Genomic DNA, 72,089 nt, shown 5'->3' on the forward strand with positions numbered 1-72,089 from the left:
AGAATATTATTATGACTACATAGAGCAAAGCTCCACTCCTAGCTAGACCTGCTTGGATGTTGTATGCCTGTCAACATAAAAACTGTTTGCAGAGTTTAAAACTGATGGAATAACAGCTTTTAACCGCCGGTAGTTTGCAAAAAGAATCTTAACTCGAAGTTCTACATGGAAATACGACAGTGGAAGCAGAGGTGCTCCACGGCAACCTTCTGTCATATTCCTCTCTGTGTGTACTAAAAGTTGCTAAGTGTGTATGGTGTTTAATACGTATTCTATAGCCTGTCTACTGGTAGTAAGCTCAAACTAGCAAAGAATGCACCAGGCAAGTGGGTCTATTGACAGCCATGGTAACCACAAGTAGCCATCGGCTGGGGGTACTGGGCGACTCTATATATATATATATATATATATATATATATATATGTTTGCGAGGAAGGCAGAGAGGTCCCAAGAGACATACATCTGTTCTTTGCATTTTTCATACTAGATTTGGATCTTATTCTTGACATAAGCAAAGAAATCCGCTTGGAAGTTTGTGCTTTTGCCGTACGTTTTAGTAATGGCCGAAAACGTCGGAATCCAGATTGTTTACTGCAATAAGGGATATACGAAAAACAAATTTATTTTATAACATGCCATTCATATATGGATCTGCTTAAAAAGCACGGTTGCATTGCGTGTAAATGTGAAAGACTCGATGTTGTTGTACACCTAGTCCTTTGCGTGCCCCCTAACTCGATTAATGTGTTACGTACACGGAAACAATGAACTGTAATTGGAGGACACTGAAGTCAAGAAACGAAAAACTGGAGTATATGGCAAACGGAGACATTTACTTTTGCCCGATTTTGCCCTAATTCTTAACACAGGCGAGGTAATCTGCTGGGAGGGTGTGTAGATATTAATGTAAGATACTTCGACATTGCGGTATGTGTGGATTCACAAGAAATGTTAGTCCTCTAGCCGAATTGTGTCTGTGAATTATTCAAGTATGGTATTCAATATTAATAGCATAATTAATGCATTTTGTATTTGCAAAAAACTAGTGGAGATTCTCCGTGAACCATAAATATTGAGATTGTGTAACGCCTTTACATTAAATGTTCAGGTACTGTGGATATGTCTAAACGGTCACCTTAGTTACTGTATTTGTTCGACAGAGTATTCCTCTTAGGCAGCCTTCTTCTTTGCTGTCCCTACAGTGAGTTGTTGATTGTCAATAGTATTGAACAGATACGTTTGATAGCCACTCCTTGTCAGGACGAACATTCTCTCCACTAGAATTGGATTTTGTCGTGTGTAAACCAGCGCCAATGCCACTATGCAAGTGTTATATTAAAGCAGCAGGAAAAACGTATTCATTTTACAGTACAGTACCGTCAAGCAATGTCATTTTGTAGGTGCTAAGAAAAACGAACTTAGTGTGATACCTGTCTATAGATTTCAAAACATTGGACAGACCAGTTTGGAATATACACGGTATAAGGAAATGGTAGATTACTATTCACTTTGAATTACAGAGAGGCTCAATGAAATGACGCATATTAGCTTCTGACTAAAACCTTCTTCAGAAAAGTCAACACACACACACACACACACACACACACACACACACATTCATCCACACAAGCAAGGACACCTTACACGCAAATGACCGCAGTCTCTCGCATCTCCGATCAGACATGCCAGTCCGAGCTGGTGCAGATGACGGTCATGCATTCGTGAGGTGTGCTTGCTTGTGCGAATCAATGCATGTGTTCCCTCTTCTCGACGAGGCTTTGGCTGAAAGCTAACGTACGAGCGTCTTTACATTGTACCTGTCTCTAACTCGACGTGACTTGCAGTCTACCTATTATTTATTCTGTTATACGTAGGTTTCATTATTTAACAAGCTAATGAGACCCTGTTGCACCACGTCTTTATCTACTTCGTCTATTAAGCTTCGATTCACAACTACAGTATTTACCTTGCACATATAATGATAATAAAACAACCATATTTTCAGACTTTAAATTTGATGGAATAACGGCTTTGTATAAGGTAATTCGTAAGTTTAAACTGTTAGGTTAAATTTCTGAGCCGAGATTCTGCAATAATTGTCTTTATTTTTCTAACCTACCAAAAGTCCTAAAATAATTTTTTATTTACTGTTATCTCCATGTATGGGAAAGAGATAGTTGAGTGACCTTGAAAAGAAGTAAAAAACAATTAGCTGAAAGTACATCGTTTGAAACCTTTATGCAGAATTCCCTGAGAGATAATGTCAGGACCTTAGAGACCGTGTGCGGACGCGATTAAGTCAGAATTCAGGGAATGTTATGGCCTTGATGAAAGTCGCGAGATGTGACGTCTGAGAATTCCAGGAACACCGATGCTTCTGTCAGCGTCTTCCTGATTCGTTCTGTACTGTCTTAGTAATATTCTGTCATTATGTACAGTAAAATATTGCCATCCTAGTAACTGCAAGCAGATTTCCGCTTGAGAAAAACATTGCATTATCCGTTATAGGAATTTAAAACATGACATCGAAATCCATTATGCTTCATGTACGAATCTTTGTGTCAGTGTTATAGCACTGAAACTTACGAACTATTTGCATGATTACTAATATATTACTGAAATACGTGTATAGTGCTTGAGGTGAGAGTGTGTGCAAGAAAGCTGAGACATGGAGATGTTAACGATCTGGCAGGGTGCTACTCTAAATGCAAGATCCAATAACAAAAGTAGCCTCATATTTAGAGAAAGTTAATGTTTTAAATAAGCAGACACTCTATTTATTCAACTTAGGACTAGCTGCAGCAATGGCTACTTTAGCTATTTGTAAGACCATTATGTTAAGTTCCTACATGGATATATTCTCGAAAACTTTACAGCATAAAAGTTAAAAAAAGTGTCACATATATAGAGAAAGCTCCTAACGTATTGGAACTCATTAAACTCCACCCTTTCGGCACTCTTTGTCATTCCTGTTCGACAGAGAAACATGGGCAGCATATTTATGTCGTCCTTCCCGTATGAATAGTTCCATTTCACAATAGTGGGCGATTTGAACAGGGCACGCTGGGTGACAAGAATGTAGCTCATTATAAGAGATTAACTTCCTTAATCCGAATGTACACATTAGCAATATATTGTGGAATATAGAAACAATATCAGGTCTGATCTGAGGATAGAAAGCTATACTATTATAAGAGCAGTGACGTTTTGTGATGGTTACGTGAGAGAGTACCAAGATTTAATTGGTTCCACACATTTTACCTACTAAGTGTCTTGTCCAGTGACCATAAATACAGAGATAAATTTACTTTAGTTATTTCCTTTGGTAAGGTACGTTATTAACACGGTGTTAAACCCATATCAATTACTGCAGCATGCCTAGCAGCTGGAAATAAAGTGCACTGTCACAGCTCGACTGACTCAAGTGATGCTGTTGTATATGAAGTCATCTTCTGGATGATCTGATTCAAGCGGTTGTAGTACAAAATAATAATGTATTACCTGTTACATACGTATATCAGATGCTGGCTCTACTGGATACTATGGAACTTTGTTTTCCTCTCTTTCTTTTTGAGTCCTCTTAATACTTCATGTAAGGTATTGCCATTACTGACTGACTGCCATCAGTCTGATCCAATAAAAACTCTTTCAGTTGTTTCTACGAACATCTGTTGCTATATTATCCACCTTACGGACTAGAGCAGCTGTTTTGAAGACAACAGTTAGAGCATTAACTGAATTCAACAGATGATGAGAAATAAGATGAATCTGCAGTTTGATTTTAGTATCTGTAAGGAAACGTATATGACAAAGGAGAAAATGGAGAGTGAGTGAGATCATTTAATACTACGCTGGCGTTGTGTATCGTATGATTCTTGATTTACATTATTTTCAATACGGTCCTCATTCTGCTTTTCTTGATAGAATGAAAAACTTTACGTTCTACATAATATAAATGGTTTTCTGCTAAAGATGATCAGAAAATCTTTCTCCCTCTATCACCATCTTACCCTGTGTTCACATATCATAATCGCCACAGCTCTGCCTGACTGACCAGTACACATTTTTTCACACTGCTTGCAGTGACTTGTATATACACCACCCAGTACCTAGGGTTACAACTTGTCTTTATTGTTGAATAAAAATTTTGATATATTATTCGTATTATGAAATGCAGATTCGTCGCTGCGAGAGTTTAACCTTTATGCAAGATTGTCTGAAATGTTGCCATTATATGGAATTTTGCGCCAAGCTTCGAAACTGATGAGTGATTACCGTTATCCATTGTAAAGAAGTGGTGCAGTTTTATTCATTTTTTCATAGAGTAGTGTCAATCAGGGCAGGGCTATACCCATTGCTCGAAGCCATTTGTTTGATGGTTTATACTTCTGTTTGGAAGGCTAACTTGTATAATGGAACATACAAGAGGCGAAGCACCGTTGAAAGGGAAGATTAACGTTCATGCCTGGGGCATACTGGGAGCTTGCTGGAATTACTGTATCACTAGCTATGTTTTTTCTGTAAATGTTAAATAAGTGTTTTCTTACTAAAATCCTTATTATGTTCCAGTATATTTATAGAGGAGCCTCTCTAATTCATTGTAAACTGAATTATCCAATGTTTTGAGTGTAAATTCTGCAGCAATATATCTAACTTTCTAGTGGTACTGTTCCATAAACATTGTACATCATCAACGAATCTTAAACGATACTTAATTTTACAAGTAAATAACTCTTTCTGTAAGAAAATTTGTTCCAAATTTTCCACGAATCTGTGTCAAACTGAATTACTTCCAGTTTCAAAACAAGAATTTTAGCCAGTCTGATGGCCTACCTATGAATTCACCTCTTAGTCCCATACTATCACAAATTTTCGTGGACACATTGTATATCGAGCACATTTTCGGAACTATCTTGCTGGATTGCTATTTCCAGTTCATCTAGAAGGCAGAGATATTTTAATTTCCTTGCCACGTGCACACCTCTATCGTCCTTTTCCTGCTACGTGCATCCCCTCCATTCACTTTTCAATGCCTGTTGGTGGCTAATGTGTCTCACAGATATGCTTTGCAACCATCGATTTACTATAACTATCCTGTAAACTAGCATCTGCGTGTTCTTTTCATCTTGTCGAATATTTTATCAACATCTATTCTACGTATTTCGCGTTACATCATGCTTATTTTATATACCCAATGAAATTTCAAAGCTAACGAAAAAGTGGGTGTGTGTTGAAAATAAATTAAATTTAGAGATGGAGGACATGATTAGAAGACAATTAAATGTTGTACTACTTGACATTAGATTTAAGGTACTGGAATGCATTGGGGAGAAACTGGAAAGTGCGTTTGATTATGTATTGCCGAGGAGGTTCATTAAGTAGGAAATGAAGTTAGATAAGAGGTTGCAAAAAGTGGGCAAAATCCCTCTGCAAAGCAAGGATGATATAACAGACACCTAGCTTTCGTTTTTACCTGATTGCAGTATATAGACCAGAGACTGTGTTTAAGGAAAAATAAAATATACTTTTAAATTAACGTCAGAAACTGTATATTCAACCATTGTTTGATAAGAAACATGCGAAGGAGGCGTACATGGTAACACAGCCACTGAATTAGTGTAACTTAATAGTAGTGAAGTAGAACATTTAGGGCCCAAGCTGTGCAGCGTCATGGAAAAAGAATAAAGTAAATATTAAAATGGTAGGGAATATCACGAAAGTAGTTAGGATAAAATCACAATGCAATCCATTGATAAGCAATTAATAGATGTTAAAGTCATTACCACTAAGACAGGTAAATGATAGTTAGGGAAGAAGAAGATATCAAGGGAACGCCAGAATTTATTAATGAAAATAGCATTACTGAAATACCTAAAATCTTAACTGATGAAAATAACTTAACAAGGCCATAAAGCACACGTTCTTCCGTTTTTTGTCCCTGACATCAGAAAAGGCAACATGTGATCATAGGTACTTGAATTAAGATCATAGTTAAAAGTTCATAAAGAAAATCACCCTCTCACATCAGCTGTTAAAGTAAGAGATGATCCTGCTTATTAGTTGACAAGATTGTCAACATTGTTCCTCAGAGACAATTGTGTGTTTAGAGCAACGACGGGATAGCGTAGCACTTTGGCTCTTACGAACAACATTAAAGACTAACCGATCACTGAATCCTTCCCACGAGTCTCCCTGTATTCTAAAACGTTCTGGTAGTAAAGGCAATCGAATTTATTAAAGATAATTTACTCAAGTATAAAATCTGGAGACAGGAAACGACTGACTTTATAGAGTTACTGCAACGAGTCCCTGATTTTATCTCTCATTTAAGAATAAATTTTACATCAAGAGAAATGGGCTGTATACGGGATCAAGAATTTAGTGTCCAATGACAGATATTTTTATCACCATTTAGAAGGGAATGCTTTAAAATCTTTCGCTATTTTAATGGAAAAGTAATATGTTATGAAAGCTATTCTGAAGACATGTTGTTGCTATTAAAGGCAACTGATGATGACATTGATAAAATCCCTAGAAAATTTAATGGATTCCATGACAAAATTAGATATACTGTAGAGTAGTGATGTAATGAGGTAAGACAAATGATTTTAAGGTCAACAGGAAGTGAACAGTTACAGATGTCGATATCCCTAACCAATACTGACATCGTAAAATCTATAAAGAAACAGCGTACAGAAGTTTTGTGAAAACCGTAAGTGTATTAATGTGATCAACTTCAGATTAAATGAATGAAAAGTTAATAAACAGGAAATAGCAACCGATATGAAGTAAGCATTGTGAATCGTCTTATCCACAGGGAGAAAAGGGAAATAACTAATGATATAAAAGATGTTTAGTTTTAGACAGTTTGAGAAATGAAGAGAAACTGGTGAATATTTTGAGTCTGTACTGTACTCAAAACGAAAAACTTAGAAACATTTTAAGATATGGTGCTGGACGCAGGATAAGTAACGTGGTACAAGTGGATACAAAATGCAATGTGCACCATGCGATGCGAAAATCTTAAACAGACGGGTAGAAAATTTTCAGCTATATATAAACAAAAAATAAACGCTTTTAAAATGTGCAGTCACATGTATCGGTGGCAGCCAAACATATCTGTGTCATAGGTCACCCGCTAATGGGCATTCGAGAGGACTTAGAGGTGATGCACGTAGCGGAGAAATTAAGAAATCTAGGAGTTCTTGAAGAACTCGAAAGATCAATTCACTGAGATAAATTCGATAATGTGCCTAATGTAGAAAGGGAGAGAGCGGTAACGGTTTCTTCCACGGGTTTAAGGACCTTTTATGAGATTACCGATGATACGTTATATATGAGCAGTTTGCGTACATAGTATTGGTATTTGTCTGGAATACGGCTAACGACCCAGTGCAGTCAAATGGAGCCGTCCACTTGTTTCAAGAACTAGCGAGTGCAAGGAGAAGTAGTTATTGAGGCTCTAAGCCGTTGTTACCACTACAGGAAAGAAACATTTCCGTGGATTGGTGGTGATATAAGAAGCGAAACATAGAACTAAGGGGGATCTTAAAGTAAGATGTTGGCCTTATATCCAAATAATTTTATCGTGTGTTTGTTTTATGAGTGCTTTGGGCTTTTAAAGAGTCTGCGAATGTAGGGTGTAACGCAGACAGTTAGATGGCTGAAGCTTGACTCCCGAAATGTGTAGCTACGAATTACGTTCCTCACATTTCTGTGTGGCATTCTAAACAACAATAATGAAACATCCGCGTTGTTAAATATACTCATGCCTCTTATTACTGCTTAAATGATTTTAGTTGATTAGACAGCGCTCAAGGCGATTATACAGTACTGACAACAACGACAATATTTATTTACGTTCAATGGTATAATACGCAAGAAGGTTGGGAAATGTGCTAAAATTAAATGTCATCACTTCACACAGTGCATCATCCACCTAGTCACTTGATGTTTAGATGGCAAAACAGGTAAAGATGAACTCTGTGTGCTGTCGCAGACTTTACATTTATATTACTTCTAACTTTTTCAAGTATACGTTCCATTACTTAGTGAAAGAACTGCTAATTAAGAATAACGTTCACTACAAAAGAGTTTTTGTTTCATAAAATGTAGAAAAATCTTACTCGGTAGGCAATTTACGAGCGTTTCATTTTCAGAACTACAGCATTCGAATTTTAATGCTTATAATATCGTTTTGAAAACCTTGCTGGACGACTTAAGAAAGATCGTGTGTGCCAAGTTGACGTGGCATGTTTCGCTTATTATCGTACATAAGATAGTGACATAATATTGTTCAGTATAAATTTCCTTAATAGTGATTGTAGATACCATTATCATTACCTATTCTGGATTGCTAAACGGTCCCGTTCAGGTGATAGAAATACAGAAGTAAACCTAAGTTGGGTAATACTTCCAATATATACTAGGTGCGACAGTAAAGTAATGAGACTGATTTTCTTTGCAAGATGTGGCAACCCTGCCGGCTTTCGTAGGTACAATACCTTTGACCTTGGTCTTTAAGCTGCTTCTAGTCCAAGCCGCACATCGATGCAATCGCTCAGTCGTGAGTAGTGCTGTAATAAGTTAACAGGTGTTTTTGTCTCTCGTCACGGAAATGGTACCGCATAATGTTGCGCAACGGTATGCCACTTCTTTTTGCGTTAAATTGGGTGAAAACGTGACGATCACTTACGGTAAGCTTCAGAAGGATTTTGGAGACGACGTTATGTTAAGAGCTCAAGTTTTTCGTTTGCATAAAATGTTTAGTGAAGGCAGAACGAATGTTGAAGATGAAGACCGAAGTGAACGACCATCAACCTCACGGACGGATGTCAACTTGGCCAGGGTGCTTGAACCCTGGACAAGCAGTTAACCAATATTACTACAAAGAAATTTTAGAAAGACTTCGTAAAAGAGTTACTCGTGTCCGTGCCAACACTGCTGATAATTGGATTCTACATCACGATAATGCGCCATCCCATACTGTTCTGTTAGTACAGCAATTTGTAACCTCAAATCAAATTTCAGTACTACCACAGCCACTTTATTCGCCACATATCGCTCAGTTGGACTTTTTTCTATTTACAAGAGTCAAAACGGCGGTCAAGGGACACCATTTTCTAACAACACAACATGTCTAAATAGGTGTGACTAGGTTCTTGGAGGATATTACGGAAGATTAGTTCCAGAAATGTTACCATCAATGGCACAAGGGCTGGAAAAATGTGTGCAATCAGAAGGGAACTAGCCGACCGAGTAGCCGTGCGGTTGTAGGCACTGCAGTCTGGAACCGAGCGACCGCTACGGTCGCAGGTTCGAATCCTGCCTCGGGCATGGATGTGTGTGATGTCCTTAGGTTAGTTATGTTTAATTAGTTCTAAGTTCTAGGTGACTGATGACCTCAGAAGTTAAGTCGCATAGTGCTCAGGGCCGTCTGAACCAGAAGGGAACTACTCTGAAGGAGACAACACTAAACTTGACTAAAACGGCAAGCATTTTTTTTTCACATCAGTCTCATTACTTCATTGTCGCACCTCGTATGACTGTGTGTGTGTGTGTGTGTGTGTGTGTGTGTGTGTGTGTGTGTGTGTGTCTGCGTGGCTCAACTAAGATAAACTTGAAAGGCAAAAAAAATTTATTTTTAGACGATCCTTGAATATTCTACAGTGATATCTTCCAAGAAATGTTTCATAAGTAAAATGCTATGCAGTAACTGCCTTGCATTTTATTTTAGAGAAGGTAACATTACTCTATGATACATTATTCTATCCTACAAATATATTTTTCCACAGTACGTAGAAACTACAACAAAAACAATCATATATGAAATTGAAATACATTGGTGAAACAGTACGTAAAACGGTGACATTAATGAATCGCCTCTTCAGTTGAGAAGGAACTCGGAATTTGACGGGGAGCTGATGGTACTTTCTCAGCACTTTAGTTGTTGATTTGTCGCAGTACAGCATAATATGAATAAGAAGCATTCACGATCTGAAAAAAAGAAAGATGAAATTTGAGCAGTGAAGCTTAATTTAATTATATGTGGAGAGATATAGAGCGATAAGCCGGGAGTGGAAACGGTCACTAAAAACCTATTCACCCAAAAAATCCGTATTTGTTTTATTTGATTCGAGGTCTATGCTACTTCCTAACTGAAACCAGCAAGATTAACAGGTATTTATTGTCGTCATATTTAGCGCAATTGCTTAAGAAATGGAGTCACGTGCTCCACAGGCACAACGGCAATTTTTAAACGTATGGGCGAAGCCACTATCCTTTGTCACCGAGCACACTGCGAGGTAAGACGATCCAATTCTAGAATTTTTGCAGGGCATTAAACTGTCCTCTCACAGCAACTAAATCATCTGAAAAACTTTCATACGCAATAAAAACATGCGAAAACATACAATTACCGACTACAGTATTGTGCACTCTTACTAGAGCATAGCTATAAGAACAAGAAAACATTTAAGAATCTATACATCAACAAAAGCTGGTACAAAATCAAATAAAAGAACTACAAACATCATATATATCCATTATGATCCTCTTCATAAGAGGACCTTTTAGAGATTGATTGCCATGTTGTAGTTGTTGTTTTTGTGGTCTTCAGCCCTGAGACTGGTTTCATGCAGCTCTCCATGCTACTCTATCCTGAGCAAGCTTCTTCATCTCCCAGGACCTACTGCAACCTACATCCTTCTGAATCTGCTTGGTGTATTCATCTCTTCGTCTCCCTCCACGATTTTTACCCTCAACGCTGCCTTCCAATGCTAAATTGGTGGTCCCTTGATGCCTCAGAACATGTCCTACCATTCGATCCCTTCTTCTGGTCAAGTTGTGCCACAAACATCTCTTCTCCCCAATCCTATTCAGTACCTCCTCATTAGTTATGTGATCTACCCATCTAATCTTCAGCATTCTTCTGTAGCACCACACTTCGAAAGCTTCTATTCTCTTCTTGTCCAAACTATTTATCGTCCATGTTTCACTTCCATACATGGCTACACTCCATACAAATACTTTCAGAAATGACTTCGTGACACTTAAATCTATACTCGATGTTAACAAATTTCTCTTCTTCAGAAACGCTTTCCTTGCCATTGCCAGTCTACATTTTATATCCTCTCTACTTTGACCATCATCAGTTATGTTGCACCCCAAATAGAAAAACTCATTTACTACTTTAAGCATCTCATTTCCGAATCTAATAACCTCAGCATCTCCCGACTTAATTCGACTACATTCCATTATCCTCGTTTTGCTATTGCTGATGTACATCTTATATCCTCCATTCAAGACGCTATCCATTCCGTTCAACTGCTCTTCCAAGTCCATTGCTGTCTCTGACAGAATTACAATGTCATCGGCGAACCTCAAAGTTTTTGTTTGTTGTCCATGGATTTTAATACCTATTCCGAATTTTTCTTTTGTTTCCTTCACTGCTTGCACAATATAAAGATTGAATAACATCGGGGAGACGCTAAAACCCTGTCTCACTCCTTTTCCAACCACTGCTTCCCTTTCATGTCCATCAACTCTTATAACTGCCATTAGGTTTCTGTACAAATTGTAAATAGCCTTTCGTTCCCTGTATTTTACCCCTGCCACCTTCAGAATCTGAAAGAGAGTATTCCAGTCAACATTGTCAAAAGCTTTCTCTAAGTCTACAAATGCTAGAAACGTAGGTTTTCCTGATAACGACTGCCATTTATAGTCGTTAATGCCGATGGCAAAACCACAGCCAGAAGAACGCGTAACCTAGTGTTGCACCATGTACGTAAACTGAAGCAAGAAAAATTGCAACACCAAAAACAATTAATCTAGAGTAATGCAATTTCGGGAATACAATTGTCTAGGTAACAAAGTTAAGTGATTAACAATGCAGCAGGTTAATGTAAGCGCCATTACAAATGTGAAATGCAGGTACATTAATAGCCGGTGTAACCGCCTGAAACTTGACTGGAAGAGTACAACAAACGTTCATGACGGTGTTTCACAGGTGCCAGATGTCAGTTTTTCGGGTAAAATTCCACGCCTGTTGCGTTCGTTGGTCAATACAGGAATGATTAAAGCTTGATGACGCTGCAGTTGTCGTACGATGAGTCCCACATGTGCCTGATCGGAGACAGATATGGTGACCGAGTAGGACAAGGCAATATGTCGACACTCCCTTGAGCGTGTTGGGTTACAACAGCAGTATGTGGGCGAGCGTTATCCTAATAGAAAACACCTCCTGGAATGCTGTTCATGAATGGGAACACAACAGCTGGAATAACCAGACTGGCATACAGTTTTGCAGACATGGTGAGTGGGATAGCCCCTAGAGCGCTCCTGCGGTCGAACGAAATCGCAACCCACACTACAGATCCTGATGTTGGATCAGCATTTCTAGCATGAAGACAGCTTGGCTGCAAGTCATCAGCTGGCCTCCTTCTAACCAACACACCGTCATCACTGCCACCGGGACAGAACCAGTTTTGATCGAAAAACACAACAGCCCTCCATTCTGCCCTCCAATTGAGCTCTTGCTTGACACCCTTGAAGTTGCAAATGGTGGTCGTTTCCACGCTAGAGGGCATCAGCCTTGGAGCTGTCCTTGAAGTAAGCGATTTTCAACACTGTTTAAATGAGTAAACCACCTTTTGAGTGTGTATTACTGTATTTATCTTTTGTAGTATCAGAATTTTGACTGCCTTAACAATTATGGCACAATAATTTCTAACAGCCTTTGCCCTGTACTTAAGAACTGTATAAAAGTATAAAAGACAAATGGCGGTCTACCCTTTTAAACAGTATGGCATGATTGTGGCTCAGCATAATCGAAAACGATCTGTAACCATTTATTGGCTCACTGTGGTTACATGTGATGCTCAAAATGCTTTATGAGATACAGTACATTGAGACAGAACCATACGCCGAAAACGGAAGTCTTTCCTCCGCAACGTAGCCACCCAGAGAGCGATCTCATCACGACCGTATACTCTCGTGACACCCCTGCCAGCAGTTGTGTTCAGTTGTTACATTTCCCCTAGTCTTTCTGGAATGTCGCATAAGGAACATTTAGCTTCTCAAAGTCCTATTGCAGGATCTTGTTCAAACTCAGTGATGCATTGAGAACGGAAATTCTTCACTAAAGACAACTCACCATGTCCAGTCTCAAAATAAACTAACGCCCACGACCATTACAGAGCGAATTTAAAGCATACCTGATTTATAACTTCATAGTGGCACTACCACCACCACTCTTATGCACCTAGTGCGAAATTTTAATCGAGCTCATCTTTCAGATGTAGAAATTTTCGCTTATGCCGCCCAACTCCTAGGGGTTGCGATATATACCAAAAAGAGATGTCACCAAATCCGCCCGAAGAAGCAGACAACCATGCATGAGTTGCGAGTATTAGACCAAGGGGGTCCGACAGCCGATCAGTTCCAGTCATTCCACCAGGAAGGACGTACACGGCTCGTGTTGTCTGTAGTTCAACCATGCCTAGAAGATCAGTACCGTGGTTCGATCTCTCTCAACAAGGGAGAGACCAGGAGTCTCGGAGTGAACCAAAGCGCTGATACAGAGAGACAGGAACTGTCGATGACATGCCCAAGGGCTACTACTGCAGTGGACTATGGGCAGTAGGCAGCTTCACTCCCGACGTCCATGTCGAGGTTCATCTTTGCAACCACGACACCATGCACCGCGGTACACATGGGCCCAACAACTGCTCAGGATTGGCTTCACCTTCTCTTCACCGATGAGGGTCGCATATGTCTTCAACCAGACAATCGTCGGAGACCTGTTTGCTGGCAACCCGGTCAGGCTGAACGCCATAGACACACTGTCCAGCGAGTGCACAAGGTGGAGTTTCCCTGCTGTTTCGGGTGGGCCGACGTACGCCGCTGATGGTAATGGAAGGAGCCGTAATGGCTATAACGATACATGAATGCCATCCTCTGACCGTTAGTGCAGTCATATCGGCCGAATATTGGCGAGGCATTCGTCTTCATGGATGACAATTCGCGCCCTCATTGTGCACATCTTGTGAGTGACTTCCTTCAGGATAATGACATAGCGCGACTAGAGTGGCCAGCATGTTCTCCAGACATGCCTGGGACACATTGAGAAAGGGCTGTTTATGGGTGACGTGACCCACCAACCACTCTGATGGATCTAAGCCGAATCGCTTTTGAGGACCAACAGTGCCTTGATGAATTTGTGGATACTGTGCCTTGACGAATATAATCATCTATCAATGCAAGAGGACGTGCTACTGGGTGTTAGAGGTATCGGTGTGTACAGCAGTCTGGACTACCACCACTGAAGGTCTCGCTATATGATGGTACAACATGCAATGGATGGTTTCCATGAACAATTAAAATGTCCGAATTGATGTTTGTGTTGATCTCTATTCCAAATTCGGAACAGAGGTGATGCAAAACTTCTTTTGATATATAGTTAGGTAGGGGCAGCGCAAAAACAATGGCACAACCCTGGGTTATAACTACTTCTGCATATAATCCTTCTGGAAACCAGTCTCATTTTAACACATAGAATAAAGAAGTGTTTGACAAAAAGAACTGCAGTATACAGACGGAACCTTAATTTAATTTTACAAACTTGGAGGGAATTGACGTTATTTTAATCAACACAATACTGAGTCAAATTTACCAAGAATTTGTTAGTTTGAGCCCACTTATCAACGGTACTTCGCAAGCCCTCTGATCTGAATGTATGCACTGATTGCGTTGGTAAATTTTTTGGTAAGGTGTTATACTCTCCCATTATCCAAGCTCGTTAAGAACTGTTTTTACGGGCCATTGACACCCTTGATATTGGAACAGAGGTCCTATCAGACACAAACTGAGGGATCCTGCTGGGCACGATAAAACATAAACATGACGCAGACAGTGCACAGTGAGTGGACGAGCGCTGAACTGTTGGTAAATGACACTACTATACTGTCACACGAAAAGTAACAAGTGAGGATGTAGAATTTACTTGACGGGGTGACAGTACTCTATATCACTGTCAGCGGCGACCTGATCTCATAGTTATACTTCTCCAAAATAGTGAAAGTATACCAACTCTCCCAAGAATCGAGAGTGGTAGCCCAGTGGTTAGCACACAGGACTTGCATTCGGGAGGACGATGGTTCAAACCCGCGTTCTGACATCCAGATTTAGGATTTACGTGATGTCCCTAAACCGCTTAATGCCAACGGAGGGATGGTTCCTTCGAAAGGGCAGGGCCGACATCCTTACTCGACTTCCTTCCCCATCCTTGACCCTATCCGAACTCGTATTCCGTCTCTAATGACCTCGTTGCCGATGGGAAGTTAAACACTAACATTCTCTCCCGAGGTCACCAACATACTTACTGACGAAGGACATTTAGGGTAATGAAGAAGCGCGAATCATCGCTGAACAATGTGCGACAGCCATTCATGAGCAGTCCATGTTTCTCTGTGACGACACGACTCCAAACGCAGGCACTTGTGTTGTGTCGACGGCAGTCTGTGCGTATAAGGGCAATTCCCTAGTCTGGCTGCCGCTAGTCGCTGGCGAAGGTGTTGTATGGAACAGAATGTTGCAGGGAATCCATTACCTACTCTCTCAATTCAGGTGAAGATGTGAAGGGGTTACTATGTCTTTCGTACACAATACGGCTGTCCTTACTTGTGGTGGTCAGATGTGGGGGACTGGAGCCTTTGCAGTTAATACGCCTGCTGTCACGTTACCATGAAGTACTAGATAAGGACACTTTCACATCCTAATACCCCACAAACCAGGAAACTGCCCGTTTCGACCAGGCTGCCAAACACACATCCGCAATGAAGAAATTTCAAGCTGTCAGCTGCTGACAACATTGTCTCGCAAGTGTAAGCGGAATCTCCGCGTCGTTGACAGTGACAACAACAACAAAAAAATGGTTCAAATGGCTCTGAGCACTAAAGGATTTAAGTTCTGAGGTCATCAGTCCCCTAGAACTTAGAACTACGTAAACCTAACTAACCTAAGGACATCACACACATCCATGCCCGAGGCAGGATTCTAACCTGCGACCGTAGCGGTGACGCGGTTCCAGACTGTAGCGCCTAGAAACGCTCGGCCACCCCGGCAGGCCCGGTCACAACATCTGACGCTGTTCACGCCGTTTGTATTCCCTAACAAGCCTCGTCACAACACAACGGACAAACTGTACTAATATAACCTATTGGGTATTCTACTTGATGCCGAGATCTGCAGCTCTTATCATCCACATGCCCACCAATGGTAAATACCTGTGCAAATTCTCGATAACACCATGTCATCGCCGGCTGGCGGTTCTAGGCGCTACAGTCTGGAATCGCGTGACCGCTATGGTCGCAGGTTCTAATCCTGCCTCGGGCGTGGATGTGTGTGATGTCCTTAGGTTAGTTAGGTTTAAGCAGTTCTAAGTTCTAGGGGAGTGATGACCTCAGCTGTTAAGTCCCTTAGAGTTCAGAGCCATTTGAACCACGTCATCTGGGAGCTTCAACTCCTTTTTTGTCAGATAGTTTGAACTGTGCAAGTATAAAGAACAGCCATGAGCAGTCTGTTGTTAACCACTGTTGCAATATTAGTTTAAAACTTTACAAATACCTAGAGGGGGAGAGAGAGAGAGAGAGAGAGAGAGAAGGTATGATTTAAGTAGTGAGAGAGGAAAGTAGCTGTTATCGAATTTTGATGTACGGATATTTACTGCAGTAGATCTATACTTTTAATATTGAAATCACTCTTTAGCTATGTTTTAATGTCATTATTGTAAACTATGTTTGATGTTTCATTGTAAGTGTACTCTAATGAATTTAAGGAAGAGGAAGGAGCACTTACCGATACGAATGTGTTCCTGTCGATTGCATAGATCTTCCCAGCCGTGATGGTGATTGGTCGCTGAGACCGCCGCATCATCAGTCGCAGGGCGCTCTTGTAGCGGGCGGAGCCGTCCGGCCAGTCGCTGCAGTAGGCGGCCTCTCCCACGCGCTCACTCTGCACGCGGGCCGGGCAGAAGAAGTCGTGGTGGAGAAGACACAGCAAAAGCACATTCATACATACAGGTAAACAGCAAAAGCGGCATCACCTCTGTCATCCAATAAGTGGTATGTCCCCCCTCTCACTCTAGGTCATTTGGAAATTTGGAAATAAGGGACTAAACTGCTGAGGTCATCGATCCCTAGGCTTACACACAACATAATCTAACTTAAGTTAACTTACGCTAAGGATAACACACACACGGATGCCCGACGGAGGACTCGAACGTCCGACGGGGCAGAAGCGCGCAGTGTGGCAAGGCGCCTCCGACCGCACTCGAGGTCACTATCAAGCTACATGGCAGTAAAATATTGTTATACACTCCTGGAAATGGAAAAAAGAACACATTGACACCGGTGTGTCAGACCCACCATACTTGCACCGGACACTGCGAGAGGGCTGTACAAGAAATGATCACACGCACGGCACAGCGGACACACCAGGAACCGCGGTGTTGGCCGTCGAATGGCGCTAGCTGCGCAGCATTTGTGCACCGCCGCCGTCAGTGTCAACCAGTTTGCCGTGGCATACGGAGCTCCATCGCAGTCTTTAACACTGGTAGCATGCCGCGACAGCGTGGACGTGAACCGTATGTGCAGTTGACGGACTTTGAGCGAGGGCGTATAGTGGGCATGCGAGAGGCCGGGTGGACGTACCGCCGAATTGCTCAACACGTGGGGCGTGAGGTCTCCACAGTACATCGATGTTGTCGCCAGTGGTCGGCGGAAGGTGCACGTGCCCGTCGACCTGGGACCGGACCGCAGCGACGCACGGATGCACGCCAAGACCGTAGGATCCTACGCAGTGCCGTAGGGGACCACACCGCCACTTCACAGTGTTGCTCCTGGGGTATCGGCGAGGACCATTCGCAACCGTCTACATGCAGCTGGGCTACGGTCCCGCACACCGTTAGGCCGTCTTCCGCTCACGCCCCAACATCGTGCAGCCCGCCTCCAGTGGTGTCGCGACAGGCGTGAATGGAGCGACGAATGGAGACGTGTCGTCTTCAGCGATGAGAGTCGCTTCTGCCTTGGTGCCAATGATGGTCGTATGCGTGTTTGGCGCCGTGCAGGTGAATTCATTGTCCTAGGAAGGGGAAACTTTATTGACACATTCCTGGGGTCAGATACATCACATGATCACACTGACAGAACCACAGGCACGTAGACACAGGCAACAGAGCATGCACAATGTCGGCACTGCGCCAAACACGCATACGACCATCATAGGCACCAAGGCAGAAGCGACTCTCATCGCTGAAGACGACACGTCTCCATTCGTCCCTCCATTCATGCCTGTCGCGACACCACTGGAGGCGGGCTGCACGATGTTGGGGCGTGAGCGGAAGACGGCCTAACGGTGTGCGGGACCGTAGCCCAGCTTCATGCAGACGGTTGCGAATGGTCCTCGCCGATACCCCAGGAGCAACAGTGTCCCTAATTTGCTGGGAAGTGGCGGTGCGGTCCCCTACGGCACTGCGTAGGATCCTACGGTCTTGGCGTGCATCCGTGCGTCGCTGCGGTCCGGTCCCAGGTCGACGGGCACGTGCACCTTCCGCCGACCACTGGCGACAACATCGATGTACTGTGGAGACCTCACGCCCCACGTATTGAGCAATTCGGCGGTACGTCCACCCGGCCTCCCGCATGCCCACTATACGCCCTCGCTCAAAGTCCGTCAACTGCACATACGGTTCACGTCCACGCTGTCCCGGCATGCTACCAGTGTTAAAGACTGCGATGGAGCTCCGTATACCACGGCAAACTGGCTGACACTGACGGCGGCGGTGCACAAATGCTGCGCAGCTAGCGCCATTCGACGGCCAACACCGCGGTTCCTGGTGTGTCCGCTGTGCCGTGCGTGTGATCATTGCTTGTACAGCCCTCTCGCAGTGTCCGGAGCAAGTATGGTGGGCCTGACACACCGGTGTCAATGTGTTATTTTTTCCATTTCCAGGAGTGTATCTGCCTAAGCATAGTACGAGCAGGAACACAGCTCTCATTTAAAGTGAAGCGATGTAATGAGTGATTTTACAGTTTCACGATTGTTCGGCCAGTCATTGTGGCCGTCTTTTATCTCAGTATTCAACTGCTCCTTACTCTCTTCCAAACTGACACCATTGAATCAATGTACAGATCATACGCCAAACACAAAGAACGGTTTCATTCTGGCACGCCACTGCCGTGATGAGGGCCTCCTTCCGTTTTCATTAGCATTTGTTAATATAAAGTGATAACTGTAAATCCTGTGTTTGAGTGAAGGTGTTTAGGCCTGACCAGTCCATGGATGTTACGACTCTGCAATGTGGGTAGAGACCTGGGTAAAGTAGCAGTAGTTTTTAAATCGAGTCAGTTCGTCAGTTATCGAAATTAAACGTTTGTAAAACATTTCTAGTCAAGTTAGTTGTTCAAATTTTTTCTCTGTAATTGTCAATGGTGTGGTTACGTTTTAATTAATTCATTCAAAAGTCTAAAATCATTAGTGTTAAGTTTTATAAGTCATTAGTTCTTTGGCCTTTAAATATTTATTGCTGATATAGATTTCAAAGGTGTTTTGTTTTGTCTGAATTGAAAATTTTGTTGATATCACCTGCTCAAATAGTCCTGAAGAACTTTAGTAGTTTATTAAATCCAGATTTATAACAGTAGCTGCTATATTTGTTTTAAAGATTTGGTCAAATTAACTCTTGGGATCTATTGTTCAAGTACCAATGTGCGCAAGTATTCTCTGTGACATGTAATGAATGATTATATGTCAAAATCATAAGGAAAGGGCCAATGGCTTATCACCCAAGGATCCATGTGTCCAAGACATCCTGCTCAACCACTCTTAGTGTATTGCAATAACGGACTGAAGATGGGCCCCCTATTTGCCAATACATAGTTGTTACTTTGCTTTAATGCCCAAACACGTTTCAGCGCAATTGTGGCATCCTCAGTGGATATTTTTCTTTTATTTTTCCTGAAGTAAATACTGATTTTCTTCAGGGTGAGAAATACGTTACATAGGATTTTCTTGTTATGTAAATAACGTGCGCAATTTATCATGTAAATTGATTAAGTGTGTACTGTGGACACAAATCGAAATCAGGCACTTGTCTAAATCAGTACAAAGTGTCATCTGCAATCATAACATACATTACGGTATCGGCAGGACTGAATTTTCGTTTAGAGACACATTTTCAATAATACACTCTTGTAAAATCATGGCCTATCCTCCGTTTCAGCCTTCAGATCCCGTATTTGTCCTTCCTGACCCCTTATTTGTCCTTATTTTCGTGGCAATCTGTTATTGTTGATGATTATGCATTCACTATGATCTGTGGACATGTGTAAAGTTTTTTGTGAAGTGTTGGTATGGAGAACAATTTGGTGGGGTTTGTTATTTATTTTTTACTTTTTTTCCTTTAGCAGCGGTTATCACGTTCTGTCCCATTCATTAGTGAATTGTCCGTCTCCTTATATCATTATGCCTTTGACACACGTTTTACTGAACTATTTACGTTATCTTATGAACTTTACATAATTATTTGTATCGCTGTGCCCATTAGCCCAGTCATTGAAGAGAAGGTAAAATCTATTAGGGGAAAACTTCATGTAGTATCAAATTTTTTCCCAGTGGTAGGAAAGGCAGCCATAAAAATGATACTAAAATTTCTGACCGGTGGAGTGTCAGCGTTGGGGTCGAGGGGCGTTTAAAGGTTATTTCTTTACGTTTGTCTCGAATAACTCGTATACCGTGGCAAAAAGAGAATATGTCTCAAAGTACCAACGTTAACAACGTTATATTTAGAAGAAAAAACACTTCACATTTATGTGGAACTAATAATTTTCGAGTTACAGGAGACAGTAAAATTTTAGATTATTAAAGATATTTCTTTAACTGTTGAGAGAGTGTTACTGAAATCCTTTTACTTCATCTGGGACTGTATTTTAACTAAACAAAGATTAATCACTACCCTCAACAACGATGTCTATGTTATTGTTGAACATGATATGTGAGCATGTTCGATGTGGTTTGCGGACGTGTCAGGACCACATCAAATATTGAGGTATTACGTACCCTTCATGGAAGTTGAAATTAGTACAGTTCTGGCCAATACTGGCCCTATGTGAATTCATTACCTGATGGTGTTCGAAAGCTGAGTCGCAGAATGGATAACTTGAAAGTTAATTTACATCAATGAAAGATACACACAGTGAGCCACTCGACTTATTATTGGATTATCCACGTCCCTATTATTCCACGCTCATGGGATGAACTGGCCTTCCTATAATGATAATGGTACCCATGGCGATACGAAATAGCGGGAATTGGGGCGAGGTATGGTTTGCAAATCAAAATGGATGTCCCTCCATCTTCCATGAACACAATCAACATTTATTTACACAGAAAACACACTGTTTGCTGGAAACAGATAACTTTCTCATTTTTCGTTTACTAAAACTACTGATCTACGCATATCCTAAAAAGTTGTCAATTGTTTCATCAAATAACACTCTCGGGGGAAACAGAAGTTTTTTTTTACTTTCTCCACAACACAATTGATCTGTAACGCAACGTTTTCCTGCGCTAGGAAAGGGGAAAGAATGTGCGTACAATCAAACATTCGCAAGTACTGAAATACTACCCGGTTAAAGTCTTCTACAACCCGTAGAGTTTGAAAAAGGAAGGAACAGCAGTACAGGAATCTGCCCAATGGTAATATTCAAAGACTCTATTCCCAAATTTCCCTGTTTACACAGATCACTACTCAGACCCAGAATATATCACTGTTTGTCATATTCCCTAACAGAGCAATTTCTTCCACAAACACATTCCCAGTTCTAGACTAAACAAATTTAAAAAGCAAGACCGTAGGATCCTACGCAGTGCCGTAGGGGACTGCACCGCCATTTCCCTGCAAATTAGGGACACTGTTGCTCCTGGGGTATCGGCGAGGACCATTCGCAACCGTCTCCATGAAGCTGGGCTACGGTCCCGCACACCGTTAGGCCGTCTTCCGCTCACGCCCCAACATCGTGCAGCCCGCCTCCAGTGGTGTCGCGACAGGCGTGAATGGAGGGACGAATGGAAACGTGTCGTCTTCAGCGATGAGAGTCGCTTCTGCCTTGGTGCCAATGATGGTCGTATGCGTGATTGGCGCCGTGCAGGTGAGCGCCACAATCAGGACTGCATACGACCGAGGCACACAGGGCCATCATGGTGTGGGGAGCGATCTCCTACACTGGCCGTACACCACTGGTGATCGTCGAGGGGACACTGAATAGTGCACGGTACATCCAAACCGTCATCGAACCCATCGTTCTACCATTCCTAGACCGGCAAGGGAACTTGCTGTTCCAACAGGACAATGCACGTCCGCATGTATCCCGTGCCACCCAACGTGCTCTAGAAGGTGTAAGTCAACTACCCTGACCAGCAAGATCTCCGGTTTCCCCCATTGAGCATGTTTGGGAGTGGATGAAGCGTCGTCTCACGCGGTCTGCACGTCCAGCACGAACGCTGGTCCAACTGAGGCGCCAGGTGGAAATGGCATGGCAAGCCGTTCCACAGGACTACATCCAGCATCTCTACGATCGTCTCCATGGGAGAATAGCAGCCTGCATTGCTGCGAAAGGTGGATATACACTGTACCAGTGCCGACATTGTGCATGCTCTGTTGCCTGTGTCTATGTGCCTGTGGTTCTGTCAGTATGATCATGTGATGTATCTGACCCCAGGAATGTGTCAATAAAGTTTCCCCTTCCTGGGACAATGAATTCACGGTGTTCTTATTTCAATTTCCAGGAGTGTATTTCTTATGGGGTAATAGATTAGAGTGTAATCAACCTACGTATTCCGTGTACAATATCCCTGTCGTCAGTAATCCCTGTCGTCAGTAAAAGTCAGCGGAGCACAGGCAAAAGTCAATTGCACATCGCCAGCTCCATGGTCCAAGTGTGTAGTAGTGTGTCACCAGTGACCAGTCCCGCTCGCAGTAAGTGGTGATCTACCACACCAGCATAAAGTAAACATCATTGAAACCTCATTTCCGCTTTCATATCTTTGAAATGGCTCTGAGCACTATGGGACTTAACAGCTGAGGTCATCAGTCCCCTAAAACTTTGAACTACTTAAACCTAACTAACCTAAGGACATCACACACATCGATGCCCGAGGCAGGATTCGAACCTGCGACCGTAGTGGTCGCGCGGTTCCTGACTGTAGCGCCTAGAACCGCTCAGCCACTCCGGCCGGCCCTATCTTTGAAAGAAAACTCAACTTGGCAACAGATTACGACTGTACATGAAGCGCTTATTAATCTTTCCTGTGTCACCTGAGCAAATGACACACTCCCAGGCATTTAACAGTCAATTCAAGCACCAGAAGCGCACAAAAATGAAAAACATAATCACTGAGACACTGAGGACACTGAGGACACTTGAGGATTAGTAAGGGATGAGCAGTGAAAACTATAATAACACAATTTGACGACCCTTTCTCCATAGCACACTGGTACGATTGTACCGAATTACGGTGAAGTTATTTACACAATTCACGACCTGCTGGTCTAACTAAAGTGGGCGATGGTGAAAGAGGAAAAGTAGTACCCTTTCACAGTATAAAATCAATGTTTACCGATGAATGAAATGTATTAAAATAAATATAAAATGTGTTAGCATGTCTAAGTGTAACAGATTTATTTTTACGGATAAATTATGTTCAGTGGGTGTATCGGGGAGAGGTTGAGGTGGAAGGGAGGGAGGTTGGAGGTTAGAGGCGCGAATGAATGTAGACCGTAGAATGTTGCCATGCACTTCCGCTCTCCATAGTTCTGCAAGGCGAAGACCGTGCAAGTAATACACCATTCTCATAACCCCCTACGTCACAAAAAAAACCTACAGGGCGCTTAACAAACTTATACCCACCATCCAGAGCAAGCCTTATGAATTCCTGGCGACACAGTGCACAGACATGCCCAGGTGATATTTGTTTTCTACAAAGTGCATCAAAACTACATTGAATGCAGGTTTACCAATAATACTACCGCAGGAGATGCATATGGACCAAATATATGTAAATCTCGATACAGTGTTCTAAATTGCTATAGGTGAAATTGTTCTTTTGTCATCCTCTATGGCACCTGTACAGTTCTTCCATGGTAGACAATTTCCCTCAAAACAAGTTCTGCTCACTTTTCAATTTGTAGAGACACTATACCACACCAGAATTTCTTGTTTAGTTCTCTTATGCGGGCAACAAAATAACTTCACTGAGCGCAAGTTTATATAGTGGAGGTATTTTCAGTTGAGACACACTTGTAATATGCCCGGCACGATGTTAATTCCGTCACAGCTCACCCACTGTCCTCTTTGAACATTCTGTCCAGCCTACAACGCCCGACATCAGTAATAGGAGGGTCAGGCGGGAAGGGTGGGGGGGAGGGAACTCCAGAACGTCTGGACATAATTTCGCTAGATTTTGAATTCACTCACCACGGAACTTCTCGAACACCAGACAAGTCGTACAGTTTCGGAAATTCTCGTACCGAGCCTTCCGGCCATCGCAATCTGCCCTCTGTCAAACTCAGATTGCGCACCTTCCTCATCCTACACACGGGCGGCACACTCGCTGATACTACATGCATCTTGCATGTGTCTGACTACAATGATTCCTAATCAGAAGATGCTGCACACAGGTTTATATCGATATTAGTTCGATGGTCATACTGTTCTGCCTGACCAGTGTATGCCTTTGTTGGTGGTTGTGCTATTATGCACAAACCTGATCACTTGGTGCACAGTGGCCGAGTGGTTAAAGGCGCTACAGTCTGGAACCGCACGACCGCTACGGTCGCTGGTTCGAATCCTGCCTCGGGCATGGATGTGTGTGATGTCCTTAGATTAGTTAGGTTTAAGTAGTTCTAAGTTCTAGGGGACTTATGACCACAGCAGTTGAGTCCCATAGTGCTCAGGGCCATTTTGAACTTGGTGCACACTTCACTGAAATCTGATTTTGCAGGACAGAGCGGATAAAGTTATGGTTGAGTGTGTGGGAGGCGGGGAAGGCATTTCTGTTAGTTGTAATAAACACACTAACTTTTGTTTTCCTAAGAATCACTTACTACATGTTACCTAAAAAGGATCAAATTAAAACGACACTGCTGAAGGCCTAGTTAAGAAAACTCGCGATACCTCCTGGACTGAAGGCCCAAACCCCCACCAAAAACCAGAGCAGCTGAAGGCCTGAACACAAGTTATAAAAATTATTTTAAAAAATACACGTGGCTGAAGGGATTACTTAAAAAAAAACATTTCGTGTAAATACTCAGCTGAAGGACACATACAAGGCATTAAACAACTCAGGGGTTAGGGCCTGGATAACAAGAATTTCAGATAGAGCAAATTTTTATATAAAATAGCCTTAAAAAAATCAATTTTCTGACTTTAATTTAAGATGGCTGAAGGCCTTATGTTAAAATTAAAAGAAACTAAATTAATAGATGGCTGAAGGCCTCGCACAGTATATCAGACTAAAATGAAAATCACAATCTAAAACCAACAAAAGAGTGACGTTCAGAAGTATTCCAAGGGTCAGCCTGAGGAGGTAGCTCTAACGTAAAGTGAGACAGGCAGCCAAGAGTAAGGTTAAATAATCAGATGGCAACCTGAATCAGGGACGACTGTAGGACCGACCTACAACCTAATCAGTTCCCTTCCGCCCAACCAACACTACGACAATGGGAAATATCAGCCAAAGAGGAAGATCTCAGCAGCAATACGTCTTCAAAATTTGCGTGTAAAAACAGCCTAGGCACAACAACCACTCTTAAGGAAAAATAAGAGCAAGCAACTAAAAGGCTGCTGGACAGCATCAACATGGCGAGGAAAAGCACACTGCTTGTAAACTATGCTAACGAACGGGACAGGTAAGTGGGGCATTAACGGCCCCAAGGCAGAAAATACCGCTAGTGCACATCAGTGATAAGTACGAACCAATTTAAGTGAATCGTCATACAGGAAGATCTCTGCAAACTTTCGCCGACTTCCACACACCATACATTGATGCAAGCCGAAACAGCCCAGGGAGCAACAACTGGCAATGAACGATTTCACAGCACCTCAGGTTTCATGACAGGTTAACTGATCACTCAACTTCAGTGTCCAGGTTCGTTGAGCAACGAACTTTGTAGCTCTCGCAGCTAGCACCTCACAATCTGACCGCACATGTACGCCGCCAGTGGTCCCAGCATGACCTCACCCTGTGGAGACTTCCTCGCTGCTCAGTCCCAACTGACTGACTCAATCCGCATGCAGACAGCATTGAAATAACTGCTCAGTCAAAACCACACAAGCTACTCCTGGTTCTGTGAAACACTTCCACAAACAACTCGAACAATACTAAACCCAATCGCTGTAGAACAACTAGGGGGAATTACAAGTCGACACATACAAAGAACCCGGAAGTGGTCGACGAGCAAATGCATATCATCCGATGAGACAACCGACCGACCGACGAACCAAGGTAGGGGCTAGCTTGCCCCCACTGAAGTGATGTGTGCCGGCAACGGTTGGGCGAGTCATGGCTGTCCGGACCACACTGCTGCTCCGTCTCCCACTGGACTCCCGACACTCGACGACCCACAAATGCTATCAGTCACTCCAAAGATAGTATGATAGTGCTCTTATCGGTAAGCGCTGCGGCTTCCACTCATAGGCAGGTAAACCAGCAACTTAGTGACGCCAGTAAATCGAATGAGAAACGGGACGGTAATACCGCAAAGACAAGTCGTCAAGCAATAAATGGCATGAACACGAACCGCGCACGGCTCATGTACTACTGATTAGAAGAAATAAGAGTTTGATATATTAACTACTATTTGGTTTACCAAGTGTATCCTAGTGTCTAGGCCAGTTAAGAGGACCAAATTGTGATCACCATGCCATTTACTTTTTTGCCATCAGTCTTCTGTTGGATGATGGCCGCCCCAAATTTCTCTCCTGTGCCAACATCTTCATCTCAGAGTAGCCCTGTCCTGGATGTATTCCTATCTATGTTCAAATGGTTCACATGGCTCTGAGCACTATGGGACTTAACTTCTGAGGTCTTCAGTCCCCTAGATCTTAGAACTACTTAAACCTAACTAACCTAAGGGCATCACACACATCCATGCCTGAGGCCGGATTCGAACCAGCGATCGTAGCGATCGCGCGGTTCTAAACTGTAGCGCCTAGATCCGCTCGGCCACTCCGGCCAGCCCTATCTCTGTCTTCCTCTACAGTTTTTGCCCTCTACATCTCTCTCTATTACCACCCAAGCCATTCCCTGATGTCCTAACAGGTGTCCTATACTCTTGTCCCTTCATTTTGTCCGTGTCATTTACCTAAATGTTGCTGCACAGAACTTCCTCATTCCTTTCCTCATCTGTCCACTTAACTTTCAATGTTCGTCAGTAGCACCTCTTCTCAAATGCTTCGATTCTCTTCTGCTCCAGTTTTCACACAGCCCATTCTCACTACCATACAATGCTGTTCCCCAAACGTACATTGTTAGAAATTGCTTCCTGAAATTAGTACGTACGAGTGTTTGGTACTACTAAAATTCTCTTGGACAGGAATGCCCATTTGACCAGTGCTAGCCTGCTTTTAATGTCCTCTTTGCTCCGCCTGTCATTGGTTATTTTGCTGCCTAGGTAGCAGGCTTCTTAACTTCATCTACAAGGGTTGACTGAAAAGTAATGCCTCCACCTTCGTAACTCTTGCACAGTTGGCTGCATTGGTATGTGGCAGGTACTAGCTTGTTCCGTAGCCCATTCTCTACAGCTCCAGTAGGCGGGAAGCCTTAGCATTAAACATTTGTGTTGTTACAGTGTAAAGTACGGACCCCTGCAGAGACGGTCGGTCAATGCGATTTATGCAGTGCAAAGTCATTGAATTCTTGACTGCAGAAGGTGTCACCCGAAAGGAGATTCATCAGAGAATGAAAGTAGATTCTGTCGATTGTGTTGACGTGAGTACTGTGCTTAGTTGGTCGAGTAAGTTTAAAGATGTTGAGGCGGAAACTTCTGACCTGCGTGACAAAGAGTTGGACGCCCTGTGACAGCAACCACCGAATTTCACAAGCAAAATGTTGACAGATTATATTGGGACGATCGTCGTATCACTCAGAGAGAAACTGCAAGCACAATCGGCATTTCACAAGAACGTGTGGGTCACATTATTGCTTTGCTTTGCTACTGGAAGATCTGTGCACGATGGGTACCCCAGATGCTGACTCCTGAAATGAAAGCGCACATACTTGAAATTTTCCAGGAACTCCTGTCGCGTTACGAGAAATAAGTTGTCGCCTTTCTCCATTCAATTGTGACAGGGTACTATACGTGGGTACACCATTACGACCCGGAAACGAAACGTCAGTCTGTGGAATATCGACACAAAGACTCACCCCAGAAAAAGAAATTCAAGACGCAGCCCTCAGCTGGAGAAGTCATGGCCACAGTGTTCTGGGACGCCGATGGTGTTACCCATGTTGATTTCCTTTATCGCGAGACAACAATAAATTCAGAGCGTTACATCGCAACGCTGCGAACTCTGAAACGACGGCTAAGAAGGGTCCGAAGGGTAAAGGGAAATGTTTGCCTGCAGCATGACAATGCCAAACCACACACTTCCCGTGCCACCACAGCAGAACTTCAGAGACTGAATATCACCGCCGTATGGCGTCCTCCGTACAGTCCAGATTTAGCACCGTCTGACTTCCATCTGCTCCAGAAAGTGAAAGACGATCTGCGGGGAAATCATTATGCTCCTGCTGAAGACGTTGAGAGAACTGTGAAACTGTAGATGCGGAAACAGAGAGTGCCAGCGTCTTCCGTGACAGCTTCAGAAAACTTGTTCATCGTTGACAGAAATGTATGTAATTGGCTGGTTATTATGTAGGAAAATGAATGTTGGTAATTAAGGATCACATTCTAACTATTATTTCTGCGTTTGATTTATTAAAATATTCCTATCACAACCCAATTAACAAAGGTGGAGGCAGTACCTTTCATACAACTCTCGTACTTCGTGTCCATCAATACCGATATCAAGATTTATCCTGCTCTCATTTTTGCTACTTCTCACTTTTTTCGTCTTACTTCGATTTACCCTCCGTGCATATTCTGTACTCATTATACTGTTCATTCCATTCAATAGATCAAGTAATTCTTCTTCGTTTTCACTCAGGATAGCATTGTCATCAGAAAATCGTATCATTGACATCCTTTCAGCCCGCATCTCGTGGTCGTGCGGTAGCGTTCTCGCTTCCCACGCCCGGGTTCCCGGGTTCGATTCCCGGCGGGGTCAGGGATTTTCTCTGCCTCGTGATGGCTGGGTGTTGTGTGCTGTCCTTAGGTTAGTTATGTTTAAGTAGTTCTAAGTTCTAGGGGACTTATGACCAAAGCAGTTGAGTCCCATAGTGCTCAGAGCCATATGAACCATATGAGCCATCCTTTCACCTCGAATTTTAATCCCACTTCTGAACCTTTCTTTTACTTCCATCATTGCTTCTTCGATAGGCAGATTGAACAGTAGAGGTGAAAGACTATATGCCGATCTTACACAATTTTCAATCCGGGCACTTCGTTCTTGGCCGTTCGCTTCTATTATTCCGTTGCCTCTTGTACCTGTTGTATATTACACGTCTCCCCCGAACACCATGCAGCATTTTCCAGGTCGACAAATCCTATTACATGTCTTGATTTTTCTTTAGTCTTGCTTTCGTTATGAACTGCAGTGTCAGAACTGCGTCTCTGGTGCCTTTAGCGTTCCTAAAGCCAAATTGATCTTTATCTTACACATCCTCAATTTCCTTTTCCATTGTTCTATATAATACTTTTTTTCACCAACTTCCGTGCATGAGCTGTTAAGCTGATTGTGCGATAGTACTCGCACATGTCACCTCACGCAGTTTTCGGAATTTTGTGAAAGACATTTTTCCGAAAGCCAGATGGTATGTGGCCATACTCAACATTCTACACACGACCATAAATAGTCGTTTTGTTGCCGCCTTTCCAAATTATTTCAGAAATTCTGATGGAATGTTATCTATCCCATCTGCTTTATTTGATCTTAAGTCGTTCAAAGCTCTTTTAAATTCTGATTCTAATAGTGGAGTCCCCATCTCTTCTGAATCGACTCATATTTCTTTTTCTATCAAATCAGACAAATCTTCCGCCTCATATAGCCTTCAGTGTCTTGTTTCCACCTATCCACTCTCTCGTCTGTATTTAAGAGTGTAGTTCTCGTCGCACTCTTAATATTATCATTCTTGCTTTTAACTTCACGGAAGGTTGTTTTGACTTCCCTATATGCTTTCGATAATCATTCCTTTCTCGATTTCTTCACATACTTCATGCAGCCATTTCGTTTTACCTTTCCTACTCTTCCGTTTTGTTTAATTCCTCAGTAAGCAGTATTTCTGTGTTCCGGAATTTCCCCGAACAATTTTTTACTTCCATCTTTCATCGATCAACTGAAGTATTTCTTTGTTACCCGTTGTTTCTTCGCAGTCACCTATGTTTTTCTTTCCAACTTCTGAGATCGCAGTTTTTAGAGAGGTCCATTCCTCTTCAACTGTACTGCCTACTGAGCTATTTCTTACTGCTGTATCTACAGCCTTTGAGAACTTCAAGCGTATCTCGTCATTCCTTAGTATTTCTGTATCCAATTTCTTTGCGCATTGATCCTTCCTAACTACTTTCTTAATCTTCAGCCTGCTCTTCATCACTACTATATTGTTATCTGAGTCTATATCTGCACCTGGGTACGTCTTATAATACAGTATATAATTTTGTAATCTCTGTCTGACCATGATGTACTCCAACCAAAATCTTTCCGAATCACCTGGCCTCGTCCAAGTATACATCTTCGTCTTGTGATTCTTGAACAGAACATTCGCTATTAATATCAATTATCGTTTCTCCTCTCTCATACCTTGTCCCAAGCCCATATCCTTCTGCAACCACTTCTGCTACTCCTTGCCATACAGCTGTTTGCAGTCCCCCATGACTATTAGATTTTTTCTCCCTTTACATAATGTATTACCTTTTTCAGTATGTTCATATACGTTCTTCGTATTCAGTTAGCGCGTCGGCATGTATACCTGAACTATCGTTGCCGGTGTTGGTTGGCTGTCGATTCTGACAAAAACAACCCTATCACTGTACTATTCACTATAACACACTCTCCACCCTACCTTCCTATTCATAACGAATCCTCTCGTTATACCATTTTCTGCTGCTGTTGATATTACCCCATAGTATCTGACCAGAAATCATTTCTTTCTTTCGATTTCACTTTACTTTCACCTACTACATCTAGACTGAGTCTTTGCATTTTCCTTTTCAGATTTTCTAGCTTCTCTACCACGTTCAACGTTCTGTCATTCCACTCTTCTACTCGTAGAACGTTATCATTTCGTTGACTATTTAGTCTTTTTCCTATGGTCACCTTCCCTCGGCAGTCCCCTCCCGGACACCGGAATAGGGGAGTAATCCTGAATCCTTTGCCAATGAAGAGATTATCATGACACTATTTCAGCTACAGGTCACACGTCCTGTGGATACACGTTAAGTGTCTTTAATGCAGTTGTTTCCATTGCTTTCCCTATCCTCATTACGTTGATCATTGCTGATTCTCTCGCCTTTAGGGTCAGTTTCTAACCCCAAAGACAAGAGCATTCCCTGACCCTCTCGCCGCTCCTTCGAACTCTTTCACAAAGCCGTTTGCAGAATGAGGATGACATCTTAATCCGGAAGCCTTGGCCACCAATGATGATTATTAAAAAAATTCATCAGCGGTGGGTGCGAACCCGGGGACGAAGGCGTTTTGTTTACGAATCGAAGACACTACCCCTAGATAGGGTATAATTCTTTTTTTCGTTGACGTTGTGTGGAGATTTCCTTCAATGTAATCGTTGAGAAAATAGTTTCTGGATATCAGAATCTTTTTCTGAAGCAAGTTAAGTCGCGTAGAACAAGTACTGTAAAGTGGTTAGACGTTACAATGTGCTGTTGTATTCTAAATGTCTCTATGAACCTTGGGTGGATGTATATTTTCAAGAAGCCGAATTTTCTTTCTTGAAAATCTTTTACATTCTTAGAATTCAAGTCAAGTGATAATTTGCTTTAGTTGGAATCTGTATAAACATTTGTTCAGAGCCTCCGTTTTATAATTCATGCCGCTGTGCTTGTCCGTAAAGCCATATCTTGACTAGTTGTTGTTTGTTTGCTATGTGTGTATATTGTTTGAAGTGCCTTGGCAAGTGAAAAAAAATGTATGTGTTTTGCGTGTATCCCCTATTTGGTTTCAGTCCTACTATTCCAGCAGACCATCAACTGCTTACCTATCATACCATCATCCGACTCCAAAATAGGAAGAGGAGGATATTAATGTATCACGTCCCGTCAACAACGAGGTCATTAGAGACGGAGCACATGCTCGGATTAGGGAAGAATGTAGAAGAAAATCAGCTGTGCCCTTTAAAAGGAACCATCCCGATAGCTGACTGAAGCGATGTAGGGAAATCACGGAAAACCTAAAACAGGACGGCCGGACGAGGTTTTGAACCGTCTTCTCCCTCATGTACGACTCCATTTCAAGTAATCTGTGTAATTGTGAATATTTCCACTTTAAAGAAATTAAGTCTTTCTGATAGAAAATTATTGAACAAATACATTTGATTTGCGGTCCCAGTACGTTACCGCTCCCCAACCACGTCTCTACCGCTTCAAAACCACTGAAAGAAACCACTGTCAAAAGGGCATGAAACAACGTAAGTTGTGCAGTGAAACGCTTGTCCAAACAATAACAACGAAGCTAGACACAATTCATCAACGAACAGGAGAAAAGTGAGTAAATTCTGTTAAGGGAAAAAATCCATAAATAACAAATCACAGTTAACCATACCAAAACCTTACAAAATATTTTACCGAGATTAACAGGTCATTCTAAACACACTAACTACAAAAAATTACGTGTGGCAGGGAAACAGAAACCAGTAACAACTTAGGAAAGCGGAATAGAGCATTGTTGAGCCTGAAAAGGGGCACAGGACACCATTTTACTGGAATGTAAATCATAAAAATGTGTTTCTAATTGAAAATTTAAGGGTGTCAATACCCTAACATCCCTTTGGTTCTCTTGATGAGACCACAGGTCGTGGAAAATTGCAAATGAATGGTAAACTGCGTAAATTATTTAAATATCCACAAAATCTGCTTAACATATTTCTTCATCTAAATAAGTTCTGTATTTACCTGACGAAAAATAAAGGAAAAACCCACTGAGAATGCCACAACGATGGCGAAACATATTTGGGTGTAAAAGCTAAACGATAATTGTGTACTTGGACAAAGTTGCAATTGTCTTTAAATTGTTATTAATATTCTGCAAGCATAGGTATATAGCTTATAAATCCAATACGATAAATCGCTAGAGCGTCTCTATGAGGTGAAGTTGATAGTCTGATGGTGATTTTTGTTATCACAGGCTGCAGTAAGCAGGGAAAGTACTAGAAGACCCGATAATTCATCGTCGAATGAAGTGCTTAGATAAACGCTTTTCGACCAATTCTTCAGCGTTGTTCGTCAGTCTGTAACCAATACGAGGTAGTATTAATTGAAGATATGGAGAAGATCCAACGACAAGCTACAAGTTTAGTCAAGATTAAGCACGAGCCCTTAGCATAGATGTTTAACAAACAACAGTGACCGAAACAACAGAAGAAGCGTTGTGGAACACTGAAATGGAACGCCTTGAATGCGAGGTCGGAAGTTCAATCTTCAGTGAGGCTCATTTGAAAGTGTTGTGCTAACAATAAAGACGGGAAAAAAATTAGCTGCTAAAGATTCACCACCCACATCAAGAGGCTGGCAGAAAACGATTGCCCAGGAGATCATCCCTCTATAGAATTTATGTATTATACCCCGTGGTCTAGGGGTAGCGTCTTTGATTCATAATCAAAACGTCTTCGGTCCCGGGTTCGATCCTCGCCAGTGCCTAAACTTTGATAAATAATCAGCATTGGCGGCCGAAGACTTCCGGCATAAGATTTCGGCCTCATTCTGCCAACGGCCTTGTCAAAGAGGGCGGAGGAGCGGATAGAGGTTCAGGGCACTCTCTTGTCCTAGGGGTGGGAAATTGCCCCTAAAGGTGGAAGAATCAGCAATGATCAACGACATGATGATGCAGAAGGCAATGGAAACCACTGCATTAAAGACACGTAACCTGTATCCACAGAACATGTGGCCTGTAATTGAAGAAGTGTCATGATGATCTCTCCATTGGCAAAAGATTCCGGAATAGTCCCCCATTCGGATCTCCGGGAGGGGACTGCCAAGGGGGAGCTTACCATGAGAAAAATATTGGATAATCTACGAAAGGATAACGTTCAATGAGTCGGGGCGTGGAATGTCAGAAGCTTGAACGTGGTAGGGAAACTAGATAATCTGAAAAGGGAAATGCAAAGGCTCAATCTAGATATAGTAGGGGTCAGTGAAGTGAAGTGGAAGGAAGACAAGGATTTCTGGTCAGATGAGTATCGGGTAATATCAACAGTAGCAGAAAATGGTATAACAGGTGTAGGATTCGTTATGAATAGGAAGGTAGGGCAGAGGGTGTGTTACTGTGAACAGTTCAGTGACCGGGTTGTTCTAATCAGAATCGACAGCAGACCAACACCGACAACGATGGTTCAGGTATACATGCCGACGTCGCAAGCTGAAGATGAACAGATAGAGAAAGTGTATGAGGATTTTGAAAGGGTAATGCAGTATGTAAAGGGGGACGAAAATCTAATAGTCATGGGCGACTGGAATGCAGTTGTAGGGGAAGGAGTAGAAGAAAAGGTTACAGGAGAATATGGGCTTGGGACAAGCAATGAAAGACGAGAAAGACTAATTGAGTTCTGTAACAAGTTTCAGCTAGTAATAGCGAATACCCTGTTCAAGAATCACAAGAGGAGGAGGTATACTTGGAAAAGGCCGGGAGATACGGGAAGATTTCAATTAGATTACATCATGGTCAGACAGAGATTCCGAAATCAGATACTGGATTGTAAGGCGTACCCAGGAGCAGATATAGACACAGATCACAATATAGTAGTGATGAAGAGTAGGCTGAAGTTCAAGACATTAGTCAGGAAGGATCAATACGCAAGGAAGTGGGATACGGAAGTACTAAGGAATGACAAGATACAGTTGAAGTTCTCTAACGCTATAGATACAGCAATAAGGAATAGCGCAGTAGGCAGTACAGTTGAAGAGGAATGGACATCTCTAAAAGGGGCCATCACAGAAGTTGGGAAGGAAAACATAGGTACATATAACGTAGCTGTGAAGAAGCCATGGGTAACAGAAGAAATACTTCAGTTGATTGATGAAAGGAGGAAGTACAAACATGTTCCGGGAAAATCAGGAATACAGAAATACAAATCGCTGAGGAATGAAATAAATAGGAAGTGCAGGGAAGCTAAGACGAAATCGCTGCAGGAAAAGTGCGAAGACATCGAAAAAGATATGACTGTCGGAAGGACAGACTCAGCATACAGGAAAGTCGAAACAACCTTTGGTGACATTAAAAGCAACGGTGGTAACATTAAGAGTGCCACGGGAATTCCACTGTTAAATGCAGAGGAGAGAGCAGATAGGTGGAAAGAAGACATTGAAAGCCTCCATGAGGATGAAGATTTGTCTGATGTGATAGAAGAAGAAACAGGAGTCGATTTAGAAGAGATAGGTGATCCAGTATTAGAATCGGAATTTAAATGAGCTTTGGAGGACTTACGGTCAAATAAGGCAGAAGGGGTAGATAACATTCCATGAGAATTTCTAATATCTTTGGGGGAAGTGACGACGAAACGACTATTCACGTTGGTGTGTAGAATATATGAGTCTGGCGATGTACCATCTGACTTTCGGAAAAGCATCATCCACACAATTCCGAAGACGGAAAGAGCAAGTGCAAGAATTATCGCACAATCAGCTTAACAGCTCATGCGTCGAAGCTGCTTACAAGAATAATATACAGAAGAATGGAAAAGAAAATTGAGAATGCGCTAGGTGACGATCAGTTTGGCTTTATGAAAAGTAAAGGGACGAGAGAGGCAATTCTGACGTTACGGCTAATAATGGAAGCAAGGCTAAAGAAAAATCAAGACACTTTCATTGGATTTGTCGACCTGGGAAAACCGTTCGACAATATAAAATGGTGCAAGCTTTTCGTGATTCTGAAAAAAGTAGGGGTAAACTATAGGGAGAGACGGGTCATATACAATATGTACAACAACAAAGAGGAAATAATAACAGTGGACGATCAAGATTGAAGTGCTCGTATTAAGAAGGGTGTAAGACAAGGCTGTAGCCTTTCGCCCCTACTCTTCAATCTGTACATCGAGGAAGCAATGATGGAAATAAAAGAAAGGTTCAGGAGTGGATTGAAAATAAAAGGTGAAAGGATAAAAATGGTTCAAATGGCTCTGAGTACTATGGGACTTAACTACTGAGGTCATCAGTCCCCTAGAACTTAGAACTACTTAAACCTAACTAACCTAAGGACATCAAACACATCCATGCCCGAGGCAGGATTCGAACTTGCAACCGTAGCGGTCACGCGGTTCCAAACTGACGCGCTTAGAACCGCACGGCCACACCGGCCGGCGTGAAAGGATATCAATGATGATTCGCTGATGACATTGCTGTCCTGAGTGAAAGTGAAGAAGAATTAAATGATCTACTGAACGGAATGAACAGTCTAATAAGTACACAGTATGGTTTGAGAGTAAGTCGGAGAAAGACGAATTTAATGAGTAGTGGAAATGAGAACAGCGAGAAACTTAACATCAGGATTGATGGTCACGAAGTCAATGAAGTTAAGGAATTCTGCTACCTAGGCAGTAAAATAACCAATGACGGACGGAGCAAGGAGGACATCAAAAGCAGACTCGATACGGCAAAAAAGGCATTTCTGGCCACTAATATCAAATACCGTCCTTAATTTGAGGAAGAAATTTCTGAAGATGTACGTCTGGAGTAATGCATTTTATGGTAGTGAAACATGGACTGTGGGATAACCGGAACAGAAGAGAATCGAAGCATTTGAGATGTGGTGCTATAGACGAATGTTGAAAATTAGGTGGACTGATAAGGTAAGGAATGAGGAGGTTCTACGCAGAATCGGAGATGAAAGGAATATGTGGAAAACACTGATAAGGAGAAGGGACAGGATGATAGGAAATCTGCTAAGACATGAGGGAATGACTTCCATGGTACTAGAGGGAGCCGTAGAGGGCAAAAACTGTAGAGGAAGACAGAGATTGGAATACGTCAAACAAATAATTGAGTACGTAGGTTGCAAGTGCTACTACTCTGAGATGAAGAGGTTAGCACAGGAAAGGAATTCGTGGCGTGCCGCATCAAACCCGTCAGTAGACTGATGACAAAAAAAAAAAAAAAAAAAAAAAAAAAAAAAAAAAAAAAAAATCACAAAACTGACTTCGTTGACGTTAAGGAAATTAAAAAAAACATTAACTTGTACCGAGAACACCAAAGATACGCATCATCAAATATCAAAGGCTACCTCCTTCGGAGGTCCGTGCAGGACGTTTCATTTAGGTATCCACTCTCCAAGAATGCTCGTAGAATCACATTAGCGTAACGGGGTCATGAAAATAATGGAATATGATGCCATGCTACCGAATGCAGACAGTGTGTCGTGGAGCTTATCATGAACTGGTGGTCCTTTAAGGCGTAGCTGCAGATACTGCGATCATACGTTATAAAGGCAGCGAAAAAACAAACACCCAGAGGCGGAATGTGTCCAGTGGTTCCAGGAATTATGATTAGGAATGTCACACACTTTTCAGAAGTGATAGTTTGCTATAAATGAGTATGATATTTATACACAGACCAGGAAAGAATCCCAGGGGACAGAGCACCTCCAACTTTGCGCAGGACAGTAAATAACTTTCCAGACATTAACCATCCAGATGAACAGTCGGCATAATTGTATACGAAAGCGTTAAGACATTGATGGTAGTTGACCTTGATGCAACTCCCTTGGTACTTAAAATTTCCAGGCTTCGTTTCACATGCATTTTCTCCTAAAATCCCGATGAATCACAGTTGAAAACTAATTGCTAACTCAAATGGTTCAAATGGCTCTGAGCACTATGGGACTTAACATCTATGATCATCAGTCCCCTTGAACTTAGAACTACTTAAACCTAACTAACCTAAGGACATCACACAACACCCAGTCGTCACGAGGCAGAGAAAATCCCTGACCCCGCCGTGAAGCGAACCCGGGAACCCGGGATGCGGTTGCTCCATTTTGCATGAACATCATTAACACAGTAACACCTTCGTGAGTTAATCGCCGACTAAGCTGTTCAACTAAGCTCCATAACCTCATGGTGAGCTCACTATTGGATATCTTCATTTCCATCCTGTGTTGCCATTAGCAGCCGACATTGTGGTTGCATAGTTGACAATATTGGAGCGTCCAATGCCGTAAACATCCCTTTCCTCTCGCACCCCACATTCAAGGGTACCAAGTTTGAACGTGATAATATATTATATTCTTCATTCATATCAACGAGAAAGCTTCTCATGTTTCTCTTATGAACTGCTTCTCTGAAATTGATGGCGAAATCCAGTGGACCAGAAACCCCTTTGAAGAAGGTTACAGAAAACAGTTGAAAATGTCATCAAGTGAAGGAGACTCGTTAAAGAATCTATCATGACACCAGACTCTAAAATCGTTATTTAAAACAACACCATTGGTCTGGTGTTGGATGATTATTCCGCAAGACTATCCAGCAACTGCCGAAAATTGCACTGATACATTTCATGGGCTTTCCGACAACCACTCTATGTGAACAAGCATTTTCAACTGTACTTTTTTTTTTAATTTAAGTACACAAAGAGATTGAACGTAGATACTGATTTAATGTTAAAATTAACAACTTTTAATCGAGATATTAGTGTGTGCGTGTGTTTCTGATCTTTACTTGTATATTTAGTTACTGAGCCTCTAAGCTTTTCTGCCTGTTACTAAATAGATGGTCGGAACGCTAAAGACGGTGATTAGCGTGATGCAAAGGAAGGAACTTACGCAGTTTACACAAGATGTACGGTATAGCTTATAAGCGTGATTCTTATGTATTACGTTTAATCTAACTCCTAAGATTGCGTATTGCATAATCAAACTAGGAAAAACATGCAAATCGAATTGTAAAGCAGCTTCACATCTGGACACCAGTTATAGTGATATTAAAAACTTCATTCATGTTGCACCTCGACGACGTAAAAAGGACCCAATGGGTGCCATTGTCACAATGTAGGAATTCCAACTATTTTTGTGACTACTGGAGGCCTGTAGAAAGCTTAAGGTCAGGCTGTTACATTACTCTGTTAGCAATACTTGTGCCTTGTGCGTATTTGTTGTAAGTAGGCTGTTTAGTTTTTTTTTATTGGTAACGCCACGTAGCGCTCCGTATGAAAATCACTGCCTGTGCTGTGTGCAGTCTGTGGCTGGGTGGCATTGCTGGAATTTGCTATAGTACAGTTGGTCAGTTGGCTGTCAACAGCGCGTAGCGTTGCGCAGTTGGAGGTGAGCTGCCAGCATTGGTGGATGTGGGGAGAGAGATGGCGGAATTTTGAGAGCGGATGATCTCGACGTGTGTCCATCAGAGACTGTACATTTGTAAGACTGGATGTCATGAACTGATATATATATATATATATATATATATATATATATATATATATATATATATATATAATGACTTTTGAACACTACTAAGGTAAATACATTGTTTGTTCTCTATCAAAATATTTCATTTGCTAACTATGCCTATCAGTAGCTAGTTCCTTCAGTAGTTTGAATCTTTTATTTAGCTGGCAGTAGTGGCACTCGCTGTACTGCAGTTGTTCGAGTAACGAAGATTTTTGTGAGGTAACTGATTTGTGAAAGGTATAGGTTAATGTTAGTCAGGGCCGTTCTTTAGTAGGGATTTTTCAAAGTCAGACTGCGTTGCGCTAAAAATATTGTGTGTCAGTTTAAGCACAGTCACGTATAATTGTTCAAAAGGGGACGTTTCAGTGTATGTATTGAACTGGGGACCTAGATACGTCGGAGAGGCGTCGTCCCCGCCGTAGCTCTTAGTGGTACACAACAACACAACAGGCTAAAGCAGTCCACTCTCCCCATCACCGCCCCACACGCCGAAATCAGGGTTACTGTGCGGTTCGGCCCCCAGTGAACCCCCCCCCCCCCCCCCCCCGTCGGGACCGTCTCATTCCAGACGAGTGTAGCCCAAGTGTTTGCGTATAGAGGTGGTAGAATAATTATGGAGTACGCGTACGTCAAGAGAGTGTTTTCTGCCTATGCCATAAAGGATTCACCAGTAATTTAGGAAAATTATTCAGAACTCAATTACACACATCAAAAAAAGTTTTGCATCACCCCAGTTCCCGGAACTCTAGAAGATAGACGTTGTCTGTGGATGTTGTATCACAGACACAGTCCCATTGACTATTCAGAGGTGTTACTAACCGCGCCAAAAGATGCAACAAACCATGCATGAGCAGCGCCTATTAGACGGAGGGGGTCCGACAACCGATCAGTTAAACCCATTCCACGAGGAAGGAGGTACACGGCTCGTGTTGCCTGTAGTTCAACCATGCCTAGACGGTCAAGACTGCGGTTCGATCGCATCTGTATTGTTACTTTGTACCAGGAAGGACTATATACGAGGGAAATATCCAGGCGTCTCGGAGTGAACTAAAGCGATTTTGTTGGGATATGGAGGAGATACAGAGAGACAGAAGCTGTAGATGACATACCTCGCTCAGGCCGCCCAAGGGCTACTATTACAATGGTTAACCACTACCTGTTAATTATGGCTCGGAGGAATCCTGACAGAAACGCCACCATATTGAATAATGCTTTTCGTGCAGCGAAAGGACGTCGTGTTACGACTCAAACTGTTCGCAGTATGCTGCATGATGCGCAACTTCAGTCCCGGCGTCCATGGCGAGGTCCATCTTTGCAACCACGACACCATACAGCGCGGTACAATTGGGCCCAACAACATCCCTAATGGACCGCTCAGGCCTGACATCACATTCTATTCACCGGTGAGTGTCGCATATGCCTTCAACCAGACAATCGTCGGAGACGTGTTTGGAGGCAACCCGCTCGAACACAACGCCTTGGACACACTTTCCAGCGAGTTCAGCAGGGTGGAGGTTCTTTGCTGGCTTGGAGTGGCATTATGTGGGGCAGACGTCCTACGCTGGTGGACATGTAAGGCGCTGTAACGGCTGTACCATTCGTGAATACCATCTTCAGACCGATTCTGCTAGCATATCGACAGCATATTGGCTAGGCATTCGTAATCATGAACGTTAATTCGTGCCCCCATCGTGCACATCTTGTGAATGAAACCTTCAGGATATCGACATTGCTCGACTAGAGTGGCCAGCATGTTCTCCAGATATGACCCATATCGAACATGCCTGGGATATATTGAAAAGGGATGATTGTGGACGATGTGACCCACCAACCACTCTGAGGGACCTACGCCGAATCGCCGTTGAGGGACAATCTGGAACAATACCTCCTTGAGGAGCTTGTGGATAGAATGCAACGATGAATATAGGCATGCCCCAATGCAAGAGGATGCGCTACTGGTTATTGGAGGTAGGCGGTGTGTACATCATTCAGGACCACCACTACTGAAGGTCTCGCAGTATGGAGGTAGAACATGCAATGTGTGGTTTTCAGAGCAATAAAAAGAGTGACATGATATTTATGTTGAACTCTGTTCCAATTTTCTGTATAGGTTATGGGACTCCCGGAACAGAGGTGATTAAAAACATATTTTGGTGTGAGTGTAATATCGATTGCGCAGTCGTTGGCAAGATTTTACCAAATATAGAAAGCGACCTCACAGACAACATCAAAAGTGTGGAGAAACGTCCCCACACAGTGTGGAGTAGCAGAGCCCTCGTCAAGAATATGTAGGAAGAAAAGCCGTCAGTCCTCAGGATCATCCTATTTGCCTCAGTTGCTTAGGCACGAGAAGTTCATCGTAGCATTGTTTGTCCGTAAAATTGCTTCCTTTTTCTTTTCCAGTGTGTCGAACGTGGCACAGTTTCCGTGCATAATGAAAGACATACGCTATTATTTTTCTGTTCGGGTACATAAATATCTCACAGGAAAGCTGAATCATTAACCGTTACTGAGAATGTTCTACAATAGGAATGAGTATTACATTGCCCACAACACAGACTTTCCTAAGGGATAGGGGACGCCTTCTTTGTTGCTTCCTAAAAAGGTAGTTAGGAAAGGTCAAAACTTCAGTTTGAAGAAGGATAAAGATATCACAAATTTTCTTTTCATTTACGCTGTTAAATGTTTTGGGTTAGTGGTTCTAGGAAGTGACGGGAAACCTAATTACATTTGCCCCACCAGGGAGTCTCCCGAATGCGAGTCTAGGCCTCTAACCAGCGCGTCACTTAGCTTGGTAAGAGGAGCAGTGGAACAAGTGTACCTACACAGCAGAGTCGCCCCAATTTCAATTCTACTAGTTCACAAATTAAAACTACGAGAAATACTGTAATTGGAACTACTATATCCACAGATCCCGCAGCTGCAGAGGTCTCTCCTGTACGGCTGATATTAACGATCTCATCATCTCAACAATTTATCCATTTATTTATGTGACTACATTGCCCGATCAAGGTTTTATTCGCAATAAAGAAGGTTGAAGGTTAGAGAGAGGCAAAGAGATGGACAGAAAGACGGAGGAGGAGAAAATGTACAAAGAGAGGGTGAGGGATATAATACGAATAGTTATAGCGTAGTTCATGACTGCTTTGGTACCACTAAAAGTTTATCGCTTTGTATAGTATCTGATACGCAATATGTAATGGACAAAAGTTAGGAAGTATCAGCAAATTATGGTTCACCTTTAATTATGATTAACGGAAAGTTAAAGTTACCTACAAAACTTGATATTGTGAATTAACATAGTGTCGTGAATTTCAGCAAAATTTATAATTTCATTCTCATGATTGCATTTTTACTTTCGAGTGGGAATATTAGGATAAATATCTTTGTTGTACATAAATCAATAATTAATTACCAGTAATCGTAAATTTCAGCTTACCTAAGAAATAGACTTTTTGAACATTTATCACTCTTCTGATGTATTTATTATTACTTCTACACTTAATGTATCATGTCAATAAAGAAAAACCAATTAGATCAGGTATAATTTATTTTTTCATTAACAACTCTCGAACAGTCTGCTGCAAACACTACTGATTTTCGGTCATACTGATGCTACAAAGTTATTCCAGAACTTTAACCTGAAATTCTGTTTTGGACAGTACCTCATTTAATGTTAGGAATAAGATTCAACTGAAATCAAGATGTAGTAATCATTTTACAATAGGTATTGTTACTGTAACTTCGTAATCAAATTTCCACACAAAAGTCAAAAGAACAATCTTTAGAAATATATCGAGAATGAATCATCGTTTACTGTCTTTAAAACTATAGTAACAGTTTTTTGTAAATAATTAACTTTTTTTTATAAATCGCTAAATATAATTGTTTCTGACAATAGACCAAAGAACATATATTTTTGAGACAGGGTGAGTGGTGCAAAGCACGTGAGGACAGTCGCAGTTTGGCCAATGTAATGAATCGAAGGCCGCAACAGTTTATTAGTGAACATCTTTGTACAACGCTTACACACGTTACATTTTGTGTTAAAAGGGATCGTAACTGTGTTGGAATGTTTTATTTTAACGTACAAGTTCTCATCACGACCAAAAGCAGGGCAAAACTGCAACATGCGTCTCCTAATTGACTTTGTTGGTGGAGTAGATTCGACTGTTCGAATCCCAGCATTCCACAGCAAAAACTACACCACTCTCATACTACGATGAATCTCTCATATACGATTAGCCAAAACTGCAGTTGGAGTAATATTAGAAGGAGGATACGGATAGAGATAACGGTGATGTGGGGGAGGGGGAGGGGGGAGTAAGAGATGGACAGTGACAAAGGTGTCGAGGGGCAGGAGATGGACAAAAGTGAGGGGGGGGGGAGGAGGAAGTGTCTGGCAAATAGAACTGTTGGAGGAGAGCAGGGCACATATACAACACAGATACATATTGCGAACTTGCAAAGCATTATCGGGTTCGCTACATGACTTATAAATGTGAAAAGTCTACGGCTAGAGTATGAAGGATACGACTGACAGACCGTGGTCTAATAGGCTCTCACAGCATCACTGAAGATTCGTAAAAAAGTACTTCGCATATATGGTTTTATAGCGGCCACTGGAAAAACAAGCAGGCATCGGAAACTGTCAGGCGCAGGTTCCGCTGAGACGCCAGTAGGGAGGTGCACACACACACACACACACACACACACATATATATATATATATATATATATATATATATATATATATATATATATATATATATATACTCCTGGAAATTGAAATAAGAACACCGTGAATTCATTGTCCCAGGAAGGGGAAACTTTATTGACACATTCCTGGGGTCAGATACATCACATGATCACACTGACAGAACCACAGGCACATAGACACAGGCAACAGAGCATGCACAATGTCGGCACTAGTACAGTGTATATACACCTTTCGCAGCAATGCAGGCTGCTATTCTCCCACGGAGACGATCGTAGAGATGCTAGATGTAGTCCTGTGGAACGGCTTGCCATGCCATTTCCACCTGGCGCCTCAGTTGGACCAGCGTTCGTGCTGGACGTGCAAACCGCGTGAGACGACGCTTCATCCAGTCCCAAACATGCTCAATGGGGGACAGATCCGGAGATCTTGCTGGCCAGGGTAGTTGACTTACACCTTCTAGAGCACGTTGGGTGGCACGGGATACATGCGGACGTGCATTGTCCTGTTGGAACAGCAAGTTCCCTTGCCGGTCTAGGAATGGTAGAACGATGGGTTCGATGACGGTTTGGATGTACCGTGCACTATTCAGTGTCCCCTCGACGATCACCAGTGGTGTACGGCCAGTGTAGGAGATCGCTCCCCACACCATGATGCCGGGTGTTGGCCCTGTGTGCCTCGGTCGTATGCAGTCCTGATTGTGGCGCTCACCTGCACGGCGCCAAACACGCATACGACCATCATTGGCACCAAGGCAGAAGCGACTCTCATCGCTGAAGACGACACGTCTCCATTCGTCCCTCCATTCACGCCTGTCGCGAAACCACTGGAGGCGGGCTGCACGATGTTGGGGCGTGAGCGGAAGACGGCCTAACGGTGTGCGGGACCGTAGCCCAGATTCATGGAGACGGTTGCGAATGGTCCTCGCCGATACCCCAGGAGCAACAGTGTCCCTAATTTGCTGGGAAGTGGCGGTGCGGTCCCCTACGGCACTGCGTAGGATCCTACGGTCTTGGCGTGCATCCGTGTGTCGCTGCGGTCCGGTCCCAGGTCGACGGGCACGTGCACCTTCCGCCGACCCCTGGCGACAACATCGATGTACTGTGGAGACCTCACGCTCCACGTGTTGAGCAATTCGGCGGTACGTCCACCCGGCCTCCCGCATGCCCACTATACGCCCTCGTTCAAAGTCCGTCAACTGCACATACGGTTCACGTCCACGCTGTCGCGGCATGCTACCAGTGTTAAAGACTGCGATGGAGCTCCGTATGCCACGGCAAACTGGCTGACACTGACGGCGGCGGTGCACAAATGCTGCGCAGCTAGCGCCATTCGACGGCCAACACCGCGGTTCCTGGTGTGTGCGCTGTGCCGTGCGTGTGATCATTGCTTGTACAGCCCTCTCGCAGTGTCCGGAGCAAGTATGGTGGGTCTGACACACCGGTGTCAATGTGTTCTTTTTTCCATTTCCAGGAGTGTATATATCGTGCTTTCTACAGCCCTGAGTTTGCTATTTAGTGCAGTAGGAGGTTCAAGAAAAAAGTTTCTGACTTTTTCTCATAGAACGCTCAGTGTTCACATCCAGTTTTACTGTGAATTCATAATCTATAAGTTAATCTTATCTTTCGAGAATAAGTTAAATAATATATCGATACCTTTTTAGATATTTTCATTAAGATTTTACCATTGCAAGTAATATAATTATTCTAGATAATCTGTCTCAATATCTGTGCACTTGGACCATCTCTTGAGAAGACCCCTAATTCCATATAACAAGAATCTTTGTAGCATCTTGCACAGCTACTCCGATATCACCTTACAACCAAGTCGCCTGAGAGGTGAAAATCATTCCGAAGTGAGTCATGATTGTGCGATGAGGGTTCCAAGCGCTCAAAGCCAAGTACTTCTAAACACTGGATTCTACCGGCAGCTGTATGAGGATGGGCATTATTATGAAACAAAATCGCCTCTCCGCTTCATTTTGATTGTGGGCTTTAAATATCACAGTATCTCACAGTAGCTATCACTAATCATGGTCTTGCTTTCAGGAGTGTAATAACTCAGTAGTTGACAAATACACCCTCATCATATTTTCATCAGAAAATGAAGATGGATGTTGCTACACATTGCTTTGCCGTCTATTCATTGGTTCCAGATTAAGGGACCACATCTCACCAGCATTTATTCTGTGTCGGATGTAGTCTTTAATTTCCTTTTCAAAACAAGTTAAACTTGACTTCGATACTTCCATACGTCCTCGTTTCTTTACGTTAATTTAAATATTCATGGATGACTTAAAATTATGAATTGTGGTTAATTTTCATCTCATGCACAATATCACTTATGTTACGAGAATCATGACTAATCGTGACTAATCATCACTGTCTCCGTGTTCCTGTTCGTTTTCAACGTGAAAGGTCTACCCTAATCCTCTTTGTAACACACTGGTGTATGTCTACCGTAAACTGATGCCGACTTTAAATTTTTCGGTCAGTAAAGCACATATCAACGTAGTGTAGCTACGTCCTGCAAATGATCTTCGCCGCCTACACCTTCCAGAGTAGAGGACAGTATTGTTCCGTGGAACATATTTCGGAATTTCGGTTCCAGCCAACCCAGAAATAGAAATTAAATATATTGTCTTTGTCCTTTAATTTTTAAATAATGACATTCAATTTTCATGTGTTGCTGTCAGTTCCTGAAATTACGAAACGTTTTGCGGAAAATTAAGATTTTTTGAAATGAGGAAACATGTCCCTAGGTACATCAGTGTTGCACTGAAATTTAAAAGAATTGCTATCATGAAAATCTTATCAGTAATGTATTTAGTCATCGGTCTTTTATATTATTGTTCATCTATACACCAATAATCAGTAGGTGAAATCAAATTAAGCTGACATATTACCAAACAACGGCTAAATTTTGAAACTAAAGCCGCTGGGAAATAACACGATGTTTCATTTTCAAGGAAGGTGAGAGTCTTAAGACGTTAATTAAGATCAGTTAATTTATAAATTTTGATGTTCCATGATAGATGAGCCTCTCCAGGTTGAGGGTGCTAGGTAGTTCACAGCCAAGACTCCTTTCTTAACCATCCACTTGTTATGTAACTAACTTTAAGAAATCTGTAACTAGAAAATTAACAGTGAATCCAAGCACCTTTCGTGCACTACACTGCATATACATATGAGCTCGAAATATTTACAAATGCTGCACAAGAAATAGTTTTATGCCTAACAACAACAAAAACTGTAGAAAAAGGCGGAAACTATTTATGATTGGTTGTTGTATGTATTCCTTCATGTGCTTTTAAAATCAATCACCAGTCTGAAGTACCGACTGAAATATATTATCTGTTCCTAGGCCCACTGTCCTTTAGGTGAAGCACTTCCTCCTATAGTAAACAAATGGCTCCATTCCTTTAGTTTTGCGTATGGACAATTGGACAATGATAGTAAAATTATCTACAATGAGGACGGATCGAGCTATTAACTGAACTAATGCAACTAACGCAAACGAACTGCTTCAAGGTTGAGGCGTGTCATTTTTCAGTCTCAACCGACAGCTTATAGACTACAAAGAAAGCACTACCCTGACCTGTCCTAGGAGAATATGCAATCATGTCTCAACATTTATTGTATTAGAGTAAAGAACTGTTCCAAAGAATGTCAGTCATTTCATCTCAAGAAGACGATTATTAGCCGGTAAAGAAAATTTTATAGGATAATTTTTTTATATGTATGTTTATATCTACTTACTTCCTCAAAAATTTCGTGTGCAACCCAACAGTAAATGAAAATTTGCAGAAGTAATTCCAGTAGGTAAACTAGAAATCTTACAAAAGCCGTCAGAGTTTCCATCTCCTGAAATATGAAGAAAAAATTCCTTAGCATTTCTTTATCTTGTAAAAAATACCCATGATTTATTTGAAAAACGTATTTCTTCAGATTCAAGGAAACTGATACTTACTGATGAGGTCTGAAATAATACGACACACAGAACTAGTACCCCGACTACAAACTGTACTAGTATTACAGGATTTGCCACATTCTCCACGCGTTCTGCATAACTGAAAAATAGGTCATGAGTGGTAAACTTACTTCTCCACAAAAATGAGTAAATTTATATGATTCTCTAAACTCACCGAATTATCCTCTGATGATGTTTTATACATTCCAAAAGTCTATCATACATTGCATTCTCAGCGGGTCTCTTATTTTCTCCCTCCATCTCTTCCTGTTTTTCACGTTTAATCATTTCTCCCTGAACGTCTGTTGGCGATACAGATGTGTTCTCTGGAAAACCTTCTTGTAGATCGCGGACTGCTTTCGGTCTATAGCGAATGTTCGCCAAATGATAATTCAACAACCGTAGCTGAAGCGAAAGGTGATACATAAGGCAGCCAAAGAACAGATCCAGTCCCCAGCTTGTGAAGAAACAGTATCCAATGGTGAAGAAGTGCAACGTTATTATGATTTCGTAGCGCGGCCATACATTTGCAGTAAACGGGTACCATGCCATCAACGGAAACACTCCGTATGGAACTTCTATCAAGAAGAGCGCAGGAACAACCATGAAAGTCCAACAGATGAGGTACACTACAACTACTTTAGTGATGAACGCTGTACGTTGCTTGGAGGTGTCTAACAGTTCTATGACCGTTTCGTCCTCAGAATATTTTGAACTTTGTTGGCTGACAAATGCATCTAGTTCGTTGACAAGGTGGAAGTAGTCACTTTTACGAAACTGGAAATGAAACATCTTGCAAACGTTGGCGAAGAAGGTAGCCATAGCGCAGATATTGAGAACAGCCCTGCTGAAATCTCCAGTGTAGGAACACAGGTCTATAGATTCCAGCACAACGATGTGGCACTGGGTGAAGAAAAGCCACGCTGTGTACAGTCCAAACAGTCTAGAGTTCTCTACTGGCCAAAGGCCCGCCATCTGCAGATGAATTACGTTCCAACGCATGACGGAAGTAGACGACAGACTGAACTGAATATTATTTTTGGCGTCCATCACGTCGTCCCGAATAGTTTTTTTGTGCTGAAAAAGGAAAGTAGGAATGTTATTGGTATTCCACAAACAATTTGATGGTTGTAATCTTCGAAATGTCAGCAGTTTTAACTTTCAAATCTCAGATTCAGAAGAAACAATTAAAAATGCCCCTTTTGATTAACCCTATTCCCATCGTTTCTAACTTTAACACGCAATTGATTTGGCCATTTTTCTGTGCGTCTACACACACAACTACTTCCAGAATGTGTTCATGTACAGCAAAGAAAATTATCAAAAGTTAGAACGTCTGCTCCAGTCTTTCTTGATGATATCCAAGACTGCAGCCAAGTGGATGTTATCGCCTACCCCACTACGTCAACCAAGCTTTCTCACAAGTCTTTCTTCGTTATGTTGGTCATTTCTATATGTTAGAATCTATTTGGTGTCCTGCGAAATCAGTTTTGTGGCCCTTCTTTCCTGACGTTTAATTGTCACCGTGTTATAGGAGTATCCTCCTTGATTACTGTTGTATATATATATATATATATATATATATATATATATATATATATATATATATATATATATATATATATTGCTGCTGGGTCATGCTGGTGTAACGAATCACTTTCGTTCTGTAAGCGGCCTCATTATAAATGGCAAAGGAGCATTTACAGTTTCAGGACATCGTCTAGCGATTTAGATGGAAAACTGACCCTAAATTCGGAACATTTAGCTATGATCAACGCCGCGAAAGTGGAAACTGTAATTGAAGCTATTGCATTTCAGACAGGGGATCTACACACTTAGGAAATATGTCGGGTAAAATAAAGTGCAGTGATGATCTCTCCAGTCGCAAAATGTTCAGGAACAGACCTCACATTCATCTCTGCCACCGAGGAGGTGGTCGTAAATAGATCAGATAATCAACGAAAGAGTTACATTTCACGAATTTGAACATGGTATGACGGAAGATCGAACGTGGTACGAAAATTGTACAAACTGAAAGTAAGATTGAAAGGTTCAGAATACAGATAGTGTGTGTGTCAACGATTTTCAACAGAAATGATTTTTAGCAAAGATGATGTTCTTTATAACAGATCCTCCGCATGTCAGCTGTCATTTTGCAGCAACACCAGTAGTTTAGGGGCAATGTTGTGAACAGTACTGTATATAAGTGGGTATGGTGAGAAACAGCCGATGAAAGTCTTTCAGCATCCACAATGAGGTCAGACGATCGCGATTATCTCGCGACTTCAGGTAATTCCACAATCAATGATCACATGTATTGTGGTCTGGGAACCTGGGAGGCAAAGCATGACGGAAGTGGAGGCTTAGTACTCGATCCTCAGCAAACAATGTGCGCAAGACGTCTTCCACACGTGTATCAATACAAGGTGCCGTGCCGACCTGGGTAAACTCCGTACCATCCAGCAGGTGTTCAAATGGTTCAAATGGCTCTGAGCACTATGGGACTTAACTACAGAGGTCATCAGTCCCCTAGAACTTAGTACTTAAACCTAACTAACCTAAGGACAGCACACACATCCATGCCCGAGGCAGGATTCAAACCTGCGACCGTAGCGGTCACGCGGTTCCAAACTGACGCGCTTAGAACCGCACGGCCGCACCGGCCGGCTCCAGCAGGTGTCTGTCAGTCAGATTACGGATAATGCAGTTCTGTAACATATCGGCAAACCTCACTACCGTCATTTGATAAACGATTCTCAAGCGGCGTCACTGACCTGTTGCCGTCCAGCGCCGTCTCTTGGCAAATCTGCACTCGTTTTCGGTTTCGGTGAAATACCTTGTCACTTCAGGTTACTTAACAATAAAGTCAACATGAAGTGTGAGGATCCAAAATCGAAGCGGCTGCAAGGGAAATGTGCAGAAATAGAAAGCAAATGGTCGTTGTATCTACAAACGCGGAGGTGATAGCCGCTTGTACATGTAGAGATGGCGATAGTGTCGCTTACACTACGTACAAAAGGGCACTGCATTGGCGGAGGTGTAATTTATACTCAAGTGATTCCTGTGAATGTGGTTTCCGACGTGATTATGGCCGCACGACAGAAATTCACAACTTTGAACGCGGAATGGTGGTTGGATCTAGACTCATGGGACATTCCAATCTGGAAATCGTCAGACAATTCAGTATTCCAATATCCACTGTGTTAAGAATTTGCCGAGAATACCAGATATCAGGCATTACCTCTCACCATGGGCAAAGCAGTGGCCGAAGGCCTTCTCTTAACGACCGAGAGCAGCGACGTTTTCGTTGTTAGTACTTACAGACAAGTAACACAGAGCAAAATAACCGCAGGAATTAATGTAGGATGTACGACGAACGTATCTGCTAGGACAGTGTGTCGAATTTGTGATTAATCGACTATGACGACCGATGCTAATGCCTTTCTCAACAGCGCAACATCTCTTGCAGCCTCTCTCCTGTGTACACGACCACATCGCTTTGACTGTAGACGACTGGTGGCCCGGTGAAATGAGTCCCTATTACAGCCGGTAAGAACCGATTGTAGAGTTCGTGTATGGTGCAGACAACACGAAGCAATGGACGGAAGTTGTCAACAAGGCACTGGACAAGCTGATAGTGGTTCCATGATGATTCTGACTGTGTTTACATGGAATGGACTGGTACTTCTGGTATAAACGAACCAATCATTCACTGGATATATTTGTGATGTTCGGCTACTTGGACACCAATTGCTGCCATTCATGGACTTCATTTTCATGATTGATCATGCGCCATATCACTAGTCCGCAACCGTTCGCGGTTGATTTGAAGAACATTTTAGACAATTTGAGCGAATTGCTCCAAATGAAGATTACCATCGAACATTTATGAGGCACAACCGTGAGGTCACGCCGTGCACAAAATCCTGAACCAGCAACACCTTCGGAAATGTTGACGGCTGTAGAGACAGTATAGTTCAGTATTTCTGCAGGGGACTTCCGACAAATTGTTGAGTCAATACCACTTCGAGTTGCGGCTCTACGCCGGACCGAAAGCGATTTGACACGATGGAGGGGGAGATGGGGGAGGGGGGTATCGCATGACATTTGTCACGTATGTGTATAGCATTGGTGGCGCGAACGAGGTTCACGAGCCGTATGCGGCTCTTGCATCAGTGTAGTGAGGCTCTTGAAATGAAGTATATAAACAAATCAAATATAAAACTAATAAAATTTTAAAAAGCAAAACGTAGATACATGCTTATATAAAGCAGCGTCCACGCCGACGCCGACGCGCCTTGCCGCACACATACGCTCGGTGCTGAGCACAGTTTCATTTCCATACTTGAAAAACCACTGCCTTGTTGATGTTTGGGATGATGGCTGTCCCATTTCACCGTCAATTAATATGAATTCAGCAGCTGTACATTTGGACCTACTGGTATTTCAAGAGGACGAAGGAGTACAGGGTCTGAAACGTAGTGGTTGGACAACTGTTGAAATTTGGAAGAATGTAAATACTGTAATTGTTGGCTGGATCGTTAACAAATGTTTTAACAAATTTGAAAGTTTCCAGAAGAAAAATACCCAATAAGGGGAGAGTGTGCAAAGCAATTTATCTCTACTTTTGGGACCACTTATATGCGTGAATCAATGTACACCACACTCAAGTTTATCAAATTTAAATATCGATCTGCTCTGTCTGATGAACATTGAAGTGAAGTTCCAACAGCTCACAGCAAGCTAAACACAACAAGAAACACATCACAACCGTTACTCCCAGTTCCTTGTAGTGTACTACAATGCACTGAGGTGACGAAAGTCATGAGATACCTCCTAGTGTCGTGTCGGACCTCCATTAGCGCCGGCGTAGTGGAGCAGTTCGACCTGGCATGGACTAAACAGATCGTAAGAAGCCCCCTGAAGAAATATTGAGTCATACTACCTCTACAGCCGTTCATAATTGCGAAAGAGCTGCCTATTCAGTATTCTGTGCACAAACTGACCTCCCGATTACGTCCTGCATGTGTTAGGTCGGGCGATATGGGCGAGCAGTTCATCACCTCGTATTGTCCAGAATGTTCTCCAACGCTGTCGCGAACACTTGTAGCCCAAACTTGTAGCATTGTTGTCCATAAAAATTCCATCGCTGTTTTTGTGCATGAAGTCCATGAATGGCAGCAAACTGTCTCCAAGTAACCGCACATAATCATTTCCAGTAAATGATTTGTTCAGTTGGACCACAGGATCCCTGTCCACTCCGTATAAACACAGCCTACACCATTATGGAGCAGCCAGCAACTTGCACAGTGCCTTCTCGACAACTTGTGTCCACAACTTCGTGGGGTCTGCACGATACTCTGACCCTGCCACGGAGCTCTTACCAACTAACGTCGAACTCACCTGACCAGGCCACGGTATTCAGTGCGTCTAGCTTCCAATCGATATTTTCACGAGAACAGGAGAGGCGCCGCAGGTGACTCGCACTGTTAGCAAGGGCACTGGCTTCAGTCGTCTGTTGCTATAGCCCATTAACCATAAATTTAAATGGTTTTCGGCGGTTATTTCATGCAGTTTTGCTTCTCAGTTAGCGCTGACAACCTTACACAAACGCTCTTGCTCTCGCTCGTTAAGTGAAGGCTGTCGGGTACTTTAGTGCCCGTAATGAGAGGTAAGGCTGGACATATCGTATATACGAGGGCTATTTGGAAAGTGAGGAACGATAGGTTGCGAAATGGAAACCACTGTGAAGATCAAAACTGTTTAGCTGTGACTTCCAGCTACTTAGCTCCATAGTTGCCGATCCGAGTTAGACGTTTGTCGTAGCGTTGTACCAACTTTCCAATACCCTCGTTATGGAAGGCAGCCGCCAGTGCTTTCCGCCAATTCTCTACGTGCCAGAATGTTGTCTCCATAGCCAGCGGTTCATGTGAGCAGAGGAGAAAGTTAGAGGGAGACAATTACGGGCTGTATTGTCGGTAATAAAACATTTCCAATGGAAAAGATGCAGGAGCATCGTCATTGTCCCTGCAGAATGCGGCTGAGAGTTGTCTTGAAGAAGAAAACGCACGACAGTTACGTAATGTTTGCTGCATTGTTTAACGCGACATTTCTCACCTGGCCCTCGTACTTGGAGGGAGACATTATTGTTCTAGGTACCTTTATGTGCTCCCTGTGTGCCCACAACTGAAAAGAACGACGTAACTCGATCGATGGGCTTACTAGAGATACTGCCCAACACACCTGTGCAAAAGGTCATCGAATTTTGACTGTGGTTTCCATTTGGCAACCGATGGTTCCTTACTTTCCGAATAACCCTCGTATCTTGGTCACGCACTTGACACTGTGGATCTCAGAACACTGAATTCCCTAAATATTTCCTTAATGCAATGTCCCATGTTTGTAGTTCCAAAAATGAACAGGCGTTCGAAGTCTGTTATTTCCCGTCCTGCAGGCCTAGTAAAGTAGGAAAGCCTCTCACGTTGATCACCTGCGTACAAGTGACAGTCCGTCAGTGCACTGCCCATTTATACCTTATGTTCAATACAATATCACCATTTGCATATACACATAACGCTATCCAATGATTTTCATCTCATCATTGTAGATCAATCCGGTCAAAGATAACCATCATAACGACTGGGAGAGCGGTGTGCTGACCACACGCCCCTCCTATCCGCATCCTCATCTGAGGATGACACGGCGGTCGGATGGTCCCGATGGGCCAGTTGTGGCCTGAAGACGGAGTGCTTATTGTAGATCAATAACGTTATTCTTAAAACATTGTTTCTTCTAAATCTTCCATGCCAAAATGCCTCACATTGTTTCAGCAAATTTAATAATTCTTCGCTCACATCATTTCCTAGTAAACAGCACCACTTCGCTCTTCGTAGCCACACAACACAAAGAATTACATTTTAGCACTTGCTCCACTTGAAAACCCTTAGATGTAGGACCACTTAAAATTAGCGGTTATCCTGTCCACTGTTAACTAGGAATGCAAAATGCAACCAAGAACTGTGACTGACACACCTGAGCAAGACCAAAATGGGAGGCATTTAGGATGAAAAAATCCACTCGGATGCATACCAGAGATTGTGGAGCCTATGAATGACGGTATTAAGGCATGGGAGTCTGTAACTGCTATTGTAGAGCGACGGCACCGTGGAACACGTTTATCAACTAATAATCAAAAACTGAAATGAAACTGGGTTAGTAAGAAACATATTACAATTTTTAAATGGAGAGTTATTAATGATATTGCTTCGTTATACTGTTTTGGATCACAGGTTGTGAAGTGAAAAGAGTCGATTCTACATAATACAGTAAACATTGGGCTTTGAAAATGCTTCTCTTTGAAGGCAGTCTCGGAGTAACCTGTAAAAGCATCGTTTTAAAAAAGTTGATTTCCGTTACCCGGTCGGTGAAATGTATGATACGAAAATGGCTTTGCTATTCTCTCAGTCTTCGTAGCCTTTCTGAGCAGTACTAGCAGAAACCTCGGACGTGTCTGTTGTTTATGGTTCTTAAGACTGCGTGTTTCAAGCAACAATTTTCTACGGGAACATTTCACGTGAGGGACACATCGTTGTGATTACAGTGAAACAGTGTTCCTAAGTGCCCTTGTAATGAATATATATTGTTTCTTTTCTCGTCTTCAGACATATACTGGAATCGGTGTGCGTGCTGTTACAGGCGATTTAAAGTATAGTCCCACTCGTCAACGTCAGTTTTATTAAATGAGACTGACATTAAAGGGACTCCAAGAAATTATATTTAACTGAGGGTATCAGCCGTATAACTCCATGTAGCTTGGCATAAAGAATGACCACTTGAATTATTCACTTGTTCCGCCGTGCACACTCAACTTGTTGCCGAGAGTTTCAAGTCAGTTTCGTCACTCAGAGACGTCGACGTTTTGTGTCAACAGACGGACGTTAATATTTAAATGATCGCCATAAGGCAGCTGTTACTGTTTTCAGCACTCCTCAGTCACTGCAATTGTACCTTCAGACAAAAAACGGTGAAATAAAAATGATAATATCAAGACGTTTGTACGGATTTATTCGAAATGAACCCTCATTTATTGTAATAGTTCGGACGCTGGAACATTAAAGAGGAGAAAGCAGTTCACCGCCAATGTCTACCTTTCGTAAAAAATAGAAAGCGTTTTTAAGGAGAGATCTTTGTCTCTTGGAGGATTTTAAATAATTACTTGAAATTTTTTTGTAGCCATAGTGATCAAAACGTATACAGAAAATACACTGGTGCCATCCTCACGCTGCTATCGCTCACAATATTTTCCTCTCTGTTGGAACCCCCAAAGTCATGGAAAACGCGAGTAGGGAACGTTTACGTTTTTTATGAATTGTGTCCATCAAAGTCAAAGATGTAACATTACTCGCAATTTATTTACCGAAACATACGATTAACATCAAAATTTTCGAAGCGTCCCGGCGAACTACTGAGTAGAGTAATTACGGAGCCCGGTTATCTGTTAACAGAGTAGTCTCGATTACCATCTTACAATTAGTTCACCAGGTCGTAGCTTTATCATGCATAATCAAACAATACGCCCCATGTTATTCCTCGATCTTTAAATCCACACAGCAAGGCATTAATTGTAGCATTGTGAAGACGGAATACAACGAAGGTAAAATTGGTAGCAAGTTAACTATTTCCTTGAATATGCAAATGCTCATTATTTCAGTGCCTCCACACAAAATAAGCAGGAGTAATGACATCTATTTCTTGTATTAGGAAGAGATTACGTCGTTGTTTTTCATTCAGAAATCGGATTTGAATGTTGATTGTTCGTGAACTCATGTTGTGCCTAGTGTAATATTCATAAATGTCTACCGGCATGTACTGGAAGTCGTCAGAGGACTGCTATTTATCCTTCCGCTACATTACTGTTTGCGCTGGCAGATATCCCACGACTGTCCTGCGAATATGGAATCGATAGGTCTCCACGTTCCCACGCGCCTGGCGCCCGAGAGCATAGACAAACTATTTTCTCCTACAGAGTCATACAAAGTGTCAGGTACCTTGAGTCAGAAAAAACGCTCGTTTTCAGAAAAAAAAACAAAAATATTAAATTACTTCTGGAAAATACACATGTTTCCCTTTTGTCAATCGCTGAATTATATTGTCTTAAACTTTTCCTTTGCTGGCAGTGTCACCTATCTTCAGAACTGTTATCGCAGGTAGAAAGTAACCGATATTAACGGAACACCAAGAGTTTAACCGGTATACTACAGTATACGACACTGAACCTGACAGTTTTCTGTTAAGACTGGTTATTCTGTAACTGAGGGACATGACCAGAATAAGGGCGACACTATCCGAAACTGGCTGAATTGAGACGACAAAATCTTTGACTGACAAAAGGCAAATGAATGCCAGTTCTACAATCTACGATTGCTGATAATTGCTCTATCGACAAGTATATTCCCTCTTCGTTTCTTTATTTAAATGTAAAGAGACGTCTTTATGGATACGTGTTTGTTACAGACAAGCACATCTCTTACATCAAGGTACTTGGCGTGAATGTGTGTGCAGTTGTGTCAAGTAGTTCGTTAACAAAGTATGCTTGTTTGTAGCCGCAGTGATTGTCAGTACTATGACCACTGTAGCTTCCCCTTACCAGGAAAGCAGTGGTAGACGCTCTGGCACCGGATCATCCGCAGACAGCAGTGGACACTGCACAGTGGTACCACGTCACCATTTTAGGCAAATTCTAGTTCCGCGCCCAGCATCATGACAAATGTACACTCCTGGAAATTGAAATAAGAACACCGTGAATTCATTGTCCCAAGAAGGGGAAACTTTATTGACACATTCCTGGGGTCAGATACATCACATGATCACACTGACAGAACCACAGGCACATAGACACAGGCAACAGAGCATGCACAATGTCGGCACTAGTACAGTGTATATCCACCTTTCGCAGCAATGCAGGCTGCTATTCTCCCATGGAGACGACCGTAGAGATGCTGGATGTAGTCCTGTGGAACGGCTTGCCATGCCATTTCCACCTGGCGCCTCAGTTGGACCAGCGTTCGTGCTGGACGTGCAGACCGCGTGAGACGACGCTTCATCCAGTCCCATACATGCTCAATGGGGGACAGATCCGGAGATCTTGCTGGCCAGGGTGGTTGACTTACACCTTCTAGAGCACGTTGGGTGGCACGGGATACATGCGGACGTGCATTGTCCTGTTGGAACAGCAAGTTCCCTTGTCGGTCTAGGAATGGTAGAACGATGGGTTCGATGACGGTTTGGATGTACCGTGCACTATTCAGTGTCCCCTCGACGATCACCAGTGGTGTACGGCCAGTGTAGGAGATCGCTCCCCACACCATAATGCCGGGTGTTGGCCCTGTGTGCCTCGGTCGTATGCAGTCGTGATTGTGGCGCTCACCTGCACGGCGCCAAACACGCATACGACCATCATTGGCACCAAGGCAGAAGCGACTCTCATCGCTGAAGACGACACGTCTCCATTCGTCCCTCCATTCACGCCTGTCGCGACACCACTGAAGGCGGGCTGCACGATGTTGGGGCGTGAGCGGAAGACGGCCTAACGCTGTGCGGGACCGTAGCCCAGCTTCATGGAGACGGTTGCGAATGGTCCTCGCCGATACCCCAGGAGCAACAGTGTCCCTAATTTGCTGGGAAGTGGCGGTGCGGTCCCCTACGGCACTGCGTAGGATCCTACGGTCTTGGCGTGCATCCGTGCGTCGCTGCGGTCCGGTCCCAGGTCGACGGGCACGTGCACCTTCCGCCGACCACTGGCGACAACATCGATGTACTGTGGAGACCTCACGCCCCACGTGTTGAGCAATTCGGCGGTACGTCCACCCGGCCTCCCGCATGCCCACTATACGCCCTCGCTCAAAGTCCGTCAACTGCACATACGGTTCACGTCCACGCTGTCGCGGCATGCTACCAGTGTTAAAGACTGCGATGGGGCTCCGTATGCCACGGCAAACTGGCTGACACTGACGGCGGCGGTGCACAAATGCTGCGCAGCTAGCGCCATTCGACGGCCAACACCGCGGTTCCTGGTGTGTCCGCTGTGCCGTGCGTGTGATAATTGCTTGTACAGCCCTCTCGCAGTGTCCGGAGCAAGTATGGTGGGTCTGACACACCGGTGTCAATGTGTTCTTTTTTCCATTTCCAGGAGTGTACTTACATGGGCGGTCTCAGAGGAGGCAGATCGTTATGAGAGTGCATTCGTTTCGTATCGTGAAGGTGTAAGTGGCCATTAGATACAGAAAACTATCGTTTTTGTTTAACTTATCCGGTAACGTGGACACTTCCGACGATTTGAAGCTGGTGATTTCCAGGTTTCTGTCACGGGATCTTTTACCACGGTAACACACGAACGTATTCCCTATTTACCTACCATGATACTGATCGCGTTCAACTATTGCCCTGGCCAGCACAACGTCTAGACCTCTGATCGTGGAATTCGACGGTAACCCTGGTACACAGTTTAATCAGCGTGGAATGACGTATTCGTGGTAAACAAAGCAGGTTTCTTAATTATGGTAACTATATATTTAATACTGCTCATTAAACCAATTTCATGCTGCAACATCATAGGTTGAAATGTTAAACATCGAAAAACGTGGCTGTGTGCCTCTTGAACGTAATACATAAAGGGAAATGTCACCCAAATGACAACATCATTCAGATTTTGCTTGTTTAGTACACAGTTCACTTCAAATTAGAATGAATAATTAAGAAAGACATGCAGAATGAACGGTTTCTGTGTCCGAAAAATTCTAACATGCCGATATGAGGGAAGAAACGTAAAGAACGGAAAACGTCAAAACGGTTCACAGCCCTTACATGGCGGCAGTTTCGAAAAGGTAAAAATCCTCGGTAAGCCTTAAGACATTAATCATTTAACTAGTTGTATTTTAAAAGAAAAACCCTGTTTACATTCTGCACATTACGTTCTTTCATTTACCTTGTGCATCCAGATGCGTTTTGCCTTAGTTACAAAACATCTTCCGTGAGTCCTAAAATACTAAACGTTCTTTTTTCGTTTGCACATATAGGTTACAGATTGTAAACAGTTCATTGAAATATTTGCAGTAAAATGAGAACGCACTTACAGATCATAATAATGTAATTTAATTTAATTTAATTCACTATTCGGAGCTTCGTCTCTGGGGCAAACTTTTGAAAGATTCTACTATTCCTACTGGTCATCATTTTCGAAATATGCCAATGTAATTGCCATTTCCTGTGTCTAGAGTTTAATTTTTTTTCTGCAAGCTGAAGTGAAACAATCGCTGTATCGTTTGCGAGATACAGAGGCTAGCGAGTGTGCCGGGACTTTCCCCAGTCCACTGTTAGTAGCGTCACTTCACCATAACGCGACTCCGCCTAGCGCACAAGTATTGCACCACAACTAAGAATAAAATCAAAAGTTAAAATTGTTTTTTCAAACTTTGTCAGCATATACTTTAATGTAATAATGTTTTAAATGTCAACTCTTAGAGTGATTAGATCAATAGTTTTCCTAAACAGATCGTTGTAAGAAAAAAGTAAGTGGCGCTAACCAATAAAGCTAGAAAGCCAGAAATTTGTCATAACGTGCAGATCTGTCTCAGAATTAACTGGTGCTAGGCTCAAAACCATAAAATAAAAACTGTAGTCAGAATCCACTTTTTAAGAAAAATTGAAGGCGCTAAATATTAGACTTATAAATATAAATTTTTTTTTAATATTTCAGTTAGACCCAAAAATAATGACTAAGAGACGACATTAAGTTACCTTTAGTAGTTTTCGAGCAATTTAATGAAAACTAAAATTGGAAATAAAACTAAAAAATACAACTACAACAAGTTTTGGGACCATAATGGTAATAGCAACCAATATAAGATCTCTTAAAGTTATACGAGTAGTTCAAAGGTAATTATCTACTGTCAGTTCCGTTCAAAAATTTCTAGAAGTAAAAATTTTTAGGCACGCGTTCTGAAACTTTTTCTGTGATTTCAACCAACTGACCTACAAGCATAGAAATATTAATATTCTAAATTAATTCATAACTTAGTTATTAAATATTGTGTGTGTGGGAAAGCGGCCGTTTAGAGATTGCTGCCGTGTTCATAAGACGGATCAGAGCAGGTGTTCCCTTGGCCGTAGGCTGCGCCACATATGTAAATACAACCCAAGAGAAAGATTAGGCTTCACTTCGCACCCAACTTCTGTAAGATCCGCGCTGCCTCGGATGATGCCAGAGACAGACTGTGACAAAAACGCTTATTTTCTGTAATAATGGATAGTGAACCCAAAGAGGACTGTACACCGTACTGGATCGCTTAGATTTCACAGTCAGTGTGCCGTCCGTGATATTTACAAATCCGCGTGGCAAGTAGAGACAGTTATTTTCCAATTTTGTGGTGAGCAATTATTTTGATTATCGGAAGTCAGGGCGAAAGACATTTAAATAGGAACTTACCGTCGAGATCGCCTCTGAACTGCTGATAGTGCTGTTTAGGATAGAAAGATTTACTGCCAATAAGAACATAATGAAATTCACAATCTTGTGTGTCTGAAACTTTACCAAATATATGTACCAATTAGAAATCTAAATCTTCATTTATAATCATAGTCCTGATCCCACTAAGTAAATACAGAATAGAATCATATATTTCAGTGGGATGGACAAGAATGTGAACTTGCATACTGGGAACTATGGTCAGTATGTTCTCCATCGCTTTCTGGCTGACCACAAAAATAGTTACCAGGCTCTCGTTTAAGGACGGCGAACTATTACTCAAATTTTACCCGCCCCCCCACATATGGTGCGTATCGTCCGGGAAATTGAACAGTGAAAGAAAACAAACAGTGAAAGAAACAGAAAAAAAAACAGTGAAAGAAAACAACGAACTCGATAGGCGGATACCGAAGTGAAATAGGCAGAAACCAATGCGGGAACAGTGCTATGATTTACTCGCGCGTGTGTTGAATAAACTGTGAATGTTAGCCCCAGTAACACCAGTAGGTAAGAAGTCGGATATTAGGTCGCAGCTGCCACCTGCCATGAGGTTAGCAGAAGACGATGCGTCATCACTGAGCGGCGTGGATCTACGAGACACCGGCAAGCCGCTGCGACGCTCACCGGTGCCCAGTCCCCTCATGGAGTAAACTGCAGTAGGCGATACCCGCAGCCATCCTCACCGCCACAGCTGCTCCTGCTGCCTGCATTACATCACGACGCGTTGAATCACGGTTGCTGTTACACGGCGCTGGCACCATTCGTCGAGGCCAAGAAATTACGATAAGTCAATAATAATTAATGTACCTGGGTTGGAACTTAAATAATGGCATTAATTTATTCACGACCTATACAAAAAAGTTACGTGTGTGCACCTGTTACAGTCCTTCAAAGTAGTCACCAGCGTTGTGTAGAACCCGTTGCCAGCGATGTGGAAGGCGTAGTATACCGTTAGCAGAGCCTATTCTGATGATGGTGAAAAAAAGTGGAGCGGACTACTGCCTGTCGAATCTCTGGAACAGTTCTGAAGCGACTGCTATGAAGTGGTCCCTCCATCTTCGGAATCAAATCAAAGTCACATGGACCTAAGTACTTGGAGTATGGTGGATGGTGTAACCTTCCCCTTGTAACCTCCCCCTGACTTATCGACCTTAATGACAGTGAAAAATTAAACCGCGTGTACCTAATGGAAATTTGGGAACAAGCAATCGTCACCGAAGTTGATTTGTGGGTAAGGAGGGAGGAAAGGGTTACATCTAAATGAAAGAAAAAATGCAAATGAAACTGGTGGAAATTAATTTTGAAAAGGGGTAAATTTAATAAAGAAAGTAAATGTGCGGCCGTTACGTTAACAATTAAATAGCGGTAATTAGATATTTGAGATTTGGGGGAAATTACGGTCGCCAGTCCTAAGGACAATTACTATAGTAACTGAAAAAGAAAGGTTATTGCACATATAATTAGCACTAGAAGCGTGGCAACTGAAGGTTGACATATGTAGTGTGAAAACTGAAAGTTTGTCAGAAGTAATAAATTTTGCTACACTCTGACTTAATTTAGCAAAAGAATTAATAAAACCGCAAAATTGAAAGTTAATTTAGTGGCTGAAATGATTAGTGAGCTTTGTTTCTGAAGCACATCGAAATTCAGTAAAATACGGTTAGTCTTGGACTACCTCAACAATCATTTCAAAAGCTACTTGAATCTATGCAATTTAGAAATAAGAGATTTAACTTTGAACTTGAATTAAATGATTCTGAACAATTAACAATGGTAAAATTTAGTACGTAACAAGCTGTGCTGCAGTCACAGGTAAGCTAAAATACGCTAACAAAACTCGCACTTTTAATTTGTGCTTGTGTAATCTAAATATTGTAGCCAGCTATGAATACTTTAACTGAACTTTGAAATTAAAGCAGTGAAATCGAATTATATTACTTTAATGCTGGCGTTTGAATTTCAACGACGCTCGGGTTCATTTTGGAAAAGGAAGGGACTCTGCTTGGCAATGCAATTGGGACAATGAGCAACAAAGTTTCATGCTAAGTTGCTGTAATTTTGTGATGCAACAATTTGAAAAGCTGAGGTCTGCCATACGGCTCTGAAACTTTACGTGCTTTTAGTCTTCTTTGTGGGTTGATTGAAGGTTTGAAGTCGTCGATCGAGGAGGTGGCGACAGTCACTTACTGTCAGGCGTCGCTATTGCAGAAGCTGGATGTTGGCGCGCCTTCTTCTCGACACGGTCACCAGGCGAAACGGGCTCTTGATGTGTGCCAGCTAATGCTTCCCGTCCGCGACACCGTGCTAGAAACTATCATAGCCAGTCGAGCGGAATTACATGCTGCCAAACCCCGAAAGCACGGCAACTCGCGGGAGCGTCACACAACACACCTGTCCACCGCCCTCCTCCAGCCAGACTGCGCTCTGCCTGCGCTCCACGTGACAGAGTTAACACTACCAAAGATCGTAAACACTTTTGTTCTCTACACGACCTATCTATGTATTCGTTCGATAGCATAGTTTTCCCTGGGCCAGACCCAGCGTATAAATACAAATAATAATCACAAAACAAAGCAATTATTCATCGACATAAATGCATATATATATATATATATATATATATATATATATATATATATATATATATATATATATATGTACAAATACTAAAACAATTACAATATATAAAGACACAGAAATGTCATATCTTCCGGTAACGAAATAAGGAAATAAATTATAGTACAATAGATAGAAATTGGAGGATATGCATTTCCGGCGTTGCACGTGCCCCACATTGTCTGAGGATGTTCGTGTATCCTAAAAAGACTCAGATAATGTCCCAAAAAAGAAAAGCGGAAATGCATACGCTCAATACATCAACAAAATTTAGCAGTCGTCTAATTAACCATAAATCAAATTTTAGACCATAATAATTGAGTGGAGACACTTCTAATCTTATTCCACTCTGTCATCTTGCACAAAATAAAACAGGTTGACAACATATCAAAATTCATAGAAAACATAGAAAATGGTTTAGCTATTCTAAAATTAGCAAAATACCTCACAGTATCAAGAAATGGAATACTATTTACAAAATTAATCAGAGTACATGGCCATAAAACAGATAGATCAAAATACGCAAATTAATAATTAATTACATAGAATACACATTTTTATGTAACTTTTTCATAATTAATACTCTCGCCATGAGACTCCACTAAACAAGAAAATAATATACTGCAGATCGACAAAACATAAATATTGACAGCAGAATTCTTTCACATCAGCTGTCGAGGAAGAAACACAACTCCGACTTCCGTACCCGCAAGTACAAAGAATGCCGACAGCGGCACAAGAGCCGACAGCGGCTCCGCCTCGCCATTATCGTTGAGCCCGCCTGTGCGATACGCTTGATTTCACTCGCCTGTGTAACGGCATTTCCAGAACGTCCGTTTCACTGAATTCTTTCAGAAAAACTCACTCCCGAGTAATCTCAAGGAGTCCATTAACACTATCACAGTGGATAACTCAACACTGTCCATCATCACACGCATGTTCTAGCATGAAATTTAAAACAGCGTCTAAGTACATCGGCAATGACTAGTAAATCACATATTTATGAAATCTTACAACTAGTGACAAAATCGTATTTACATTCCTTAATCTACTGTGACTCAGCTGAAAACTTAAACTAGCAGCTTCGATTTTTCAATTGATAAATAATCACTCTCTCTTAAATCATTTAGTAAAACTTAATTACTTATTAATTACAACTTCTTTAATGTCCTCTTGGTCAGGCAAAAGCATGGAAATCTAGCAAACTGTTTAAATCTTACACTCTATATTTACATACTGCACAAATTACCCATTCTGTGGTATTAATCAATCCTAGGTTGGTACCATTTCAAGTCTACAATGTTCCGTATACCTAATAGTTTTCCAGAGCTTGGATACTCTAAGCAATAAGCATTTGTGTGAGGTATACCAACGACTTTATATGGTTCATTATAAACAAACTTAAATTTAGAGATTTAATTGTCTACCTCGCTCGATTTCTCATGAGCTTTTACAAATACTAAGTCTCCGATTGCAAACTTAGCAAAACGCGCTTTAGCGTCATGACAACGTACGCGAGCATCGGCTTTTAGCTTCATTATTTCTCGCAAAGGATCTTTTTTCACACCAATACTAATGTCAGTCTCGTGGAGGGAATTTGATTATCTCTTCCACTAAACTTTTACTTCTGTCATCTAACAGGATTTCCTCTGGAAAAAACCCCGTAGACTCATGTCTCAAGGTATTCATAATTCTCTCAAATTCTGCTACATATTTTTTGCCCCATGCCCTATGGTTGTGGTGGCCATGGGTACGGCAAAGTCGGCCTAGCTCGCGCATATACCTCTCAGCGGTATTTCCAGCCTGACAGTAAGCTGATATATGGATCACTTCGACCCCATTACTTGCCATGCCTTCATTCCACAACTTAGAAATAAATTGTGCCCCATTGTCTGATAGAATCGCCTTGGGCTTACCAATATGAACTAAATAATCGTTCACAAGCTTGCTATAGACCGCTTTGGTTGTAGCTTTCCTAATCGGGTATAGTTTGATGAACTTGGAAAAAGCTTCTAGCACTACTAAAATGTAGGCAAAGTTTCCTGATGACTTGGGCAAAGGTCCGTACAAGTCCACGCACAGTAATTCAAAGTTGTCGTTAGGCCTTATACTTTGCTTAGGACCACGACTCGTACAGTTGGTAACCTTCACCTTCTGACCTAAATCGCAAGTTCTCACTCCGTCAGTAACGCGTTTTAAAATGTGGTTAAAATGCACTACTTTACTTAGCTTTTCCGTACATTTCTTTGGTCCACAGTGACCATACGCCAAATGGTAGTAGTCTATTATTTCCGTGACGTATTTGGTGGGTCAGCATACCCGCCAAGTATTACCCTCTTCACCCTTACGTATGTACAAGATATGATCGTATATATTGTAATACTTCCTTAATTTCTCTCCTTCTGGACTCCTTTCGTCGTATCGGATTTTCACCATATTTAAACAATCATCCTCGTTCTGATGATAACGTAGATTCTTACAGATGTTCACTATTAATTTACGTCCATCAACTTCTTTAAAATAGTATAATTTGACCACTCCATCTGACTCATCTTTCAATACATCTTGATTAGACTCACAACCGCGCCAGCGCATCCGCTACGCAATTGTCGGTCCCTTCTACGTAACAGATGTAATAGTTAAATTGCTGTAAATACAGCGACCATCTTGTCAGTCTTTCGTGAAGTAGTTTACAATCATTCAGATAAGTGAACGCCTTATGGTCCGTATGAATAATCACCTTACGGTCCCAAAGGTAACTCTTGAACTTCTTGAATCCTCACACGATAGTGACACACTCTTACTCAGAAATCGTGTAGTTTCGCTCACTTTTTGATAAAGTTCGACTCGCGAACGCTATCGTCCGGTGTTCCTTATCCTCTCCTTTACCAACTTCTTGGAACAGTTATACCCCCATCCCGTAATTCGACGAATCCGTTCCCAGATGGCAGGGTAGCGATAAATCAGGATGAAACAGTATGTTAGATCTTAACAACTCGTCTTTTAATCTCTCGAAAGCAGTCTGACACCCGTCAGTCCACACAAACGGAACATTTTTGCGTAAGAGGTTATTCAAATTTTCATCATTAACCACTTGTCCTTTTACATATTTACGGTTAAATCCTGTGAGCCCTAGAAAACTTTTTAACTGTTTCCTAGACTTGGGTGGCGGACAATTCCTTATTGCTTCTAGTTTCTCTGGGTCCTTCGTAATACCAGCAGTGGTAATTACATGCCCTAAAAATTTCAGTTCTTGCTTCACAAATTCGCATTTCTTTAGCTTTAGAGGCATTCCGCCACGGCGCAATGCTCTAAAAACTTCATCTAACAGGTCACAATTGTCATGCCAAGTGGCATTAGCTAACAATAGGTCGTCAACATATACAGTTGTTCTTGATCTCAAAGCCGGTCCTAGCACTTTGTCTAGGGCCCTGATGAATACGGACACAGATACATTAAGTCCAAACGGCAATACTCTATACTGATAACACCTGCCCGCAAACAAGAAGGAGGTGTATGGCCCAGATTCTTCTTCGAGTTCTATTTGCCAGTAACTAGCCGTCATATCGAGGCTAGTCATGAACTTAACGTCATGAAAACGTTGCAAAATCTCCTCCATACTCTCTGGTCTGTCTGTTTCGCGTTGAACGACCCTATTCAACGTGCGTGCGTCAATCAGAAGACGCACACTACCTTCCCGTTTTGCTACAATGAAAAAACCGTTATTGTGTGGACTCGTACTTCATTCAATCATTCCCCATTCGATCATCTTATCTATATCCCGTTGGACTGCTTCCTTTTTGGACAGCTGTATAGCATACGGTCTCACGAAGAATGGTTCGTGCGGAATTACATGCAACTTGCATTTATATCCTTCCACAAGTCCCGGTTTGTCGGAAAACACACTCTTATTCCTCATTATCACTTCATACAGGCCTCGTCTTCGTTCATGTGTTACCTTTGACACACCGTCTACAATACTTTCCAATTCACTTTCTACACTACTGTCAATGCCGAGATTCCTCACATTACAGTAGTTCAAATTCATACCTACGTCAATACCATCCGGCCAGTTAACAATGTGTATAGGCTGGTATTGCCTATGCACACCGTCTCCTGCGTCGTTAAAACTAACTACTATTGTTTTACCTTGTGACGTATATGTCTAAGTTTTGCTTTCGCAATTAATCACTGCACGGTACTTTAATAGCCAATCTAACCCGATAATTACTTCCGTAGATAAGTCTGGCACGACGACAAACTCTTGTTCAAATCGTGCCCCACATATCTCGAAGTTTACAAAAATCTGTTTTGCGACTGGTTTACTGGCCTTCCCAGTAGCAACCGTAATTTTCACTCCTGTTACTGACATAACTACGATGTCAGGTCTGTCTTTCAGTAACTCAAATATTTTCCCAGATACAGCACTCAATTCTGCACCAGTGTCAATCAACACGTTTAGTTGTGGGTCGTGCATATTAACAGACTCTACTATCTGTCTACACTTGTCCTCGACTGTTTCTTTATTTTCCCACAGTAAATCCTCTTCTACATCCAGGTCATTCCAGAAAAAACCATCCGGCTTTGATCCTAAATCTGACTTACCTGGCGGCTTTTTCAACCTCTGTTCACATGTAGGGATAATGTGGATAGGTTCTCTGAATATTTAGAGCGAGTAGAAAGAGTAGTTGCTACTGAGGAGCAATACAAAATAATAAACAGTTCTCGTAAGAATCACGTAAACAACAGAAATAATGCTAGTGGGAACGAGAAAGTTAGAAGTATGGAAGTTCGGAGGCCAAGGTCAAATTATGATAATGAAGGCCGTGGTAGAGGAAGAGGGGGTAGACATTCACCACGCTTTCGTAACAATTTTTAGGACGAAAACAGAAATTTAAGTACTGTAGGCTTGAGACAAGACGGAGAGAAAAATGAGACCCTATCTAATGCTGTATAAAATGAACATAACAGGTCGCGTGTGGGAAACTAAATCTCGTCGATGAGGAAGCTGGCGCTCACAAAGCGGTAGCAGTAACACAGCCAGTACCAAAAACACAGACCACAGTCAGCCAACACACATAAACAGAAAACAGGGATGATTTAATAGGAAGAGACACTGCTATTGATGTCTAAAACCACTCTCATAATATTGTTAACAGCACTTTGGATACTTCGGAAAAATGGTTCAAAGAAGAACAAGAACACGCTATAGATAATGGGGAGGAAGAAATTAACGGGTCTGAATCTGATATTGACGAAGATGAGGTAAAAGCTTACATCTTCGACGATGATGACAATCTGGAGGCTAAAGGTGCGGTAGAGGAAGTAGAGTGAGTTTTTCAAAGTTTTAAGGGGGTGGAATTGACGAACGAAGGGTGTAGCAATAGTAATGAGGTCAAGCAACCTCATAGCTGTATTGACTTGCGACAAACTCTAAAAGCTGACTACAATACTATAGGTAGCAATGTTGCTCAGGGACGCAGTTGCTCAGAGGCAGAGAATAGTTTAGCTGATATGCAGCAAATGGAAGTAGAGGGAGTCGTCAAGTGCTTTGATTTAAAATTGGGGGACAGGTTGGAAAGGCAACTAACAATGTAGAGATTGATGAACCCGAAAATTTATATGTGAATGTACTTGCAACTGAACAAAACTACTTTATCTGGAAACAATTTGAGAAGCATTTATTAGAAGATGATTATGACAAACCTGCTCAATATAAAATAACTCACCCTATTATAAAAACTAAGAGGGGTAACACTGTGTTGTCTTCTTGACAGTGGCAGTGAAACAAGTGCTTTGCCCCAAGCATTTTTTTATTCTATTCGAAATAAGAGTGAATTAACTGTCATGAAAGTAAGTGGTCTGAAAATAGTAGGTGCTAGTGGAAAAGTTTCTAGACCAGTACATCACGAAGCTTTGATACCCATTAGTATAGGTGACATGATAATAGATCATTCTTGTTTAATATTGCTAGATATAAGTGTTGAATTGCTGATAGGTACAGATTTTTCACCAAGTATCAGAGGAGGATTCATTATGACCAGAACTACTTAATTTTAACAGACTCATTTTAAAAGACTCATTTTAGGAATTTATAAAGCCAGTAATAATGAAATCTGGGAACTGCCTATTAGGGTGATAAAGAATAAAGGCTACTTAGAGGAAGATACTGAATTCAGTAATAATGTGCAAGATGCAAATACAGAAGAGAGATATATCCTAGAAGAAACAGAGGCAAAGGTAAAGCCAACAAATCAAATTTCTGATAAACAAAGAACAGAATTAAGGAGTGAATTAAGCACCCATCACAATGTATTCTCGAACACAACTGGTGTAGTTAAAGGGTATGAATACCGTTTGAATATGAAGCCTCGGCAGGTATTTTTCAAGAAGCCTTATCAAATACATGTTTCAAGAAAACAAGCATTAAGAAAGAAATGCAACGTATGATGGCATCGGATGTCATCGACCAGGCAGTTAGTGAATATAATAATCCTGTTGTTGTCGTTTTTTGTTGTGCCTAAGGGTGAAGGAAGTGTTACACTAGTACTGCGTGTACGCTGTTCAGATGGAATGGTAGTCAGACAGAGTTACCATGGCTATAATATGGACGAGTAAGTTAAAAATTCCGAGGATATAGCTACCTTACGTCTATGAACGTACCCTGTGGATACTGGAACTGGCCCCTGGAAAAGGAGTTACGTAAATATACGGCCTTTTTGTATGAAGGAGTGTGCTACCAGTACGAAGTAGTTCCATTCGTATTAAATATTTCTGTGTGTTCCTTTGTAAGAGTAATTGCTCATGTATTATGTATTGGGGCAGGAATTATTAGCTCAGGTAACTATTTATGTAGATGATATACTGTTGGAAACGCCCAAATGGGAACAACATGAAGTGTTGTAGACTCTGTCAGGCGTTAAATTATTTTTTCTTTCACTGTGTGTGTGGTGACGTAAATTCTGTGGGTGTCAGTGTGTGAGTGTGTGTGTGTGTGTGTGTGTGTGCGTGTGTGTGTGTGTGTGTGTGTGTGTGTGCGAAAGACGGTCTTCTTCTGAAGTGCTATAGTTCATTTACAGCTGCTGCGAAAGCGGCCTTCTCAACCAACTTTGCCAGATATTTCCAGTTGCCCTCTTCCACAAATTCATAAAACTACATTTTAACATCCATAAAGCCATGATACACGTAAAGATCAACAAATATTTGTCAATGCAATAATTTTATACCTATCTACATCAATGAAAAGATTAAAGACAGTTTGCTTATTGCTTAGAAACAAAACAACCGGCACAGAGAGGATGGCGAAAACAGAAAATCAAATCTCTTCACTAAAAAAAAAAACCTTTATCTCGAAAGTTATATAACATTCTATGTTGTTATGGTCTTCAGTCCTGAGACTTGTCTGATGCAGCTGTCCATGCTACTCTATCCTGAGCGAGCCTCTTCATCCTCC

The 72,089-nt window shown here is 42.1% G+C and overlaps 1 protein-coding gene across 1 annotated transcript; it reads right to left on the reverse strand.

Moving 5' to 3' along the window:
* Positions 1–9,862: 9,862 nt before the first annotated feature.
* LOC126088525 (odorant receptor Or2-like) lies at positions 9,863–48,541 on the reverse strand. The gene is made up of 4 exons (XM_049906687.1): positions 48,499–48,541; positions 48,288–48,392; positions 16,855–17,010; positions 9,863–9,996 (listed from the first exon to the last, which is right to left on the reverse strand). The coding sequence occupies exons 2-4, from the start codon at positions 48,387–48,389 to the stop codon at positions 9,943–9,945; spliced, it is 312 nt and encodes a 103-aa protein (XP_049762644.1). The 5' UTR covers positions 48,390–48,392; positions 48,499–48,541; the 3' UTR covers positions 9,863–9,942.
* Between the last annotated feature and the right edge of the window lie 23,548 nt (positions 48,542–72,089).

This window comes from Schistocerca cancellata, chromosome 6 (genome assembly GCF_023864275.1).
Source record: "Schistocerca cancellata isolate TAMUIC-IGC-003103 chromosome 6, iqSchCanc2.1, whole genome shotgun sequence".
Lineage (NCBI taxonomy): Eukaryota > Metazoa > Arthropoda > Insecta > Orthoptera > Acrididae > Schistocerca > Schistocerca cancellata.

Excerpts from the sequence above, each read along its gene's own strand:
- LOC126088525 (XM_049906687.1), bottom strand. The coding sequence starts at position 48,389 with ATGGAAACTCTGACGGCTTTTGTAAGATTTCTAGTTTACCTACTGGAA. Across the intron at positions 17,011-48,287 it reads CACACGAAATTTTTGAGGAA|AGTGAGCGCGTGGGAGAGGC; the intron begins GTAAGTAGATAT and ends GCCCGCGTGCAG. Across the intron at positions 9,997-16,854 it reads ACAGGAACACATTCGTATCG|ATCGTGAATGCTTCTTATTC; the intron begins GTAAGTGCTCCT and ends TCTTTTTTTCAG.